General features: G+C 39.1%; 1 protein-coding gene across 1 annotated transcript; it reads left to right on the top strand.

Annotated features, from left to right (window-relative positions):
• Window positions 1-34965: 34965 nt before the first annotated feature.
• Window positions 34966-46571, top strand: LOC139701165 (uncharacterized). The gene is made up of 2 exons (XM_071599740.1): window positions 34966-35749; window positions 46477-46571. The coding sequence occupies exons 1-2, from the start codon at window positions 34966-34968 to the stop codon at window positions 46569-46571; spliced, it is 879 nt and encodes a 292-aa protein (XP_071455841.1).
• Window positions 46572-72089: the final 25518 nt, after the last annotated feature.

Raw genomic sequence — 72089 nt, 5'->3', positions numbered from 1 at the left:
GTAAGCAAACAATTCGACTATCTTATCTTAATATCAATACTCGAGCACTATAATAAGTCATTCTAATTTCCGTCTTCATTAATCCTTAATTTCGATAAATACCCCCATCTAATTCTATATTTCCAAAATTTGTAATAGGAGCCCAATTGACGAAACACGCCAAAAATTCACGCCTCAATTTTTTTTAAACAAACATAGACGTATGATAAATCAGGGTGCTGTGCCGTAAACTTACCTTGATTCATTGGGCGCCGTGGATAAATACAAGGGAAATAAACGCAAACTCTACATTTTCATAAAGTCATTCCGAAAGAAGTGATTTATCGACGGCCTTAGCTTCCACATTCTCAGATCACATCGCCGTAAATAATAAAACTATCATAAATTCGGGAGGATATGTAATAAATCAGGGAGCACGATACATCGAATAATATTTCCTTCGCTTTCAGAGCATGTGCATGTGCCTCCATCCAGCTCCCCGCAATCTATGTATGTATTCTTCAACCCATACGACGCCGCTGGACGGCGTTTTATACCGGCCACCTAGAAGGTGACGCCTTGCTGCGGTCTTACATCTCAAACCACATACTAGACCTAGAGTCGAGCCTTTCGCACGTGATCTATTGCCTCATCCGAACGGCACGGAAAGATTCAATTCCTAACTACTTTAGATGGAAAAACGAGGTGGTGGCATGCTAGGCCTACCAATGCATATTCATGAAGAAAGTGCATCATTACTTTATATAGTTCTGAAATAACAGGGATGATCTTTTGAGAGTGAATATCGTATCTTGAAACTTTCGCGGGGGATTAAGAGGCTAAAATGTTATTTATTTAATGAGAAATTGGGTAAGGAACGAAAAATTCATCGGGGTTTGATAAAGGAGAGAGGTAAATTTTAAACTCAAGGAAATGGTTGTATACGATTGATAAACCATCTCAAACAATAATTGTCTAAGGAAAAAAAGGAATCCACACATGCATGATTTGAGCGAGAAACTCACGAAACTCAATTGCCTAATGGTTAGGGAAGTTCTAAACGCATACACGAGAGTGGAAATGAAATAACTTAAAGTAATTTTACAAGAAATAATGCATAGAGAAAGAAGAATTAATGAGAAACGAAGAAAATATATATTACAATTAGACGTTTCGAGCTTCGTGAGTGTTAGATAATGTGATATTCCTGAAGATATAAATTTCAAAATGAATGCCAAGTTATAGGGATGCAATATATTTTGGCAGAGTAATATTTTACCATCCGTGAATTGTACTCGCACCTGTTTTCCAAGTTCAGATTTTAAAACGAAGATAACTACTGAATTCGAAATTTTAGGAGCAGATCTTTTAGAACAGCTTAAGGCTCAACACGTATCAAAGCACGACGCGACCTACGAGACATGTAGAAATATATAACGTGCTCATGCGCAATTCGTGGCGGAATTTTTATGTCTCAAACGTCATGGTTCTTGCAATACATCCTGGTAACTTTCTTTGCACGTGAGCATAAAGCACACCACGTTGTCCTTTTTGTCTTGCTGTGTTATTGCCTATGCCATGCGAGTAACAGAAGGCAAAAATGGAGATCAACATGAGATAAGGCTAAATGAGAGCCAGATTCAAATGGAAAAGTGTTTCAAACCAGTACATCAGCGATAATTATTAGTATATCTCTCATGATAATAATAATATTACAAAAGAGTGCTTAAGTTAAGAGTTAACATCCAGAGATTTATTAAAGCTGAAGTTGGGTGATTGCAGTCAGAAGTGGTAGAATTCTTTTGACAGATTGACATTTACTTTCGAATATTTAAATAAAAAAAATTCAGACTAATACTATTCAACATGATGCACAATTAATACCAATGAGTGAGTCTTTGAAAAGCCAAACTTCACGAACCTCCAGCATAATAATTTTGCCTTCTATGTAAATAATGCTACAAGAAAATGCCAACATTTGCTATCCAACAAAGAAATATAGCTAAGAATGGATGCTACAAAAAACGGAGAAAGAAGAAATAATTTAGCCCCTATCTGTTATTTAGTTTCTGAGTTTTGATTAAACAGGGGGCGGCAACAAAACTTCCTTTTTTATATAGCAAAACCCCTTTAAATAAGGATGTTATGTTGCCGCAACCTGTAATTAGTGGTGAAAACCAAAATTCTGGATGAAGCAATGACCTGTAGATGATGTAGCTCGTAGAAATCAATCGTGTGATAAATCAATACCTAGTTGAAAAAAGTCATCATTATTATGTTAGAATTCTGCCACATCACGCCTTAAACCACACTAAGAAGAGCCTAAACTTGCAGAAGAGCTCATCAATTTCGCAACTTTGGACCATAATACATATTTCTGCAAAGTAAGATTAATGAGCAAATAAAAATAAGTGATAACATCTCCTTCATATCCAGAAGGTGGTCTCGCCACCGACAATTTTACTTTTTGTGTGAGTTCCTCTTTTTTGTATGATCTATGTATTATTACTTTCTTGTTTATCAAGCCTACACTATCCAATCGTAATTGTGTGTGTTGTATATATATATGTATGGTTTATATATATATATGTTTATATATATATACGCAGATCTCATTGTAAATTACGTTTCCTGGATAGCTCAAGTGGTTAAGAGCCTCCGCCCGGCAAGTGGAAAGATCCGGAGTTCAAATCCCGATCTAGGGAATATTTTTACATTCGTGATCTGCTTGATTCCGCCTTCCCCACCTCTACTGTGTTCGTCCTTTATGTGTGTTCCTATCTCTTTTCCTTATATCTGTTTCTATATAAATGAGTGTATATATATATGACATATATATAGTTATATATGTGGCTGTTATATATATATATATATATATATATATATATATATATATATATATATATATATATATATATATAAAACAGCTACCGTATGTCCAGAGACATTACGGTGGAAAGAAGCAAAAAAAGAGGATTGTAATAATTTTGATATTTGGATATTTGAGTGGAACTACTATCTTCTAAAACAAAAGTGAAGGTTTTCTCCTTTTCTATGCGCGTAAATTTACATATATTTTTGTGCTGTAAATTATACTAGCGGATATACCTTTATGGTTGGGGCTTGGCAAATCCATATTTATCCATAGTAAGTTTTCGCGCATGAAAAACGAAAATTCCATATATTTTTTATTAGAAGCAGCATAACATTCGTGTCTCAGTTAGAAGCCGTAAAGTGATCTACCCTCAAGCACTTGCTTGCCGATTCATTGGAGGCCAATAGCGGCCGAATAAACCAGGATGTAACCCGATGAAATAGTTTTAAAAAAGTCGAAACTAATATTCGCGTGAGTCAACATCTAGCTCAACGGGAAACGAAGACGAGACATTCACGGGAAGATTGACGTTTGCTTGCTCAACGCCTCGAGAGAGAGTATGTGAGAAATTGCGAGAGGAAAAAAATACATATATATATGGATTAACTCGCGTGGGATATGGGATTAGGAGGAACGGGAGTGCGACACTGACCATCGATATGGCGCGCGCTCGGTGGCGTGACACGTCGATGCGAGAAAGAGAAGTAAAAAAGAATTTCTCCCATCCTCTCTCCCCACGAAATCCCTTGGATCTCCCCACCCCTTCTCACTGGGGTCAGATCCCCGATTATAAAAAAAGAATATGAAAAAAATAAGGGTGGGGGAGATAACTAAAGGAAAACGACAGCGACAAATAAATACTCGTAATCTTTCCGGCAGAAAAGCGGCGAAATAAGCCGTGAATACAGCGTCGGGGGTCGCGCGGAGGATGGATGTGGATTGCTTCGAAGGTACAAGGGAGTCGACATCGGGTGGTCGTTGGTGGGATAGGGAAGAGGTGGAAAGGGGGGGTTGGAGAAAGAGACAGGGGGTCGGCGGGGGTAACGTTCTTCGGATCAACCCCGAACGAATTGGCGGGAGCCGAAATTAATTAGGCATACGCATCAGAATGCGAAAGAGTGTTCCATCGGCGTGGGAGGGATGGGATTCACGTCTCACCCCGGATTATCGCGCGGGGGGCCAAGTTCATGAGCGGGCGCCGTTAAACAACGCGGTGGGTGGGCGGGGCTGGGGGAGGGGGGGTGAAGGAAAAGGGTGAAAATTCGGGAGGGAGGCGTGTGGAGACGAAAGGGAGAAACGAAAAGAGAGGAATGAGGAAATCACAAAACAAGTTAGCGAGTGAAAAGCGGGCGGGAGAGGTATATCATCCGACGCTTTGTCCCGGGGATAAAGAAAGGGATTTTCCGAATAATAAATAAATGGAAAAAAAACGCGAGTCGGGAGAGGTGGGAGGGAACGAAGAGAAAAAAGGAAGAAAAGTATATTAAAAAAATAAAATTAGCGAGAGAGGAGGGCAAACAAAAACGACGCGGGAGTCATGCATAGTAAGTGAATCTCGCGCGGCGTTCATTTCGTGCCACTCTCCTCCCCTTCTTTTGTCTTTTTTTTTCTTTTCTCTCTCTCTCTCCTTCTCCACCTCCTCCCCACCTCGTATCCCCCATCTCCCTCCCGGCCGTTCGTCTCCCCATTTTTATTTCCGTCCCGACCGTTCCGATCCAGGGCCGGGGGTGGAAAGGGGAGGAGCGGCGGCGAAAAGAGGTAGTTTGTGTGCGCGCGTGTGCGGCTCCGCGTAGGTGGGTTGCCGTGGTGGTTGGTCCGGGAGAAGGGGGAACCCGGTGAAATGGGAAGTGGGATCCAAAGATCCGATAACGCCGAAGTCTGCAGGGGAGATCCCTGTTGGCTCCGTTGACAACACCCCCACCCAACCCTCCCTGTTCCCATCCCTCTCCCACCGCCGGCCCCTCGTTATATAAAAACTGCGAGAGGGGGAATGGAAACCACCCTCTCCCCACCTCACCTCATCCCGGTCGGTCTGGGAATTGGGTACGGAAGGAGAGGGATAGAGAGAGGGGGCATGCACACACACATACATACACACGCACAATAGAATGCTAAGATCCCATAATCCAATTTGCATAACAATCGAGGATAATAATCTCCCCAACCTCCTTCCCCATACCTCCCTCCCTGCTCTCGCTTCAGCTACTTTCATCTCCAGTTGCCGTGACGTCACAGGATGAGTGCTCCAGTTTCTCTCTCTGTCTCTCTCTCTCAGCCATCCCTCCAAATGAAGGCTTTATACGTTCGGCGGCAGAGCAGGATGAGGGTATGAGGGGTCGGCGGATGACTGGGGTAGGGGGTGGGAGTGGGACACATGATACCTGAGAGCGACCAAGGGGCGAAAGAGGACTTTTTATATAAGAAGACACCCACTCCGCCCACTCGCCACGGAAGGGAGGGGTCTTCCCGTGAAAGGGGAAGCATTGGATTTCATGCCCCAGCCGTTCGCAAGGCGCGTGTTATTGTGGTGTGGATAATAGGACTCCCTCCACTGTTACGGCAACCGAGAAGGAATTGACATGTCGAAAGTGGCCACTGCGATAGGTGATTCATGTGATCTCACTCTCGTTACTTTGTTCCTGGAATCGATTGAACTTTAATTGGAGATGGCAGATTAAGGGGTCTCATCGGTTTCAGAAAGTATTGAACTGCTTTCATTGACTAATGAAATTTTTAGAATTTACGGTTATGCTTTGGTTTATCTTGCAATGGCGGTTACAAAGTAGAGTATGTAGTAATAGCTTCGTAGGAGAAAATGATATAATTAATATTAGGAAGTGGAGAATGAAATGCTCGTCGTAGTGTAAATAATATCCATTGAAAAAGGAGTATACCATTCTCACTCTATGTGAATGTTGTCCATAATCATTTGCATCAATTAGGGGGAAACATTTGTTTTTTTAGCCGCTAACAAGTGATTACTTATAGTTTTCCTTTGTAGTATTACTTCGGTCTTAAAGAACGGTAGCGTATCGCGGATGATCACGATATACTACCTTGAACAAAAAGTTCCCGGAATAACCACCGTGTGGCGCTCCCATCGTTCCGATTTGAGTTATGTTTTTTTTGTTAAATTGGTACGTCTGTTGTTGATATTCCCTTTAAATCTTAGTGTCATAACTTGACATTTGCAAAAGTTACGGTCGGTTTTCGGTATGTCCATCAGTGCTTCCTGCGATTTTTCCATTACTTCCTCTCGGCTGCTAAAACGCGTTCCCCGTAATGGTTTTTTAACTCGATTGAACGGAAAGAAGTCACAGGGAGCCAAATCAGGTGAATTCGGTGGCTGTTGGATGGTATTTGTTGCATTTTTCGTCAAAAAATTACGAATAATGATAGCACTGTGCGACGGTGCGTTATCATGGTGCAAAATCCACGAGTTTTCTGCCCACATTTCTGGTCTCTTTCGGCGAATTGCTTCACGCAAACGTCTCATAACGCCCAAATAATACTCTTTGTTTACTGTCTGGCCTTCTGGCAAAAATTCATGATGCACTACACCGTTGTAATCCATGAAAACCGTCAGCATTGCCTTCTTTTTTGACTGAAAACGACGTGGTTTTTTTGGTCTCGGCTCATTTGGTGAACGCCATTCACTTGCCTGATGTCTGGATTGCGTGTCGTACTCATAAACCCACGTCTCGTCTCCAGTAATGATCCTTTTGATGAATGTGGGATCGGATTCAGCCTCGCAAATCATGTCTTTTGCGACGTCAACACGGTCTCTTTTTTGCATGAAATTGAGGTCTTTTGGCACCAACTTTGCTGCTACACGACGGAAACCCAAATCATTAACCACAATGTCTTGGGCGGATCCATAGGCAATGTTCAAGTCCTCCGCTATTTCTCTGATGGTTAATTTTCGGTTATTGACCAACATTTCTTTTACTTTATCAATTTTTTCACCGACTTTCGATGTCGATGGTCTGCCACTGCGTTCATCATCTTCGATTGACTCACGACCACTTCTGAACCGCTCGTGCCACTGGTAAACGACCGTTTTTTTTAGAGAATCGTTGCCGAAACACTATTCCAACATTTCCAACGTCCGTCCTCGTCTTCTTTTTTTGCCAAAACGTTCCCTCTTGACGCTTGGCTTGCAGCTGCCCGATGATTTAATCATTCAGCTGCTGTGTTTGCGGCTTCTTAGCCCGTCGATGAAGGAAGGTCCAATCAACTCCTTTTCCTTTTCAATGGTGGTTGGTCGTCGTCCCGTCCCGTTGCTGCTCTTGGGCGTTTGTGCCTTTCCCAGGAGACAGGTTTTAAGCCGCCGATCGACCGCAAGTGCTCTTCTTTTTTTGCCTTCAAGCTCCTCGTAAAAGGCCGTCGCGCGAGTCTTGATGACATCTCCAATGGGCGCAGTTTCAGTTAAGGCGTGGAGAATTTCTGCGGCATAGTTCCAGCCAAGCCCAAGTACACTGTTGAGTGCCCCTCTTTCCGTTACCTCCAAGTGGTGGAAGGCCGTCTGAGTCATTCTGCCACTCCATGCCGGTGAAGCGTACATCAAGATTGGGCGAATTGCCGCCACGTACAGATACGTCTTTGTCTTGATAGAGAGGGACGGTGAACGCAGCAGCGGCGAGAGTTGTAGTCGTCTTCCTCTTGCCTTCCTGGTGGCAGCGAGGGCGTGACTTTTGAATGTCAGTCTTTTATCCAGTATCACGCCTAGATAGGTCACCTCTTCCTTCCATGGCGCCTCCTCGGTGCCCACGAGGATTTCTCCTGGTTCTCGCAGTCCTCCAGGTGAAAAAAGAATCGTCTGTGTCTTTGCGCTGTTGACGCTGATTCGCCACAGGGCGTACCACTCCAGCAGTTTGTCTACTGCTCGCTGTAGGTATGTTGCCGCCATGTGTGCTCTCCGCGAAGTGGTCACTATTGCTGCGTCATCCGCATACAGGGCAACCATGGTATGTCGTCCAAGGTCTACCGGGAGGTCCGCCGTATATAGATTAAAAAGTATCGGTCCGAGCACCGATCCTTGCGGCACGCCTGCGTGGACCTGTTTCGGCTGTGACAGCGCGCGTCCCCAGGCGACACGGAAAGTCCTTCCTGTCAGGTATGATGTTAGCAAGCGGCGCTGCCAATTTGGAAACCGCTGTATTGCAAGTTTTCGCCTGAGACCAGCGTGCCATACCCGGTCGAAGGCTTTCCTGATGTCAAAGAACGCCGCCGTTGAGCAGCATCGCCGATTGAATCCGGCCGTCACCTGTTCCACGAGACGGACGAGCTGGTGTGTGGTGGAGTGTTCCTCTCGAAAACCGTACTGTGATGCCGGCAAGATTGAGTAGGCCGCGATGTGCTTCAGGAGATGTGGCAGCAGTACCCTCTCAAGCAGCTTTCCCAGGGTCGCTAGCAGGGCGATCGGGCGGTAGTTCTCCGTGCGCCACTAAATCCGTTTTTTACGCAAAATTTAATACAAGTTCGTTGTTGCAAATTTAAATCCATTTCTGCAATTGTAAAAAATCGCCAACACACACAGAGATAGATGTACTCTTGGCTACGTAACTTTTGCAAATGTCAAGTTATGACACTAAGATTTAAAGGGAATATCAACAACAGATGTACCAATTTAACAAAAAAAACAGAACTCAAATCGGAACGATGGGAGCGCCACACGGTGGTTATTCCGGGAACTTTTTGATCAAGGTAGTATATGGGATACCTTAAAAGGAGTCAAAAATGCCATGCAGCATTCTTTGCATTTAGATCCCCGAGAAAAAGCGACGGCCGTGACCCGGAGAAGATGACTTCGAAATCCTGTGTGGCTAGAGGTCGTTTTGGGGGGAGATAGAGTGACCCCATTGTGAGAGAGCCGATCGAAGTATCTACTTCAATGGCTGTCGCCTCTAGATGCAGTCGAGCTGGTAGGTCAATTTTTCTAGCAGCCAGGTCAAGCGAAACGAGGACCGCCGTGCCCCCTCCTCTTGTTTGCCGGTCATCCCGGTAAACTGCATAGCCTGGAACGCCGTATGAAGTTCCAGGACGGAGATGAGTCTCTTGCAGACAGACGATTGAGATTCTTGCCTTCCGTAGAAAGGCAAGCAATTCAGGGGTCTTTCGCTTCAATGCGCCGCCGACATTCCATGTGGCTAGGATGATAGATTTATTTAATTCTCGCCTATGGTCCATTTTGGTTTGGGAAAATAGTGGTAAGGGCGACAGTTAAAGCTTGCAGCTGTTGTTGCAATAGCGCAGCAGAGGACGTCAATGCTTCCAGGATGGAAGAGAGGGATGTAGCCAAAGTTGGAGTCGGCATCTGCGAGTCTGCAGCCCGCCTCTTCTGGAGAAGAGGAATTTTTATTTCTTCTGCTGTCTCCCTGGCGACCGGAGCCGGCGTCGAGAGTTGAGGAAAGTCAAGATGCTTGCACATGGTCAGACGTTGGGTTGCGTTGGTTGGGTCTCCCGGCTTCGACGCGTTGAAGGTACCAAGCGTCTTCTGTTGAGGAGAAGGCAGCTCTGTTTCAGCGGCGGTGTTCTTCGCCCCCTGGGTTGGTGCGCCTTTCCTCCGGAGGCTAGCCATCTTCATCTCCTTCTGTTTGGCGTAGACAGGGCAGGTCCTGAAAAATGCAGGATGGTTTCCTCCGCAGTTACAGCAACAAGTCTTCTTCCTTTCCGTATCCGGACATTGGATGCCTTCATGTGCACCAGCACACTTGTAGCATCGCGGGGCTGCCGTGCAGTTGGAAGATGCGTGTCCGAATCGGGTGCACCGGTAACACATTTGTGGCTCCCTGTGCTGATATTTTGCCACCCTGACACGGGAATTGCCGATGTATCTTATGGCAAGCATTTCTTTTGTTTGCCATTCAGGGTTTTCCTTGACAACGACAAGGAAGAAGGTTCCCTGCCGCACCAGATGCACTCGTTCCACCGGAATCCCCATGGCGTCCATATCTTCTTTCAGTAGCTCAACTGGGTAGGTGCACGGAAGTCCACGAACCGCGTAGAAATTGGCTCGTAGGGATTTCGGGCCCCAGGTCGAGAATTGTGCATTTGACTGCACCAACAGCTGCTTTATGGCCGCATAATCAGCCGCAGTCTTTAGTTGAAGTCTCGTCGAGTCGGTTGTATGGATTGCAGTAAAGGACTTGTCCGTTGCCTTGGATCGGACAAGTTTCAGCAAGGCCGCGTGGTCTACTACATCGTATATGATGAGTGCCGGGGGGCGTGGTTCCTTTTTTCGGCTTGCCGGGGATCCAGATGGTGCAGATGAATTTTCAGCCTCCATCGCCACGGGAGCAGAAGAGTTGTCCGTGTCCGGATCCGTGACGAGCGGTGAGAATTTATTACTCGTACTTACCGGGCGCTTATTAGTTGCTTCTTCAATGGAAAGGAATGGTGCGCTACGCTTCCCGGCTCCTCTGGGATCCTTGACGTGTCGCCAGTCGTCGTTGAATTTCGCGGCAGGGGCAGACGGCCCGTTCTGATGCATGGAAACGTCCATATTTAGAGCGCCGGCAGTATGAACAGGGTTTGAAGAAGTATTTTCCAGCTGCTGGTCGAGAGGAGTCCTTATAGTGTCCGCTGGCAGCGGCACGATGTCCATATTGGGCGCCACCGGCGCCTTGCTTCGCTGTCCCTCGATTGATGATCCTCGAATGATGTCAGCAACCAGGGTTAGAAGTATCCAGTAGAATATTCCAAGGGAGGCGTACGTCGAAATTTCTGTAGGTATATCCAGGTCTGATGGTCTATCCTCCGTCTCCAACGTTCCGAATCCAGGTGATCAGGTCTGGTCTCCCTCCAACCTCCAACGTCCGTGCGCCACTAAATCCGTTTTTTACGCAAAATTTAATACAAGTTCGTTGTTGCAAATTTAAATCCATTTCTGCAATTGTAAAAAATCGCCAACACACACAGAGATAGATGTACTCTTGGCTACGTAACTTTTGCAAATGTCAAGTTATGACACTAAGATTTAAAGGAAATATCAACAACAGATGTACCAATTTAACAAAAAAAACAGAACTCAAATCGGAACGATGGGAGCGCCACACGGTGGTTATTCCGGGAACTTTTTGTTCAAGGGTATTATGCCGTAGATGCTTGGCTGTCTCGTATATCTTTCAAGTATAAAAGTCTACATGGAAAAATTGAGAGAATAAAAGGTATAAAATATATCAAAATTGCAATTTTGAATGAAAATGAAATTCTGATTTGAATTTTCAAACCTTACATACTAAAAATGACATTCCCTGATGTTTTTCCAAAGGTACTCCTTGCTACAAAAATATCAACCTAATTCATCAAAAATATAAAAAATGTTTTACTGGTAATCTCTACCACTGAGTTACTCTTTTATACTATAGATAATTTATTTAAGATTTTACGTCACGTATCAGTTATTACTTCGTAGTCTACGGTTTGAGGTTAGTCCACGGTTCTGCAACTTGTTTATTAATTCATAACTTTTTACTATGTTAAATACCTTTTTGAAATCCATGAAACATACCAGTACATCATGATTACATTTTATATTCCTCTCTGTAAATTATCTCATTACTGCTGTGCCATGACGCTCGTCTTTCCATTTCCTGAACCCAAACTGATCATCTCATAAGTAAAAGTAACCTCCTCTCCAAGATTTATTGTTTTTACTTAGTAACACCGTAGTTGCGCGTAAAATAAAATTATTGGTTCTATCCCGTATTGCTCCGACATACGGTTGTCTTATCTTTTTTTTGGGTTGGTAACTAACACGATCGGACGAAATCTGCTAACCAAAATCTGTGCTCATAAATGCTATGAATTAACCCACCTTAACTTACATGTTTTGCAAAACTCTAGCGTTGTTATTTATCCCCAAAATCTTGTATGATTCCAATAACTCTTGCCTAATGCCTTTTCTATCTCGGAATCGAGTATTCCTGAACCTAAACTATCCTCATCTCCCTTATATTCTATATTCATGTCTAAACTTGCTGGCCTATTATCCTAACCAAATACATCCTTATGCATTCTCGCCATGTTTCTTGAATCTATCCCTGGTAAATTTTTAAACTTCAAGCCTTATCTGCGACAGTGTGCGCGGAGCTTACCACCTCACCTCCTAATAATTCTTTCACCTTCCTGTACAATGCATCATTTTTACCTATTCTCTAAGAACTCTTCAGATATTTACACTATTCAATTTCCTTCTATCATCTATTTTCCTAATCATTTTATCTGTGATAATGATTTCCGAGTTTGTCCCTTAATTGAAACTATAATTCTGATTGCTGCTTTCGATATCCCTTTTCTGATACTCGCCCATATTTATTCTACTTTACCCGCCACCCAGTCCTCCCTTCTATATTTTCCCTTCGTCTTTCTTTTTCATCCCTGCAAATGCTTATATATTTCATTAACTAATACAACATCCATCTTCAATTCTCTTAAATCTGACGTTTGATTTAATTTGATCTAAACTACGTGTACGGCCTGATTCCGAATCAGCTCCCGGAACCAGTGCGGATAAATCACACGGTTCCTAATCCTGTGCCTAGCCATGATGTAGCCTAGCTGATATGTTTCCCCGGGAATTTTCCATGCCTACGATTCCTATTGCGGTTTTTGAACCATGATTTTGTCATGGTTAAACCCTGTCTCTTACAGAACTCTATTGTTTTCTACCCGCGGTTAATCATTGTTCCTAAACCGAAGTCCCTGATTTTACTGCCATGTCTTCCCTCGCCGGCCGTTACATTCTAATTCTTATTCACTATTATATGTCTCTTACGAAGGATACGAGCATTATTACCTCTAACTGCAAATTGATTATACGTATTTCTACCTCCCTATGTTTTCTTGATGGGATTTAGACTTTATTCATAACGAAGTTAGTTAGTTCTGATTTCATCTCTATTAATAATACTCTAATACCCACCTATTATTCATTTAATTTAATTAAGTCTGTGGAAAATTACAAACTCATTCAAGGTGGACATCAAACAATTCTACGAAGTGAAACCTCACAGTGTAAAGCATAAGATATTATTCACCTATTTCACTTCTGGCTTCAGCATTCAATACTTGTACAAATAATTTTTCGGTTTGTCGTCTGCTCAATGTAAATTACCATCCCTCCTGATATTTTTCTCCACTACTACCACTCCTCGAAGTCTCTCTTCCTCTTTATAATACTGAATGACTCTCTCTCAAATAATTACTATTATCCTTCCATCTATACTCACAGAAACCTAGAATAATTATATTTTATCTCTCCAGTTCTCGCTTTATATTTTCTAATTTTCTTATCCTCGTTTGGTCATGCAGTAGATTCCGCTCCGAAAGAATTTCGTGTGATAACAAGCTTGGAAGGAGCGCCTATTCCGCTGTCAGACACAACATATGGCCCTGGGGAAATAATTCCACGGGCTAAATAATTAGAGAGATTCCTGTTACCTTTAAATTAGTAATTTTAGCTTGACACCATTACACATATGGTCATTTCAATGATCCTAGATGCATTTCCGGCAGTCGCACTCTGAAATGGACGCTGTGAGGACTACTATACTTCTATTTCCTACTATTGGAATTACCGAGCAAGGGTGATCCAAACAGGAACAATTACAAATTCTTTCATTAATACAGCTCTAAGGAAAACAGGAAGTTAAAACCCACACAACACGTCATGTGGGCCCTTCAACGGGTAAGGAGTCGAACGATAGGTTTCAATTCGGTATTAAAATCGAAGCCCATAATACGTAATCCCACACGAACATGAGAAAAGGTATAAACTTCACTGGCTTCGGTTTGACACTCTATCTGTAAAATATAAATAAAATATCTGTATTCTCCAAGGGGAGGAACTAAAAAGGCATATTGGGCGGAATGAAGTGAAAAAGGAAGTATGTGTAATTGTGAGAGGGATGATGGCAGTGTCGGGCGTCAGGTTGTGTTATGTTGAGAGAAGAGGGTAAATGTATAGTTGTACCGTAGTATAGGCTTTGTTCATCGAAGCCCTGCCTTAACTAGTAGAATACTAACAATAATAACAACATTTCAAAGTGTAATTGCATCACTTTGCACATGCATGGATAATTAATATTAATTACACAGAATATTAAAAACGTCACAGTTCATGTAAAATAATTAAAGATTTTAAATAAATACGCCATAGTTGTCGATATTGAAATTATATTTGCATTTCTTTGGAATATCAATACCAAAAAGACGGAAAAATATGCTATACGTATTCAAAAATTTCATAGAATACCGTCACAGCAATTCTTAGCGCACGTGAGTGGATCGAGCGAACTAGGTCAGTATGAGAATTGCAATTCACGAACCTCTGGTGAATTCACTCCTCATGGGAACGTCTCAGGATGAAGAATGAGGTAGGTTTCCGAGAATTAGCGCAGCAAATACAGTATGGTGCTCGCAGACACCTGGTGTTTCCCGGAAATTTTCGTGGGAATGGTATCCTGCCAGTGATTCATTTACGGAATGTATTTTCTATTAAAATACCGGAGCAAATATCGCATAGTTTCGAAAAATGGATAAAATAATGGCACATATAACATAGGGGGCTATATTGATAAAACGTAGGCGTTACATTTCGTTTCATTTCTCTGCATTGCAGTTATAAACAGGGAACGGATATGTTCGTACCAAAAAACGAGCATTCAATAGGAAGGGTAAAAATATCGTGCTATAAACATTATAATGGGTAAAACATTGGATTATCAAGTGTGAGATGAGAGTGAGAGATGAAGTTATGTAGAGTGAGGATGTAAATGAGAAAACGACCCTTTGTAACAACCAGCGTAGAGAATGAAAAAAATGGGTTGGATATATCCGAGTGTAATAGATTCGTAAAAAATTAAATGATGATGACTACTAGAAAGGCGTGAAAAGGTCGCGAAAGATATGAAGCATTATATCTAAGTACTTTGTTCGCAAGTAGGGCCAATGGTTTGGAAAATTATGACGGAAATACTGGTCGAGAAAAAGTAAAGGCAACCTGTATACCCTTCCCTCTCATTTTTGCTTCGGACAGTAGTTCTACGAAACGGTCCGTCAAGAAGAGTCGCGATTTCCTCGAAAATCAATTAGGTAACATCGGGGGACGACCAAAATAATGAACCAACTCGGATGGCGGTTATTTCCTTGGCTTGGGGCTCTTTTATTTTCTGCCTTCTGTTCCCAGAGGCAATCTCGTCCCCAAGCGAATGGAAAATCCTTCGGTGCAATAGCAGCCGACGAAAAAGGAAAAGCACGCATGTTCCTCCCTCGTCAGCTCCTTTATTAAATGCACGCTGTCCATTAAATCTCTCCCTTATGCTCCACATCACCCGACTCCCGTCCATTAAACCTTGAAACAACATGGAGAAAATGCGTCATAATAACGATTGAAAAATGAAAGATAATAATAATAATTACGAGTTAGCGTCTTCATTGGGGTGAGATTGAGACTAGATAGTCCATCTTCCACCTAACCCCTCATCTTTTACATAAATAAATAAATCAAAAAATTATTAAAATAAATAAAGAGTGAAGATAACTTTTACTGCAATTAAAAATAGGTAAATAAAAAATTATGTGCATATATATATATATATATATATACACGAGGGGGAACCCAAAAATAACAGGAATATTGCTATAGATTCTTTAGTTTTCAATATATTCACATTACATTTTGTTCACCTTCAAAGTATTCCTCATTGAACACAATGCATTTCTCCAAACGATGCTTTCATTGTTTGAACCATTTATGTAATTCATTTATCGGGATTTCCATTAGGGTTTCTAGCGATTTTTGTTTTGCCTCCTGCACACTGACAGAACGCTTTCCTTTCATGTCCCTTTTGAGTCTGGGGAACAAAGAGAAGTCACAGGGAGCTAAATCCGATGTGTAGGGGGGTGGACAATCGATTTCAGGCCGTTTTTTGTCAAAAACTGCATCACGGAGAGGGTGGTATTAGCCGGGGCGTAGTCATGGTGGAAGAACCAGTCACCTGTGTGCCAAAGATCTGCTCTTTCCTTCCGGCTACTCTCCCTCAATCTCTTCAAAACCTCCAAGTAAAACTTCTGGTTGACAGTTTGACCCGAGGGAACGAACTCCGAGTGCACAATATCTCTGTAATCGAAGAAAAAAATGAGCATTGTCTCGGTTTTTGATTTCACTTGGCTAGCTTTTTTTGGACAAGGATAGTCAGCTTCTTCCATTGGCTTGATTGCTGCTTCCTTTCAGGATCGTTTCCATAGCACCAAGATTCATCACCAGTAACCACCTTGGAAAAAAATCAGGTTCCTCTTGGAGCTGATTTTGAAGCACAAAACATGCCTGAACTCGATGCTTCCTTTGGTCGTTAGTGAGATAGCGAGGGACAAATTTGGCTGCAATCCTTTTCATATGCAAATATTTAGATAGAATCCTTTAAATTTAACTCCATGACACTCCAGACTTCTCACAGAGTTGATCAATGGTTCTGCGACGGTCTTCACGAATGAGGGCATTGCTTTTGTCGACGTTTGCGTCAGTTCTTGATGTTGAAGGGCGGCCTGAATGGGGTTGGTCTTCAATTGAAATTTCACCATTTTTAAAACTTGTAAACCACTCGTAGACTCTGGCTTTGCTTAGGGCAGGTTCCCCATAAGTAGTCTTGACCATTACAATAGTTTCCGCGACCGATTTCCCCAACAGGAAACAAAATGTCACTGCAGCGCGTTGATCTTAATAATCCGCCATCACGTTTTTCGCCAAAATGAAAACGGTTCTTTCACTGAAACAGCTCTCACGGACGGACTGATCCAGTCACAGCGATGGGGCTGCGCATACTGACGCAGGTAGCGTGAACCTGACGTACGACCGGTTGAACCAAGGCTTCCCTCGCTCTCGCTCCCCACCGTAGCCCGATTCCTGTTACTTTTGGGTCCCCTTTCCTATATATGTGTTTGTGTATGCATGTATATATATATATATATATATATATATATATATATATATATATATACATATATATATATATTTACATATACATAAATTAATGCTACGTACGGGAAAAATAAAAAAGGGTAGCGTGTGAAAACATGTTTAAATTTGTGGGAAAAGCGTAAGAAAAGTGAAATGATAACCTGGACGATGAAACCCACTGCAGGGAAACTCTCGAAAAAGAACGGGGGTGTAAAAAACCTGCAAAACTTACTTAGATATGACTAATTTGGGGATATCTAATATCAGTGAAAGGGTGAGACATATCATGGTAACACAAAGAAAAATGATACATTATATTTAGAATTAAAATAGAGACCAAAATGATTTCACTGTAAGATAGCAAGCTCACTGAAGAATATCATTTCATTGATTATTTACAATAAGGTATAGTTAAACCTGAGGAGTTTATGGATCTTTTTACTTTTTTATTGAGTATACTATAAAAACATACGTGGGCACTTTACACGCTAAATGACCAGGTGGTCCCATTTTTCAAAAACACTTATTTGTAATTTCAACAAAGCTCCCGGCAGAAAGAAATGAAAACGTCTAAAATTACTCTCTGAAAACAAAAACATTAATATTTGCTCAAGGGAGCTGATAGCTTATTCAATGACGACTTCTAATTTAAAAAAAAACGCAAGTAAATTTTTAAGTTCAACCCTGAGAAAATAATGACAATGAATAAGTGAGTGGTATTTTAACCTTCTTTTTCATACTCAAATTTGAAAAGACCTGATTACCACAGCGTGTAAAAAATACCGCCATGGTATTAGTATTTAAAATAAATATTTGGTTAGTTCTAAATAAAATATCGTATGATTTAAGTTTAATTACGTTACTGGCACCACAAACTGAAATCACGCTAACATTTTCAAATATATCTAGTCCTATCTCTGTGAGTACGACCTACTACCTTCTTTCACTCATAAATTAAGGGGGTGGCAGCTCAACCGTATAACATCTTGGATGGAAAACGTTCAAAATAACATAATTTTGCGCCCAACGAATATTAATTACTCCCCCGAGTCAATGGAATGGTGGAGTGGAGAGGAAATATGGTGACGCGTGGATTATTCCTCTCACCATTCTTTCGTCGAATCCTGATTAAAAATACATCTCCGTCTCTCGCGGAGATATTTTTTGCACCCTACCAACCCCGAGGGCAATTGTTTTCATGCAATTAAAACGCCGTGCCTGGTTACCTATCTATACGCCGAGTGCCAATTAACTTAAACTCCTCTTGTACTTCCTCAAGCTCTAGTCACAACCGTCGTGGCGCCGGCACGCGTGCCCTAGTGCGTACCCCACCCCTCCTACCTGTTGATGGCGTGCCATTTCGCGCGGAAGTGTGTGTCGGCTCCAGCACCCGGGCAAATTTTTCGCGCTCCAATTAACTCATGGTCGGCCTCATGAATTCTTCAGGCACACCTCTGCGGCAACAAATAGAGTATTAAGTGGTTGAATCTTTACGAAAGACCTTAAGCTTTATTCCCACCTCCTCCTCAACAGCCCCCCTCAAGTGGCCTTTTCGTTATTCCGGGGGAAACCGCGACGCAAACCTACCCACCCAGTTTTATCTGCTTTGCAACGCGGTCACAAATAAAAGTTGAGAAACGTGCCATTTCGAACGAATCGGATCGCCGTTTCGCCTCTCTCTCTCATACTCTCTCTTGACGGTGATAAATGGTAAAATTTGTATTTTTTCGTCACAAAAGTTACTCCTACACGTCCTCTGACGTTGTGAATGGGTTGCTGAGCAAATCCATCTGCTAAGTTATCCGATGGAAGAAATTTTACTAGAATAAATTATACTAAAAACCTTAACTGTACTTTGAGGTGGCAAATATGGGTTCATGAAGCATCTTCAAATATGTCCACGATTTACTCTGATAACTCTGGCAGCTGAGAAAAGGACCAAATCATTAAGGTAATGCCCGAATTTAGTTCATCCCATTATGGTTATTTGTATAGACACTAGTAGCGTGGGGCGCGGATTGAAGATAATGATTTTAATGCTACATGTCAATCAATTATTACAAAAACATTAAAAAACTTACGCGGCGACCCAATCATATCTACAGTTACCATTTTCAACGCCTCCTTTATCCCAGTAACAAAAATAATAATTACGTAATTTACGTAACAAAAAGCGCTATTCATAATATTTACATGTGTTATAAATGTTATAATCGCCATTTTTATGGTAGGCTACCTCTCTACATAGGTTTTGGGAGGACGAACATTTCGCAGCTACCTTTCTCGCTTCCATTACATTTCTTCCAGCAAACTTATCTCCTCACCCACTATCCCTAAAACGTCCTCGTTTGTTTTCCTTTCCGTCTAGTGTAACCTTTAAAATTTTTCCTCATCCATATCTTGAAAGCCTCAAATATCTACGGCTATTATTCTGCATTAAATATCAGGCATACGTGCTGTATACCAATTTCAAGTCCGATGCATCTGAACAAAGATGTCGAGGAAAATAAAAGCTATGGCAAGTCCAAATAGATTGTTGGACAACCCATCCGCGTGCCGAGCAACTCATTTAGTAGTTGAATATGATAAATGTTGAACGGAATATTTCAATTACTTAAAAGTAAATATTATCTTCCTCTAGACCACGCAGACAATTAGAGGAACGATGGAGGCCAGAGATTACACGCTCTCCGAAGGTGGCAAAATTATTCGTGCTTTCTTAAGGTTTACCGAGGTATTTCTAACTACAGCATTCACCACTTTAATAATACCGCACTAAATGCTACCAACTGTCATAAAAAAATTTGCCGCAGTAAAATTTTTCATTACCCCGGTGGACTTTGCAAGATTAATGGCACCGAGGGGCTTATCTCTGGGCCTTTCGGAGCACGACCGTGGTCAAGTGTATCCATCGCAGGATAATATTTACTCGAATTATGTTATAATCCTCGCATTAACCGAGACCCGCCATTAAGAGCTTTTACTGTGTACGTTCGAGTGGGAGTAAGAGATCCGGGAGAATAAATCTCCCAGCATAATAGGAACCGGACGTAATACCACTATTAAAAATCCGGACGTACACTCTTTTTTGTTGCGGTGGGACCCCGATGGGGTGCGGGGGGCAGGAGAGAGGATAGAGTTGGGCGCGACGGATGTCAAAAAACATACTATATCTTGAGAAAAGTCATCAAAAGAAGTAAAGGGAAGAACCGCCGCTCCTCGACCCAGGAAGGAGATTTATGAGGGCCCGCGAAAGGAATTGGGTTGCGGCGTAAGAGGCGTTCGGAGAAATCAAGTGGGCCAAGGGAGCAAGCTTTCGGGCTTCCGGAAGAAGTTTTTTCCTGGGATTATTTTTATCCCGGAGGAGGGAGAGTGGAGCGTGGGGGGATTAAACCACAGTGGCGGAAAAACCCTGACATCTTCTCCGGAAGAAGAGAAGGTTAAGAATCACTAGGGTGGGAGGAATGTTTCTGTCACCAAATGGATTATACTTGATAAGGAGCGTAATTTTTGACGGCACAGAAATTTTATGTTTGAGACAAGACAATAAGTTTAGACTACAGGAGATGTGGGTGCGGAGAAGGATGGAAAAGGTAAAACAGACTGAAAGGAAACAAATGAGGAAGTGGGGAAGGCGAGAGGATCGTTGGGAGAAATCTAAAGGAGGCAGTAAAGATGGATGCTAAGAATTTTGATTTGTGAATTTTAAAGACTCTAGTATAGGAGAGATCGGTAGAAACGCGAGGAAAAGGAAGGGAAACGATAGGAGATTTGGATGGAATGAATGTCGGTAGAACTAATACGGTTTTGAAGAGCAGTTTTAATGTAGTATGGGATGTAAGGGCCTGCCTAGTCAAACGAAACTGTCTTATAGTAACGTTCAGTCGGTTTTCATTCAAAAACTACCTAAACTGGCAGGCTACCAAATAAAAGGTAAAGTCTACCACTGATGTAAATAATGGTTGCCCTTCCGATACTCGCAAACCACGCCACTTTTACTTTACTATCGCGGTTCCCATAGGATAAATCTTCAAGTTATGCATTGCACCTGAGTCCTTTTGGCTAGAAAGGATCATCCTTAGTGTTTTAATATAAGGACTTTATTCTTCCTTATATTTTTATTGTAAGTTCATGGCATTATTTTGCCGAAAGGGGATCACTATAATTAAAAGAATCATTTCCCCGCAAACATTTATTACATCTACCGCGGTACTTACACGCCATGACCAAGTCTAATTGTTTTGAAAATGAGATGAATCAGTGGAAATTGCGGTCAATATTATTTAACCCTTGTGTGGAATATTTTAAGTATTTTTTCATGACCATTTTTCATATTTACAATGATGATAATACATGTTATTACTCCCAGATTTCTATATGTTACCATTTTACGTTTAAATAACTCATATATCATCATTAAGATGTAGTGCTACTCACCGAAAGTAAATTGAATATATCCTTGTTTCATGCATAACTCAATTTACAACTAAATCAACGATATAAATGAAAAACACCATCAGTAAGTTAGAGGGATTTTTGAATGAGACAGCAGTAACATTGTGTCATGCCTATGAGAATTATAAACAGCACTATATTTTTATTCATCAAATAAAGGCCCACAGTCTCTACTACTAACTACTACATTAGCAAATGCTTTCAGCAGCAATTAAACTCCTTGACTGACTGACTGACTGTATTAATATCATATGACATGCAATAGAAATCGTACTGACCAGTCAGTAATTTTAATCCATATCAAATAAACACATGAATCCGAATTTCTCATGAACTGTTCCCTTTTAACCTTTATTCACGTAAATGAACCTTTATCTAGGAAACAAATAACTAAGCGATGGCTATTATTAAAATTTCAAGAGAATCAATTTAGATTCATCGGTTCAATCAGGTTAATTGGTGAAAGTATAGTTGTTAATTAAATAATGTATTAAATATAGCAAGATAGGGATGTTGGACGGGATGAAGGGGGACCTGATGTAAAGTAGGATACTGGATTTTGTGTTTTGCTAGGAGTCACAAATTATTTAATTAGTAGCTATGTCCATCCAAAAACCTACCTTAATCGGTTGATTACCTAATAATAATAATAATATATAATAGTGGATTTAGTGTTAAAAAGAGGGGTAAAGTAGAGGGTTTTCGTTATTACCCATGATTGTAAACGTAAAAGCATATGAAATGGTAAAAAGGAAGAGATAAGAACGAAAGTGGGTGGGGAATTAATTAAATCAGTTAAATTTGCGGATGCTCTTCTTTAGTTTATCTGTCAGTCAAAGAGGTTCAAGCGTTGCTGTGAGCATTATAAAGTTATTAATATGGTTATGGAAGATATTGATGTAAACAAAACAAAGGTTTTACAGTTTTCGGGGAGAAAAGCTAAGGTAAACGTTAAAATTGAAGGTCATAGAGAGAAGCAGGTGGAACAGTTTACCTGTCATCGAAGTATTTCGACCAAAATGATGAAAGTAGTAGGGACATAAAAGGAAGAATTGTGATAGGGATGGAAGCTTTCACAAGGAAAAGGGAATTGATGTCAGGGACGTTTGAGTAAGGATGTTAAGAAAAGGGTCGTTAAAACTTTTATGTGGAGTGTGGTTTTGAACGGTGCCAAAACATGAGAGTACAAGCAAGATGACTGCAGCAGATTTGGAGGCTTTTGAAATGCTGCGATTTGCTGGCTTTTGATGATGGAAAAGATTGAATGAACAGAAAAGGAAACAAACGAAGAAGTGCTAGGCTTAGTGAGGGAGAGCATGTGATTGTAGAGAGAAATTCGTAGGCAGGAAAGATCGATGAAGAGTGTTTTTATTGATGATGGAATATTAAGGCCTGTGAAAGAGAGGAGATCGTCAGGCAAAGAAGGAAAAGGCAAGAAAGTCATGGGCATGTTGGACGGTGTGATGGGAGGAAGGATGTTGGTGGAATTGCGGATGGGTGTAGTGCAGTTTAGGGTGTCATGCTGCGTTTTGTTAGGAGAGGCAAACCACGGCGATACGGCGACATTCCGAATGGCTGATCTACAATCACCCTCTGGGATTGAGTTTGCATAGTCCAACACCCTGAGAGTGATATCAGCGTTAGCAGTCGAAAGGTCTGCCGAGGTATACCTGACTTGATGAAACCCTCAGAAAGATCTTATAAACCTCATACTCCGAGAAATTAATAAGTAGATCATAGCAATTGTTATATGAAAATAAATTACATTTTCTAATGAAGTAACTGATTTCAAAGTTCTGTTTGGAAGAAATCGTTTGTAGACGGAAAAACAAAACAGTTTCCATCCACACGGGTAAACAGACCACTCTAGAGCAATCAGGAAGCACGTAGCGATCACGGGCACGTTTTCACTTCCGAATCGCCCACGGGATCGCACCGATGTGGAAAGCCTCTGCGGAACTTCGCGGAATTTCGCGACCGGAAATCGCTTGAAAAGGAATGGTATGGCTTGAGAGGAGGGGGGAGGTAGAGAGATAGGGCGCAAATGGTTTGAGAGGGAAAATGATGTGGAAGCGCGGGTGGGCGAAAATTTACCCTTGACCCAATTGAGATCTTCATGAGGGTATGGGAGGGTGTGCCCTACCGTGATAGTGGGGTCGATACGGACGTGTTTTTTTTCATTCTAGACGCCACGGGGTGGGACACGTGAGAAAGGGTATTTGAAGCCGGAGGAAGGAGGTTATAGGGGGCTGGGGTTTTGCACGTGGTGAAGATGATGGATGGAAGCAATCGCGCAAGCACCCCTCCCTTTACCTTCCTCTCCCCTTACCCTCATGGGGATAAAGATAGAGCATGTGCCACAACGTTGGGAGCGCCTTGACTGCCGACGCTACTACACACTTTTATTAACGCGGAGCAATTTTTTTGAGTCGTGCAAGGCGTAGGCGCTGATTATTTCTTTATGTTTTCAACCGTGGGCGGATGCTTGATTCCCTTCTTTATTAAAAAAAATAACCTTTTAACACCCTTAAACGGTGTCTCAGGGGGAAGGGTAGAACTTTTTCAACGCGTCAGTAAAGCACCAACAGAGGCTTTTTCTCATGGTCCCGCAGTACGGCAGCGGAGAATGCAGTGTGGGACTTCAAGCCCACGCTTTCGAAGCGAAGGATTTCGCGCGATTCGAAATTGCTTTCCAGGTCTTTGTCGCGAGGAATGAAGCGAGGCAAAAGTGTTTTGGAATGCAATAGTTTTTTTAATGAAAGCCAGGTTCCTCCGTTGGACGTAATACCGACAATAATGACTAGGAATTGCGAATTATATATCTAAATTGTAGTGACAGTCAAGTGGTTTTAATGCATTAATGTCCTGAAAAGAAATCTGTTTTCCCTCGCAGCTTTTATATCTGCAACAAATTATCAAACTAAAACAACTTGATAGGAAATTAATCCAGAGATAATATTATTTCATTACTTTCATCATTATTATTAAGAGTGGTCTACTGGCGACGGAAGGTCTATGGCAATTTACTGCCTATGAACTGCTAAATTACTAAGCCCCACTTAAGATGGTAATAAATTAATACTCTAACATTTCGATTATAATATATCGCTATTTAACTCAACATATTTTCTCCCTTCCTTCAGTCCATCGCGCATACATAATTCTTTTCCTACCTCTACCTCTTTTCCTCAATATTTTCCCTTCTATTACAATCTTCAACGTTTTATTGCTACTACGCCCTAATTCGATTTTTTCTGTCTTACTGGATCTCTAGACAAACCTCTCGACTATCCTATCATACCATAAAGTTCGTATGTATTTTCTTAAGTTCATTTTTCTAGTTTTAGACTCCTCCACACCCAGATCCAAAACCTCTAATGAACCATTCCTATTGCCTCCAAGATAAAGTTTTCGAATGATATTTTTGATTAAAATGGGTCAATTTAAAAAAAATTACTATCTAAGATGAGATAGAGGCATTGGAATTTAATATTCTCTACACTATTCTATATTTATTATAAATACACGCATCTGCGGGTACTATCTTGTAATTTCGAAAATTATTCCATTTTTTTTGGGCTATTTATCTGAAATTGAGAACTTTAAATGTGGAACCGTGAATATCTTCTTAGAGGTAAATTACTACTAGTATTGGGCGTAAAATGTACCCTTAGTAATTATAGGAAATATACTGGCCTTTTTTATTTTACAAATTCATTGTTTTTTAGACTTATTGTTGTACTAAATTTTGAAGTAGACTTATAAATTCAAATTTCGCCAGAAAGTTACCTTTTCGAGATTTTCCTAAGGATGTTTATATAAAGTATAATATATGTTCAAGGTTAGATAAAATGAAATAGTTTAAGTTGTAAGCAAAAACAAATACCAATTCATAAAGGCGTGATTGTCGGTATAACTCAATTTCCCCAATACCATTGTGTTACTGTAATGCCCAATACTCTGTAGAAAAAACTGTGACAAGTATATTTTTTGTTATATTTCTCCAAGGAACATAATAAAATAATTTACAAAGAACGATTAGGAATTTTAATGTATTCTAGTTTTTTTTTATTTCACTGCCCTTCCTAGTGATTTAAAACCCGATTAAAGGGACAGTTGGCAAGCCAAACTCAGATACTGCTGGGGTGTGTTAAGCTTGTAGATTTAATTCAATTTTAAATTTAGTTGAAGGCCATTGTTTATTGATTTTTAAAGAGTGAAGTAAAGTCATACAATTCGTTTCTTTCAAATTTCACCAACGTACCTTTACGGACAGTCATGGCAATGTGTAGGCGTAAGAGAACGTTGCAGAATACGTCTAAGAATTCACAGTATCGATATAAGGGCAATGAAGACTCTTCTAGACGATAAAACCTTTTTTTTAAGTTAACGAAAAAGTTATTATCTGACTCCTGTATTTATTTGGAAAGAAATAAGATCTTTTTTCTGATTAAATTTTGCAAACGAATAAAGGGAGGGTGTGCCCCATCCTCCCAAAAACTTACAAATAACGATAGGTAACCAATTTCGGCTTTGTTAGTCACGTCTTTTTTATACAAAAGGAATATCCCCCCACAGAAGAAATCTCTGACCAATGACAAAGCTGCTTTTCTCTGATCCATTACCCTGACTTGCTGTTCAAATACAAAAATCCTCCCCACTCAGTTTTTCTATATATTGTAAAAGCATGTGACCCTGTATGAAGTATTTATCTAGCAAAGGGTGCGGAAAAATAACTTTCGTTTTTTAAAGGGGTTTTGATTTATAAAAAAAGAAGTTATGTTGCTGCACCTTGTACAATGGACGACAAACTGCTTGGACAAACCTTTAAGTGCTTCATGAAGAAAGGATACGAAATTAATGCTTCTTTACAGTCCCTTTATGATTGAGACGTATGTAAAAAAAATGTATAAGATGGGACGTTACCCTTACAATGAGACTGGGAATACATTATAGTTCAGACTTAATCCTCCTTCTGGTAATGTTGAAAGGGTCTCAAAGAAGTGTTTATCTACAGAAATAAGCATAGTCAGCACGTTACTTGGCGATTTTAGCATTATATAATGAGAACAGAGCCACAATTCCGTATAAATGCATAGAATACGAGGAAGGAACGGATAATCAAAGCTGAAGATTTACAAAAGGAGTCTACATTAAATATTCGGATTACGTCACACACAAAGATGAAAGAAACAATGACAACGAGAATTTGTGAAAGATACTTGGAGAAGAACTACGAGTAAAAGAGTGCAATTCCTGAGAAGACGATGTGAAGAGAGTATGTAATCTGAATGGCCGAATTGGGGGATGATGAAATTCACAGGGAAGATTTATAATATATTTTGTTCATTGTAGTGTACTGATGGGCTTTAAATGGACACGGAAACCGGCGACTACCACACCATAAGCCTTGCAGAACATGGCACTGAGCGACGCAATGCCTTCCTCCGCTTCTGAATAGGACCTCAGTTCTTCGGCGCAGTTAGAGGTAGAATAAGAAAAGAGACTTTATCAACATGAAATCGATTGTGAAGTACGTTGAGACAAAGTAGGGGTTGAAAAGGGATGATGACTCACGGTACTCGAGATTATTCCAAGTGCGCTGAGTTGGCTGTTCGAGATGACAGGGTCAATGCGATGTTGATAGTACAGTAACCCTAATTTGTGTGGAACAAAGTAGCTGGTCAACGAGATAGGGATGTGATAAAAAGAAAGACGAAGGTCGAGGGATATTCGTGTTTTGCAGGATAAAAGATGCCTAGGGAAAAGAGTCAAAAGATATGAGAGAGAAAAAGGAAGCGGCTACGTCGGTCACGGTTTTGATAGTAACGTCAATCAATCAGTTTCGTAATTAATTACTTCTACTTATACGCTATTGCATTTATAATTTTTACCCTCTGATTCTCTCATTCCCTTAAATTAAATTCTTGGTGATTTCTGTATCCAATATATCCACTTTTAAAAAAGTATTTGTAAATTCTAATGGAGAGAAATGTTGATTCACAAATTACTAATGCGCAAGGATTAGCAACTCATGAATCGTCGTCAAATCTTGCAGCGTATCAAATGGTGAGGCAAAATCATACGTACATTCAACCCCTTGGAACGGAGAAGAATTCATTTCCATACTCAAGAAATTTTCATTTGGATTATTCCCGCTTACTTTCCCTCCAAAAAATGCTGCGAGTTCTCAAGTCATAAAATTAAAACTGAGCCATATTAAATTAGGATCGGATGATTTTTAATAACGGCATATTTTTGAATCGCGTTTGTCGGAGTGCGGTCACAAGCTACTCCTAACCAGCCCCCCCTCTCTTTGGTTTCGTTTTTAACTCCACAAAAAAATATCACTCGGGGTCGTTTCAATTTTCCATGTTTACCCCGTAAAAAAAGAGGAACTTCATGGACGTTATACTACCTACCTCTCGTTCCCAAGGCCCATGGCCCGAGCGCAATTTCTGCCGCTCGCTTCCTGTTGTTTGATCACTGACTCCGAAGCTTTCTCTTCGCTCAACTGATTCCATTCCGACGTCATTGCGAGGCGAAAATAAAACATGGCGTTCGGGCGCACTCTAGGAAAATCCCGAGGACGAGACGGACCTCAATCCCGGGTGATCGATTCGTCATGATTCCGCCGTTGGCCGATCCGGTGGGCCTTCCCGTATTTTTTTCCGCTAGGCAGTGAGTGAGTTGACGAGAAGTGGAGGAGGAGAAAAAAAAGAACACCGAAATAGGAGAACGCGGATGGATGGAGTGTTGGAATAAGCGGAACGGGATGACTTATTCCTAGGGAAAGAGAGAAATATGGTAAAAATACGACGGTGCAGTATAAAATAAAGTGGAAAAGAAAGCTGTGAGACCGATCACATCGAGCGGGCCAGGGATCGGAAAACAAAAGGATGAGCCACAACGGGAGAGAGGGAGCCGGATCCCGGGAAACGAATTACTCATGTAGCTTGAGGGATGGCCCCATTGAAGGGAAAAATATACTGCGGTCAAATGTCACCGATCTAAGGGATTGTACAATTCGACCCCGGCGTCTTTGCCCGGTAGAAGGAGGAAGGTTTAATCACCTCTGCCGTGTCGACAGCGACTGATCTTTATCACGAGGACCAATCGTCTTCTCCTTGGCCGCACTTGGGGGATTGCCGCATGCTACGATGGCATGTTAATGAATGGCGGAGGCTGATTCAGCACAAGCAAGTTGTGGTTACGAGTGTGTCGGGGTCTTTCAGGGGGTCATTTTTGCCTGAAGACGTTCTTGGTGAATTCATTGGTGCGCAACCGGAGGACATTCAACACTGTACACATTTGCATTTTAAAAATTAGCCGCCGTACTAAGCGAATGGGTAGCATAAAACAATTCCGAAAATGGGTGAGGTTCGCTTCAATGTACAGTTTTAAGTATCTCTTTGTCTTGCAACGGGGAATGGGAATATCATGCCTGGTGATCTCGAAAACAACACAACTCATCATATTTATTTATTTATCATCGAAGTTTACATTTATCTATCTGAATTGAATTTGAGATGAGAATAGCATATTACAAAATATAGTTGACTGTAGAAACCTTGACCTGATTTTCTCCTCAGTAAAAAAGATGAAGCACCTACGCAAAATTTCACAATGCATTTATTTATTAGCGCCATACTTTCAATATGATTTTAGAAGTTAAGATGCAACCATGAAGTGCGGTGATGATGTCATCTTCATTCGGTGACGCTAAAATATCAAACTGTGCACGAGTTACTTATAAATAAATGAATTGTGACATTTTGCTTTGTTGCTTTATCCGTCCATATTGAAGTATAATACGTTTCAGTTGGTTTGAGTTGCTGATTCATACATTACATAAATTGCTGTTGATGAAATTTAACAATTAGCGTAATTATTTTGAATTTTTTGAGCGGGGATATTTCATATTTTAATTAAATTGTTAAAATATTATAATATAATTTGAAGGAAATTGCAACCGAAGCTTTCAAATTTATCGCAAGATATTCATTATTAAATATCATTAATTTCTAAGTTATTGCCTTTCATTTAAACTTGTCAGTTAATCAGACCCATGGACTTCACACATTTTGGTCTAGCATAGCATTAGAGATGCTACTGATTTTCAATCCTTAACTTTTTTTGCGTTTCTGCCATTTCAGGCATGTCATGCGCTAAACAGTAGTAGTTTGTAGGGGAGGCAACCTACAAATAAGGTCATTTGCGCCATTAGTGATGGATGGGATAGAAAGAGTGAAGATAAACCAGGCGTCGGCATTAGCCTACTCTTATCGAAAGGCGCCAAGGGGTCCGCAGTGAAACGTCCCATCCGACGGACGTCGTACTCACTCAAAGTGCCCTCCACAAGGCACCTCAAGTAGGGATCTGGATACCGCTAAAAAAATATGCTGTCCCTGTGATATGATCCTGGGTCCTTACGGAGGAAAGCCCGTACGTTTGCAACCGCACCATCCCATCTCTCTCATATCCTAATTTATTATAAGAAATACTTTGGCGCTAATATAAATCATCACACCTGTGCCAAAAAATGTTATAATATGTTTTTTTGTGAATTTAAAGTTACTCAAGCGTCTTTATAAAAAATAGCACAATGTAAAATTTTAGTGAATTCAAAGTTATGGAATCCTAGATCATGTAACTGCCAAGTCAGTTAATGATTATAAACTAACAATGACTTTTATGCCCTTTTTATGAATCTCATTGAAAATTCTTAGTTGCTATTTAAAAATATTAGAAAGTGGAGAATTTCATTTTTTTATAATTAGATTGGTGTTTTACAGATTTTAAAATTGTTTGAAGAAAAACTTGCGATTAACATGAAAACAGAACTGCAATTTAAAAATTACTTTTTTTCAAATTCAATACGCCTATCATATTCACTTACTGGTCAAGAGCTCGTCTGTCATGTGTATGTAATTCTACATCATTTTGTACGACCTTATTTCAATCAAAATGGGCTAAGCACCACGCCTTATTCTATCTCCTGATTTTTAAGGGAAATCGTGGTGAAATCTATTCAATACAGTTTAATTAAACTGTGCGAAATGACGTTGTGGAGAATACATTACTTATAAAGGGGCCAGTCATTGTAGGCTCCATTGATGTATTATAAATTCGTATAAGTACTGAAAAGACAGTCCTCAAAATCGAAAAATGATTTTCAAGGCCATTAAAACTGAAGTAAAGGCATAAAATTAGACCTACCCACAGGACGGCGCCTAAGTATTGTTTTTCATCTTCGCTTGCTTCTGCTTATTAACTGCTAGCTTAAATTATTCGTTCCCGAAATTTAATTCTTCAGTTCTTAAAAATACTACCAGCCTTAATTCCCACCAAAAGCCTTTTTCACTCTTTCCGCATGCCTAGAATTCTCCCTTGCAGTATTTACCATACGAAAACCTCAATATATCTCCGCCGCCCAATTTATCGTTTCTATCCTACGATTTTGTCTGATAACTCCATCGACATCCCACCATATGTAAAATATCGTCGTTTTCAAGAAGTAATACTTCATTTATTCCAACCTAGTTTCTCCATTCATTTTTATACTCAAGTTTAATATTCTATGCTCGTTTTATGATTACTTCTAAGATAATGTTAAGAATTATACATTCGTAGGTTAGCAAATAAATATTTGTAAATGGGCGCTAAGACATGGTAAGAATGAATTACCATACTATTATGAATGAAAAATATTTATTTAGTATATATTAATGCAGATTTTAAAAATGGTCCCCTGATTTGATAATTCAAATGAAGATATTTTCCTTTTAAAGATTTACACATACGTCACAAAATTCATTAAAAACAATCCATGTTTACTAAGATTGTGTAATGGATCCTACGGTAATGGATTTCGTTAAAATATTTATTATATTCTGGCACAAGCACTCATATTCGCTCATTTAAGTCTTTAACATAAAAAATCAAGTGACTATTAACGTAGAAGCTATGGCTTAGCATACAAATTTGCATCACCCACTAAGTTCAAGCTTCAGAATCACTTTCGGAAAAAATAAAAATAATTTCTGAGGAGTAAGATTACCTTTTTACGCTGCTGACAATTTCTTCTGACCCATGCCATCCCCGAATGTATTTTATGCCTCTTTCCTTTATGCCCTGCCATGCAACCTGACAAGGTCTCACGTAAAATATATATTTCAGAGTCCCGCATTCTCGATTCCGTTTTCCTCTTTCTTTTCCTAGGCAAACCTAGTTGCACATTTACTCGTTGCATTCATCATTTATTCGCTCACTATCCACTTATACGGCGTATTTTTATTTTACGTATTCAATAAACTTGATGTATCCTCCAATTTACCTCATTCTCCTTCATTAACCTAATTTTCAAATTGTGTTCAAATGATTTTCAACATATTATAAAAGTAATATTTTGTGAAATTTCCACAAATAAAGGAATAACCTCATATTAATTAATGTTGCGATTTAAAACACATGAAACATAGACTTTCACTCTCTCGCTCGAAGTATTTCTAACTCTATCCTTTGCCTCCAACAACGATGACTATTTCAAATAGATCGGTTACTAGATCTCGTCTGCTAACACTAGCAGTCCTGCAATAGTACTTCTCCGCATATGCCAAATGAAAATTCACCAAACATTAATATCCAAAAAAATTCTCCTGCGGCAATGAATAAGTTGAAGGAGCTTTTTGTGACGAGTGGCCAGTGAGACCGGAGTGTCCAGGGAACGAAGCAGTTATTACAGGAAAGTCAGAATGTCAAGGGAGCAACAAAGTCTGGGAGCCGATAAAAAAAAATAAGAGGCGGCTGAATTTTACTGGACCATTTTCCACACTCTCCCAACTGCTTTTGTGCATTACAATGGCATATTCCCATGGGATCAAGGAATTTGGAGAACCGTTCTGCCTCGCAAAAAAATAAAAAACACCTCTTTCTCTACGTTGAAAACTTTCTCGAAGCAATAAAACATTGAGAAAGGTTGATGAAATGGATAGAATATGCACTCCAAAAAAGAAAAGGCCTAATAAAGGGTGCTATTGGAATTGAAGGAATTGTACCATAGATTAAGAACACCAGATATTGTATCTAGATGAAAAATTGGAATTCCTTGAGCGACACGTTTATATCAAAGTTTGAGAAGCAGTATCCGTTGATTAGGCGAAGGTAATCCCACTATCAATTTTTGACTCAAAAAGATCATATGGGCATAAGTAATATTCAGCTCTCCGTCATTAAATGAGATGTAACCGACTGCTTTATGCGTGCTTTTAAAACGTTTTCTATGAAGGGAAATCTCAAATTGATAATATAGTATTTTCATGTGGAATCCCTTCTTTCGACCTATTCCTTTATATACTTAAATAACACGTATAATGTTTGAGAATATGTTTTTTGTTTCACATAATTAAGAATAGTTTGTGAATTGCATTGAACATTTTACACTAGATAATTAGAAACGTTTACAAAGATATTAGATTATGCTTAAATAAAGAGCATAAACGCATCAACAATTTTAAAGACGTATGAATGATTATGCTGTTAATTATCCCTATATTTAGTGACCATGATCCCGTTGTGTCATTATGGCAGCTTAGTGTGCCATTTCACTCTGTAAGAATGCCCAATAGTATTTCTGAGCTAAATATATATTATTAATAACCTTTTCCACTGTAAAATGGTGAAAACAGTATCGTTTAAGCACAGAAAATTTAAATATGGTAATTAAGCCTAACAGTGCTCGCTTTCCACCTTTCGGTGCATTGCCGTAATGGAATATTTATATACGTACATTTTAAATTTAATATGGTCCTAGCCCTACATATTAGGATTATATATAAATATATATATATATATATATATAAATATTTTTATATAGGATAATTAGAATACACAGACATTCATATCTTATATGTTAACCATAATATCCAATTTTTTTGGCATAGCTAATTGCCATTAAATCACGGGTAGCAGTGTTAAAATAACATACTTTGGGCTTTCATGCAGTCTCAAACTATCAGCTAAGAAAGTACCACTCTCCAAATAAATACTAATCCTTCTCTAAATATTAGATAAAATGCAACACTAATGTGCTTCGTTTCGTTTTACTTCTTAAAATAATTAATGCTTTATGTTTATGTAGTTTAATTTTCGCCAAATTAGCAATGACTTGTGCATATAAAACTCCTACCTCAAGCAGATACTTAAAACGCATAATTCACTCATTATTTTTCATGACATTAGAAAAATTAATTTCATCTGACGGTAGACCGTTCAGAAAAAAGCAACTTGCCTAATTTTACTCAATGCCATTGATATTGTTTCTAATGGCCAAGAAAATGTGTATTCCAAAATTCCCCGACAGAAAGTTAAAGCGCTTACAATTGATTCTACTCGTATTACATATAGTTTCTTTCATTAATAAGGCATTTTGGACCTAATCCCCAGAAATATTTCTGTAAAAAAAGGCGGGACGGACAACAGAATATTTTTTGAGCAATTACAAGCCACACAGATATGACATGAATTAATAAACATTTTTATGCAAATGACAAATCAAAATCTTAATTAATTTAGCTTTTGTATTCAAATGTATTGATATAGTACGAGTATTCCGTCTAACACTCTCCTCTTGGAAATTCTTAGTTTTTCTCAGATACAAGATGAACACAGTCATTTATACTATCCTAGTGGAATGAAAAACGGGAATCAACCTATGCACGCTAGTAAAAAGCTATAACAACAAAGTGACCCACCGTACGTTGCTGTTTGTTGGACTCATCAATGCTTCGTCATTGGTTAATCTAACTGATTTAATGATGTTGCCGTCCAATTTTACTCCCTCAAGCCTCAAGCCCTTTCTATGTCTTGCTTGAAATTTCCAAAATATCCATCAATCACAGTTATCCACCCGAAAGTTGGTTTGATAGGTGATGTAGGTCTAACCTAGGTGCGTGAGATTCACTCACCGGGGTAGGAGGGCAGGTTCCTTTCTTTGTACCGCCTATGGTTTCACAGGGAGATCAGGTGCCTGGAAAATCATCCAAATTGGGTGAGGCTGAGGTTGCTTAGCGGTATCACCCGGAATCATACCTGGGTCCCCTACTGCACTACTGCTGTTTACATACCAATCCCTTTTCCTTATATTTATTTTTATGTGAATGAATAATATATATATATATATATATATATATATATATATATATATATATATATATATATATATATATATATATATATATATATTTATATACACAACTACCAAATATATATTTTATGACTCCTAACAAAATACAATCAAACAGCCTACTCTACATTAGGTCCCTCTTCATCTCTGTGTACTTCCTTCCTCCCTTCATTCCGTCTAATATCCCTATCCTGCTCCTGCGCTTCCCTCGTTTGCCTAACATTCTCCCCTCTATTACAGTCTTCAACATCCTACTACCGATCAATAAAACCTTCATCCATTTTTCCTTCCTCTTTAGGATTACTCCCAACAAGCCCATCTCCTCACCCACCATACCTAGTACTTCCTTACTTGCTTCTTTTTGGCCCATTTCATCTTCTCCATCCTTAATTAAAAATAGCAATTTTCCACAAAAATAAAATTTAATGCGACCGGGCTAAAGGCTATTTTTAATTAATCATGATATTCCACCATATCACGCCTGAAACGTCTCTTTTTATTCGTAATGCTAGCATGGCAATCCAGGCAAAGTTATTTCTCAAATTGTCCGTTCAGTGCCGAATAGCGTCCTTAAACATTTACTTTAATAGCAAGTGCATCGAATACGGAGTAACCCCTAAGTACATATCCATCAAGGCTATCTCATCTTCTACAGCAGCTCAACGCGCAGTCTCCATTGCGGAAAAGGTGTGGATCCGGACGGAGCTAAAAACGTGGTACAGGAAACGGGATTCCTTGTATTACTATTTGTACCACCTCCATGCAGAACTCAGCCACAAACTGCATCCCGTCGAATTTAGTGTCCTCGATGATCGTGTGAGGTCCCTCGCAGTGGCAGTTGCTGATAAAAAACGTGCAGTGATTAACCATAAGCTCCTTCGGCTCACTAGTGTTAGCCAAGAGTCTTCCGTCAGTGATCCATCCCCCCAAATTCATTGTGAACACCAATTCGCCACGAGAGTTGTAAATCTCTCCAAGTGTGAAATTTCCCCTGACGTTCTTTCACTCCTTAATAAGGGACTGAAATTTGCACCGGCCATCCCGATTTCTTCCAAAGGTTATAAAAACTTGGCAACGGACTGCGAAGTTGCTCTATCCAATCAACCCCGTGGTATCAAGCATCTGGTCGCCGATACCATAATAACAGACATAAAGAACCACTCCATCCCTGCCCGAAGATCATCCGAAGGTGTGATCTTAAAGTCACTCCGAGATTTGAAGGCAGAAAACCAACTAGTGCTCAGTAAAGCTGACAAGGGAAACTGCACTGTCATCCTAGATAGGGACGATTATACCAGTAAGTGCCTAAAGTTCATATCCGCCAACGCCTTTGATGTACTCCCGAAAGATCCTACTCCCAATTATCAAAAGCGTGTCAAAGAGGCCATCGCTTCCTGCGTCCACATATTCAACGATAAAGAAAAATTCTTCTTAACCACCATGAACCCTTTACCCCCAAGACTTTATGGTCTACCTAAACTACATAAAAAAGACGTGCCCATTAGACCAGTCGTATCTAGTGTCAGTGCTCCAGTGCAAAAATTAGCAGCAAAATTAAACTCGATCTATCGACAACTCTCAGGCTTCAAACCCAGATTCTCAATAGAAAACTCCATTTCCTTAACTGAACGTCTTCTGCCCTTCACCTTACCACCCAACGCTAAGCTAGTATCGTTTGACGTGTGTAGTCTCTTTACTTCCATTCCGACGCATGAAACTTTAATTTACGCTGAAAATATATTAATCAACGCTAATGTGAACCAACACCACATTAATGAATTAAGTTCACTTCTCAAAATTTGTGTAGACCAAAATTATTTTTTATTCTGTGGCACCTACTATAAACAAAAGGATGGTCTGGCTATGGGGTCACCCCTTTCCCCTCTCCTCGCAGAAGTTTTTATGGATAATTTAGAGGACAAGATCCTAAGTGAAAATAGATTCAAGAATAACATTTTATACTGGTTTAGATATGTGGACGATATCTTATGCTGCTGGACAGGCAGTGATAGACAGTTAGACCTTTTCTTACATTTCATAAACTCCATCCACCCATCTATAACTTTCACCATGGAATCGGCAGTGGACCATAAAATCAATTTCCTGGATCTCACTATTGAAATAAAAAGAAGCACACATCATTTTTCAATATTTCGGAAACCCACGTATACAGACCAAGTGATACCCTCAGACTCCTGCCATCCCTTCACCCACAAACTAGCCAGCTTCAATTCCATGATCCACAGATTAATCAGTATCCCCTTGTCCAAATCCAACTTCGAACGAGAGCTCAATACGATCAAGCACATAGCCTTTAAGAACGGTTACCATGTCCGCATAATTGATAATATACTGAAGAAAAAACTTAAGAAACAGACCCTGAAATTAAACATCTCCCTTGCAGTCACTACAGTCTCTGAGCGCAAATGGTGCAAACTTCCATTCCATAACTCTGTGTCATATAAAATCGCGAACAGGTTTCCCAAAGACAAATTCCGCATTTCTTTTTATACCCCCAATACTCTATATAAAGCCCTATGCTCAAACAAAGATCCTATAGACTGCAACACCAAAAGTGGTGTATATGAAATTCGGTGTGATTGTGGGGCCATTTACATTGGTCAGACTGGCAGGAGTTTTTCGACACGTATCGGGGAACATAGGAAAGGCTACATAACAGGTCATACCAACTCTTTATTTGCCAAACATCTTCTCGATTCTAACCATTTCAGCAATTTCGAATTCAAAGTGCTTCACAATTTGGAAAAAGGAAGGAAGCTGGATGCCATGGAACAGCTGGAAATCTTACATCGCAAGGACTTGGAGCTGATCAACGAAGTCCAATTTTTATCTTCACCCTCCCCCCTCCTCTCCATCACCTTCCCAAGACGTACATGTGACCAGTGATCCCTTGCCCCTTCTCATTGGATATTTCCTTCCTTTCCCCCCCCCCTCTGCAGACGGAGACCATGCTTTCCCGGACAAGTGGGAAACCCCGAGTCCCCACCCCTTTCCTCACGGACGAGGAGGGAAGGTTCACCGCTGCGGGACAATCCAACCCCCCCCCTATTCGGCATGTGCTAGTGATAACATTCCCTCCTACACCCTTTCCCTAAAACCTCGCTAGGGCGCCCCCTTAAAACTATACAGTGATCCCACTCTTTACCCTTCAACTCAGTGCTTATTTGTGTATTGATACCTTGTTCCCAGACCACGACCATAGGGAAAAACCCCCGATCCCGTCCTCTTCCCCCGCGGCCCGAAGAGCTTTGCGGCGCACCGTGGGACACCCTCAACGAGACACCCCCCTCCATTCGGCCACGACGCGCTCTCCGGACTCCTAGGGTCTTTGCACCTTGTCTTCCCCAACCCTCTTCCCCCCACCCCACTCACATAGTCACCCATTCTGCCTTCCACCTTCCCCCCTCTTCCCCTCTTTTCCTCCACCCTCCCCTTACTTGCCTTTAATCATATATATACTGGACTCTGAGGTTTAACTATCACCTGATGATGATGTAGTAACATTGAAACCGGTCGCATTAAATTTTATTTTTGTGGAAAATTGCTATTTTTAATTAATCATGATATTCCACCATATCACGCCTGAAACGTCTCTTTTTATTCTCCATCCTTCTCCACATCCACATTTCAAATGATACCAACTTAAGTCTATCCTCCTGCTTCAGTGACGTCGTTTTCGCGCCGTACATAACAGCACTCCGTATCAAAGTTTTGACGAGTCTATTCTCAACTTCCTTAATCAAGGTCCCTGTCATCAACTCCCTCCTCCTGGTGAAAGCCTATTTTCCTAACGTAATTCTTTTCCATACATGCCTACTATTGGACTGCGTTCCTCCAAAATAATTCCAAGATACGTAAAATGTTCTACCTGCTCTAGGTTTGGCCTTCCTATTTTGATGTTTGGCTTAGCCTTTTTCTTTCTGGAAAATTGCATGGCTTTTGTTTATTTAATAATCATTCTCTTCCCATATCTATCGAACTGAGTTTCCAATTCACTCAGAAATGCTTGCAGCCCCTTGGCTGACTGAAAAGTTAGAGCTTGGTCATCAGGAAACCTAGCTATTTTTACGAATTCCCCTCCAACTTTCATTCCTACCTCCAGTTTTCCCATGTCTCTTTAATCATTTCCTCCGCATATACATTGAACAGCAGCGGTGATAATGGGCAACCTTGCCTCATGCCTCTTCCTAACGCTGCCCATCAGGACTCTTCGTCCCCCACTTGCAACTGATCAATCTGATAAATTTATAGGTTGCGGATTAGGCTCCTCTCACGCCAATCTATTCCTATTTTTCTGCAATATACCAATTATTTTTCCCAATTCACTCCATCAAGCGTCTTTTCGAAATCTACGAAACAGGCAAACTTCCTAATTGAATTCTATATTTATTTCGATTGGTGAACTCATTACTGTAATTGTATCACGTTTGCATCTCCTCTTGTGAAACCCAAACTGACCATCCCCTAAGTAATCATTTACTACTTTCTATCTTTTTGTTGATTGCCCTGATTACAACTTAATTTGCATGGGATCATCAAACTTATTGTACTTTGGTCCCCATATGATGTAGCCTTTACTTTATTCGGATTAGTAAGTAAACCTGATCTCCCGACCTGGTTCCACCTGACTTTTTCTTGTTTCCGCGAATAAAAAGGGGGCTCAAAAGATATCGGTTCGACTCCATCGAGGCGGTTCAAGTGATGACGACAAAGTCTCTCAACCGTAATCCGGAAACCGATTTCAACCGGGCTTTTGAGGAGTGGCAGACAAGCTGAACTAAATGTATCGATGCAGGAGGAATGTATTTTGAAGATTATTAAGTAATTGCAATGATAAATGCAATAAATTTTGAGTTTTGAAACCAGTCCTGATACTGATTGAACGCACCCTGTATGTTTCTTTCCCCAGTATGTACTCGTATAGTGATAATAACCAGTGGTAACAGACAGCCCTGTATCGTTTCTCCGCCCATCACTACCATACCGATTCTCCGTGTCCTACCGTTACCTGTTTCTTCTGATTCATACACAAATTTCGAATCAAGTCATCCATGACTCCAGATTACTCTATTATTTCGCAATATATCCATTAAAGCTGTCCACTCTGAAGGTCAAATACCTTCACAAAATCCTCTGAGCTTACAAGGACGTCCTCGTCATTTTCAGGGCCACTTTCTACTAATGTTCGGATCACTGTAACGACATCACCCGTTTCTCTCTCCTTTCAAAATCCAAACTGGTATTAGCCTGGGTAATTGTTGGTACTATTTAATTATCTTCTAAGAATGTTTTTTAGCTGTTACCTTTGCTAATTATTCATTATTATGCAAAAAATGCTTATATTTAGTTGAATAAATTATTAACAATATATAACATATATGCTATTATAGGGTAACTAATCGGGAATAACTCCAATGTAGAAAACCACCTATCTCATATGATTGTATTAATCATCATCAATGGTATTAGAAGGGAGATTATCCATAATTTTTTTGTCAGACCCCCTGCTCAGGAAAAATGGCTTATAATATTTTTAAACTCTGTAAACTCATTTTACTAGTGTATGAATTTAACATAAAAATTTCAGTTACGAAAGCATTGAAATTCAAGCGGGATCCTTGAAAGAAACAGAATTTTTACCACGAATATTTGAGCGATAGGTAGTTATAGATTCAAATAAGCTGTTAAATGAGTGAGCACATAATCTGTTGACATTATGAAACATTGGCCCTTATAACCCCGGAAGACGGGACAAGCAGTTACGTGATTTGTGAGGGCCAGAGAAACCTTTTTGCTATGGGAAAACCGTGCTGGAGAGAGGAGTGGACTTTCCGGGTAATTTCAATCCCATACAAGTGGGTTAAAATAACACTGGCATAAGTATAGAACTGATATGGATCTCCTAAGTTTTCAACAATTCCCTCACGAATCAATCCTAAGAATGCCTCGGCTTTTTGCCTCACTTTGCAAGAATCTCTTTATATTTTCCCGAAATTAACAGTAGCCATAGATAATAATACTTCGACAATGTTCCTAAAATAATTTAGCAAGCAAGTTTACAGCCCATTTTTCCCGTCTAAAATACACACTGTTTAAAAATATTGAACCCGAATATCGCGTTATTAATTTTAACTCACATCTCAACTTCTGTTCATGCACGTTGATTTAAAATTATTAAAACAATTTTAGTAATTCAATTTCCACAATTGACATTTGCCTAATTGAAACCCTCTGACAGGTAACTATTGACATCATAAAAGCTAGCGAATCATTTTATACTTATTATACGATAGAAGCGAATGTATCTAAAAATGACATTCACCGTTAAATAAGCAGCTATGTCAACTTGATTTGATTAAAATTAGTATTTATCAATTATCTGGTGTATCGTTAATCGAAAAAATAATAATACTACCTTTGTCATCGTAACTATGTGCTGTTAAAAATCCCTAAATAATAGGCCTTCCAAAACACGCCTACCACAATTTTAAAATAAAAACAGATGTTGGCTTGACGAAGTTAAGTTAAATTGAAATTCCTGCATATTTATTTAACAGCACAAAATTAATGATTTTTTAGTCTGGTCATTATTTAAGTCCTTGAAATAAAATTGCAATAATTTTATGCAACAAAATATCCTTTTATTTAGTTTAGTATGTCTCTTTCAATACTAGACATATAGTTATGGTATAAATAAGTACATAATGAGGTTTTTAAAGGATCATGTAGGTATCGGTGATGAGGAACTTGTTTTCCATCGAGTGATCAAATTGCTCCAAGAAAAATCAATCGATAAATGAAACCATCTTGCGATATGACGTCTATGTCCAGCTCTCACCACTATCATGCGTTACATATTATGGATCTTTCCTTTGAGTATGCATCGTTGAAATTAATTGTCTGCTGTTGCCACATTTTGCCGTATACACTGATGTGCTCTAAAGAGACAAGACCAAAGAAGTGCATGGAAGAAATAAAATTGACTGCGGACGAAACTTCACCCGAAAAGGAACAGATGGACCTTAGATATGCTCCAGTTATCACCATATACTATCATAATTAAGCTAATAGGCCGCAGAATTTACCAACCAACCATAAAAAATTTAAAACCTGCGCTTTCCAATACCTCCCACTACCAAACGGATCAGGTAATCCACCTCTGTTCACTGTTTTTGGACCGGGCGCTGCTACTTCGTCTCATTTCCCATACCCTATCCACCTTCCCACAGTCACATTTTTAATTATTCCGCGAATTTTTCATCACGCAGTGCAAACAAAGAGCGGAGGTCGCTTACGTATAGGTACGAAATGTGTACGCGGGGGATAACGCCGGGAACCCTATATATCCTTTTCGGACCCCTTCATATATTTCCCTCCCCATCCCTCCCGTCCACCCCCACCACCTCTCCCCCCTTCCGCCACCCTTTCCCCCTTTGAGAATGGCCGCTGGTGTCGTTATGATTTAATTTGGCTTGACATCGCTCCCCTGCGCGTGTAGCCGGGCGGAGGGAAGGGGAGCCGTGAACCACGGAGTCAGTCAGCGCCGGGGCGTCGGGTGATGTTTGCACACGGCGGCACAATGAATTTGCAACCCACCCCACTGCTCCTTCGCGGGCGAGTATACGGACGGTGGGGATGTTTTAAAAGGTCCGCGCGAAATGGGGCGAATGTACGGGATACACCCACAGGGTGACCTCCGCGGGGGACGTAACGGAAGAGGAGAGGAAGGTAGAGAGATAGAGAAGGAATAGAATAGGAAAGAGGGGGCAGAGAATGTTTTTAGGGTTGCGGAAAGAATGGAGCGGCTCGAGGCGAGTAATGACGCATGTTAAATCTCTGCCTCCCTCACGCCGAGCGGAGAAGGGGCGGATGGGTTGACGTGCTTAGGGTTGGGCGGAGGTATGGAAGTTAGGGTCGGCCAGGTTGGCTTTAAGAAATGACGCGCCCACGAGGTGGACGCTGGAAATGAGGAAAACCGACGGTGGATGCATCTGGACGATTTAAATCACCTGCTTTGGTGATTTGGCGATCGGAATTGACGCTCAGGAGCTGACGGCATGATTCTTGGAGTCACGAAGCAATTGGAACGCTCGGAAAGGGTTACGCCAAGTGAGCAAAGATGCTCGCAAATGAGTCAACCCAACGGGTGAACCCCGGATTCCTTATCTCCAATGTTAAGACAGGAGGTCGCGACCGGTGTTTTCTACATGCGTAGCTTTCACTCATTCATCATGATAAAGATATAAGCTTGTGCATACAAACTCAAGTTCAGGACTTCATTACTATTAGACTGTATTTATGGTAGGGATTTTTAACAGAGATCAGTTGTGGTGCACTGCTGTTGACAGAATTCAAGTATTCTTTGTGTTACTTTGCATAGCTTGAATTCCTCTCTCCAACATAATTCCATTTAATGCAATCCAAATAGTTTAGAGGAGGAAATTTTAGTTTAGTCATTTATTTTAGTCATTAATTAAAAAAAATCATTTTTTTCATCACATCTTCAGTACATAAAATGCTTGAAAAATAATTTAAATGCAATGGTTAAATATAATGAAATTAAAATTAGTGAAATTTAGGATAATTTATTTCTTTTATGTTTCAAGATAAAATTTACATTTCATCTCAGTTCTTCCTAATCAACTACAGCAGGAAGAACTAGTTCATACAAGCATATGTTTAGGATACCATTATTAACTCACCTGCATTTAATTTCTTAAAGGTCAATTTTATTAATGTATAATATCTAATTTAATTGGATAGTATTTGAAAGATTTGTAGTTTTTTGGTTCTTGTGTTATACGTTTAACGATAATTGGCTCGAAACCTAGCCCTAGTTATCAAATATTGACTATTTATAAGTCGCAAAGCTATAGAGATTCATCTTGTTAAGTTCGGTAATGTTTTGATTGCGTAATGAACCATTGCACGCAAATATATAGCACAGCTGGATTATTTTATGATGCGTTTGAAATTAGAAATTGTAAGTGTTTCAAATAATTTTAGATGTTAAAGCTTTACGATTGATTGAACTTTTGTTTATTCATTAAATTAGTTGTTGTTGCACAGTTTTTGAGCTTCGAAGGTTCAAATTTGGAAACCTGAAATTCCGGAACTGTATAACCTTTCTATTATTTTCAATTTTCTATTACTAATATTATCTTTTTCTTACTAAAAATGTAGTATATGGGTATAACCAGGGTATAGGGAGAATAGTGTAAGAGGTATATAGCTAATAACAGGGTACCTGCGTAATACTACTATAATTCAATGGTAAATGTTCTGGATCGGGTCCAGAGCTGAAGTAGGATACTATGCTGCAGTTAATATTAAAATACTTTAATGTACACAGAAGGTGAAATTCATTGAAATGATTAGTTGTAACCGTAATATTTATGTGGGAATATTTTAATGATGTGACATTACTTCCCTATGATTTTGTATGTTCATGTTTAAAGGAAAGAAAATATTTCAACAAAATAGAATTATACAATGTGCTTGGTTCGTAAGTTCTCTCCTTTTTCTAAGGTTGCTTAGAATTATTTTGAACTACAGATATTTCAAAGTGTAAAAATCATTGACCTTCATCGCCAATCAAGCTTTTCTCTTTAACTTTTTTATTACTAATTAAACCCACCCTTATAATAATTATTATTGGCATTCTATCAGTTAAGGTAGGTTTTGGACACAAACTATACAATTGGAAAACACAACATTTTCATGCCTCATTTCGATTTCTCGTAACAATCCTCTCTGCTTCCACACCATGCCTAGCACTTCCTCATTTCATTTTATTTCGGCCCACTAAACCTTCTACATCTTTTTCCACGCCCACATTTCAAAATCCTCAAATTTAAGATTATCATGTTGCTTCAATAAACATGTTTCTGCGCCGTAAAAAAACCACGCTTCATATCAAAGTTTTGACGAGCCGTTTCTTAACCTCCTCATTCAAGGCCCAGTTAAAAGTTTAAACATAGTTTCAATGCTTTATTGATTGCATCCAAGTGGATAAATCTGTTAGTTTGTCTCTTTTTAAGAAGTGTATTTTTCAAAAATATTTTTAGCATTTCTCTCTAGTTTTCATGAAATGGAATTCTTTGATATATCCTTGTGATGAACGTGTTTCCGATTCAAATTTAACCCTCAGTATAAGGGATCAGTACTCTTTAAATTGCATATTCGTCACTTAGGTTGAGAATCACGTACATTTCAATGAGCAATAAGGTGAAACTATAATTATATATCTTATCGCTCATTGAAATGTGGGTGTGGAGAAATTAGAAAAACTGCTTGACTTTTGATATTATATTTCAAAGTGCAATTAAAATATTATGTAAAACATGCTGTTATATTTCAATTAAACTTTGAAATATACAATCACTTACCTTTGATCGAATTTTTTTTCAATTTCCATGCCGGTTTTCACATTTTGACCACCTTCACACAAAGTCATAAGTGCTAAATAGAATATGATAATTCAATCAAAATTCCCAGCTAGCCAGCCACTACTCCGTGGGCATTTGGTAGAAGGTCATGGAAATACGGCCTTAGTTTAGTTAATTTAAAAAAATTATTAATTTGTTACCCTTATACAAGCTTACAAAATATATATTGCTAAATATTTCTCATATTTATTAGGGAAAATGATGAACCATCCCTAAGAAGATGTTGTAAATATTTTCTTCGTTTATTTAACTATAATATGTACAAATTGCAGGCTTACATTACTTAAAGACAGGGAAATTCAGTGCGATAGGTATGGAATAAGAATAAATGGAAACAAAACAAAGGTTATACGATATTCCAGGAAGAGCCTAGCTATTCCAGCAAAGAGGCTTTCACAAGGAGGACGGAATTGATGACAGGGACGTTGAGTAAAGATGCTAAGAAAAAGCTCGTTTAAACTTTGACATGGAGCGTAATTATGTACGGCACAGAAACACAGTTATCGAAGCAGGATGATTGGCGTAGATTGGAGGCTTTTGAAATGTGGGTGTGGAGAAGGATGAAAAAGGGGAAATGAACAGAAAGGAAGGCAAATGATGAGGTGCTGGTTATGATTGGGGAGGGGAGGGGAAGTACTCGTATTTAAACGGTTCATTGTTTAGAGATAAATTACGGCCACTAATTCTTACAAAATATACCATCATCCTTCGAAAGAGCTTGTGGTCGTGCTAAAACTTCGAGTTTTCATGGGGTTTCAAGGGCCTAGTAACAATGATATCGAAACATTTAAAATATCTTGCAAAAAGTCTCGTGCATGTGAATCTGCGGTACATTTTTTACTTTTAAGGATTCCTATTTGATCACAGGGATAGTACAATTGATACGGAATCATCGGTAAGATGTTGAATGGGAAATACCTACTAGAGTTTGGGAAATTATTTTGTAACATAGTATTTTCTTCATCAAACACTTTTATAAATTAGGTAAGCTTTATATAGCCGACTTATTGCGACTTTTACGTATGAATAACATAAAATCTCAACGGATGAATTCAGTACTTCAACTATGGTTTTTGCGTATTTTTGGATTCATTTGTAAAGAGATATTTTAACTGTGGCATTATTCTTTAAGTCTTTGAGTGAACTTGTGTATGAATGCAACGACTCGCCTTGAATGAATATCAGCGTGTGTCTTGTGGTGGAGTAACGAATATATGTTAAATAAATTATTGGAATAAGTCCAGTTCCAGAAACAATTTAGAAATAATCCACTGCGTATCTTTACACAAATTCACTTTCTCTGAAAATAAAGAAAGTTTATCTCTAGTTCTTAAAATTCTTAATTGAAATATTTTTACAAAAGACCACCCGTTGAAGAGAGTAAACGACCATTTCGAGAAAACCCATACCCACGAGAAAGTACTGAGATCTTCAAGAGTAAAATGGAAACATATAAAAAGTGGATTTACAGAAATAATGCATATATATAATGATAATGATTCCCGTAGCGTTATGTTTGTCATCTCCAAATTTCTCATATCTCTTCGTGGTGCAGTAATTCAAACTTCTGAGCTGCAGCTGTTGCAACAGAGAATATTCAGGCTACGTTATTCCGCCCCATCTTCAGGAAATGGAAAGTGGCATAGATAACAGCCTCGGAATGTAATAATTCAAACCCATTGTCGTAAAAGAAATGGGGTTCCAGGGCCATAAAAACACCGCTCCATTTTTTACGAGTCAGCTTAATGCTTTTTCTGAATAAATGTTACACTACATAAATTCATTCAAAAGAAGCTTAAATTAGAATTTGATTAGTATAAATTATTGTCATCTACTTATTTTCCAGCTTTGATATTTCGCAGCTGTTATGAAGTCATGCAATTTTAAACGTTAAAAAATACTAAATTGGTAAATACGAAGTAGGAAATAACAATTTTGTAATTATTGCATTCTGAATTGAATTTATATATCAGTGTAAAAAGAAGAATCCGAGGGATTTTTACCTCAAAATAAATATAAATATGCATTTATACAATATGCACTAGGCAAAAGCGTTTATTGTCGTTGGAAATTAGCATTTTAGGTCTAAATATTAACAAATTATTGCATAGAATTACTCTAGTTATATAAAATTTCCACATCAAGTGATATAGATAATAAAAATTTGGCATTGACATACACTTGCAGGTCGTATGTATTTTAATCGTAGCGATTGTTCGTCTCAGGTTAAAGGGTAAGGTAGCCATTACTGACTATTTTTATAAGGCAACCGTGACAATATTCTTTGTTGAAAGCATAAACTTTGAGAAACACAGCTCAGTAAGGCAAGGGCTTTAGAAGAGAGCGGACGCGAGAACTTTTTTTTTCGAGCAAAGGGTTTTTACGTAGGTACCGCTTCGGAGTGAAGGACCTCTCTCTTCAGAGCGCGCTTTCCCCAAGAACACCGTGGAAATAGAAAAATGATTATATGCCTCCGCCACCGTTCTCTCGTCTTCCTCCTCCCCCATTTGCGCCCATCTCTCATATTTACTTCTCATACGTGAGTGACAGTCCCCAAGGGTCACGGTGTGAGTGGAGGGGGGGGGTGAGGGAGATCCGTGCTTTTTTTCCGTTTACGTTCCGACTCTTTGTGAGTTGCAGTGAGTGTTTGGAAAACGCAAGTTTGCTTCTGGGGTGACGGAATTATTAATGCAGGAGTCCCTCATATTTCCACGAATATTCGTCTGGCGTCTTCTTTCTCCTCCCGGAGATATCTGCTGCGTCGTTTGCGGAAATAAAAATCACCAACGTAGTTTAAAGAGCATGGAAAGAATCCTTCACCTTCCCTAGGAAGGTGTAACGATTTCGACCGAGCGGAAAGCAGTTCGTACCCTACTGAGACGGAATTTCAGCGTTGTTTTTTTTAAATGAAACTGTTAAGAGAATTTTCTGATGAGCCCTCATTACCTTAACTTTAGTTTAATATTTTCATCCAGAATGGAGACAGAAGAAAAACTTCTAGATAAGTAGATCTAGTAAGAAAAAAAAATTAGCTTGATGATGACTTTGTTAAAAGACATGCAGTAAGTTGCCAGGCAATTAGTACTATTGATTTTTCATGCTATTTTGATTCGGTTTCAGAACAATTGGATTATAAAGCAGGATTTAAAAAACTAAAACTGATGCAGATTAGTTCAAGTATAGTTTAAGAAAATTGTATTTTAACGTACTAACTCATAGGGATTAATGTAAGAGAGCGACCAGAGAGGAGACAAAAGGAAGGTGAATTTATTTTTCAAGTGCCTTGGGCTACATTAATGTACAAAATCTTCAATTTTAGATTCTTCTATGTTGCAAAATATATCTTTAGTCGTCATATAATTAAATTTATAGATAACGAGATGCCGCTGGTATTTTATGGTGCTATTGTATTCGGGAGTTTGTAACAAACGCTTTGAATTGCAGGGTTATGAAACCTATCGAATTTAAAACGTGCTCTAGACTAAAAAGAACGAAAGAGGAAAAAGACTGGTGGAAATTTGATCACAATATTAATTTGCATCTGTAATTAGCCTATTTAAAGCATCTATTAAAGAAAATATTCATGGAAGCACCATGGAGAAAGAGGATTGATTAAACACGCTTTCGTTCTTTCCAGGGGGAAAGGTGAAAAAAGTCAACGTAAGCAAAAATTCCCGGAAATATGTGTCAATTTTGATTTTAAGAATATTGATGATGTTGCGAAACAGAAAGTAGAGAAAATAAAGGCACAAAAGATATGCGGAAAAGAGAGAAATCGAACGAAAGAAAGAAAGGAAGAAATTACAGAGGAAATCCTCCAAACCAACGATGGAAAGAAATACGTAAGTAAGATGATGCATAAAGAATTCATGGAACTGACTGCAGCTGGAGAAGAAAATATCCGCATTCGACAACTGTTAGGGTGGGGTTGATACTAATATAAAATAAGACAAATGAGATTGGTTGGTAGACAATAAATACAAGAGAAGGGTGGAGGAAGAAAAAATCTCAGCGAAATTATCACGTTCAGCGATATAAATTGTAAGCAAAATATGGAAATAAGTTCCAAGGATAGAGAGTGATAATTTCAAGTAGTACCAGGAACAACATGGGAACAACAGCGACGAAATTCCAATTGAATATGAGAAAAAAGTGAAGAGGTTGTAAGAGGACTTAGAAAAGCCCAGGAATTGGAAACTTAGTACAACGATAATTGAAGGAGAATAAACTTTTGACGTTGACGATAAAGAAGACATTCTAATGAGGGAAGAACTCGATGCTCCGATTAAGCTTTCCCGCGCCAAGTAAGGGCTCTGGAATGGATGACGTAGCAGCGCAGCTAATTAATGGTCTTGAACTCAACTATAACAACCAAACTGCAATCCACAAATTGGTTGAAATATCCTTGGACTTCCACGGAGGGCAAAGTACACAGAAGAACTACTGATGCCTTGCATGGAACAGATAATGGTAGACACAAAATCGAAGACTTATGAGCATATGGAGCATTGAGCATTAATGAAGTCGAGTGCATAGCTGCATTAAACACGCTTTAGTATTCATGCCTATTAATGGAATGGAGTCATGAAAAAGGCTTCAAATGACAAATTTTTTCAAAAGAATAAATTTCCATTAAAACACAAGCTTTTTTTTACATCTGTCTGGAGGTTACTTTGAAATAACTCATAGCTGAAGATTTTGGTGTAGGCGAATTATAAATACCAGCTATGAAAATATTATAGAATATATTAGTAGGTTGAAACATTTCCCTAGGTCCTCACAAATGATTTTTCTTAAAGCGAGCGGAGAATGAAAGGTTCTCTATTTTATTCTTGCTCCATATTTCCCAACAAAAAATTGCATTAATTTTACATTTAATTTATTATTTACCTAGTTGGGATTTATTTTTGTCAATTTCCGTAGTCTTAGCAGTATTAAATTCTAAAATGATTTTTTATTGTTGTAATCTATCAATAGTTTTTGTTAACTTGGCAGACAACACCTGCCTATTTGCAACAATGAAATATTTTGTATTTATGTATTTTTAAGACGAATTTATACTCTTCTGGATATAATAAGACTAACTAAATTACAAACTGAAAGTTGTAATACCAAAATTGTCATTGGCACCACGGAACTCCCACGTGGAGCTATAAAAATAAATTAATAAAAATGAATCCCATTAAAAAATTCATTTATATCCTTTTTATACTATATTTATGCTGTTCATGCCGTTCTATCAACTAATAGATGATTGGGAGGAGCAAACGGCCCATCAGGAGAACCAACCCCTGATTGATTATCACTTTATTTAAGCAATAATTTGTGGCCAGTAAATTATATTTTTCCGTTGTATTTTCTCGTATTAAAAGGAAAAGTATTTTTAATACCTAACGTGTAGATCCGATCCCATGACACCCAATTTCAGCAATCTATATGGCCCTTGCGTGGAAATGATCTCGTTCCGTGTTTCAACGCCACCGAATTAATTGACAAAGCGTCAGAGATTGGTGATTTATTTTGAAACTTTTTAGGAACTCCATATTTACACGTACTTGCGTGTAGATGTTTCTACGTACATAATTGAGCGTGTGCAGGTGGCTATTTATGTACTCTTTGCTTAAGAAAAAACGCCAGAGTCACTTTCGAAAGACAGTGGCAGAGGATTCCCGAGGAGCTGTCATGACTCCCTTCACAGTTATGCTTGGAAAGGGAAGAGTTAGGTGATGAGGAAAGAGATTTCTTCCTTTGTGAGACGTGCCGTACGCAAAGCCTGACGAATAATTCTCGGTCTCCGGTTATTAGGTCCCACGGGCAAGGGGTTTACACCTCTTTCTCTTCCGCCCTCCCAGAATTCTCTTTTCGTGAAATGGAGTGGTTTTAATTTCACTTCTCACCTACGAGGGAGGGAGGGAGAGAGAGGTTAGGGTTGGTGGTCGGGAGGTCGTGTCGCGCGAGGAATGAGGGGCGATGAAGGGGGTGGTGGCGCAGCGAAGGGGTGGTGGGTCGAGTGGCAGCAGGAGGTTTGGGCTGCGGGGGTCTCAAGACCGTTTTGTTGGCAATGTGGAACTACGCGTGTATAATGTAATTGGAGAGGCTTGGAGGAATGAGGAGAGTGGAGTTTTCGGCAGGGAAAGGGGAGGGGATGAGGGAAAGAGACGGCAGAAGCATTGAAGGCGAGAAATTTGCAAGGAAAGGTCTTGAGAAGGAAGAGGGTATTAATGAACCTCACGCAGTTCTTTGAGGCGTCGAGTGAAGGAGAAAAAGCCAGTTTAATTAAAGGAATTTGCTTTTTTTTCTCGGTGAGCATTCTTCCCCGAGAAAGCTTTACTTAATTTATGCACATGTATTTTAACTTACCGTGTGCTTGCGCACCGTAAAATGCACGTGGAAAAGCTTAGTTTTATTTAATTGAATACAGTAAAAGCTTTCTCTGCAAGCGGATTAAGAATTGTCTTAGTGTGGTAAATCTACAATATTTTGCTAATTTATGTTTACCTGATGCGGTCTATTAACACATTTTTATTAGAGAAGTGCGTGATAATTATCTTTTTTAACTTTGATTAATACTTTTACAAAAAAATGTGCACCAAGGAAACCCATAAATTACATTTTCAATGAAAAAGTATGGAATTTTGAAAAGTACAGAGTATTAATATTATTATATTTTAAAATTCAGATATTATTATACATTTAGTCCTTTTCATTGATTTTTAGAAAGAGTTAAAAATCCAGGAGCTTTAAGATCTTCGGTAGGGTATTCTATTTAGTTCTTCTCCTCATAATTTTGTTTACTGATTGTCTAAAGAATGTCCAAAAATAATTTGATCTTATTGATTTAATACCTATGGTGGCGTAATTGTTCAGTGAGTAAAGCTGTGAGCTACAGATCGGAGGGCCTTAGTTTGATTTCTGGTGACACCTCAGGACCCAAGTAATGCGATTTCTAAGTATGTTTCTAAGTACGTATGCTTCACCCAAGTTATGCGATTTCTAGGGTAACAGATATTCCTGAAAAAACGCAGGTGGTACAGGAAAATAACAATTTCCCCCTCCAGCCATGGTATGTGGATATAAAAAGATTACTAGCGCTTAGCACTAGATAAGCTTACCCCTATCCTATCATATTAAGCCTTCAGGTTGAGAATTGGGAGGCTTAATACCTACGGCCCACCGTGATTGTGTTAAAGAATTTAACTTAAATAAACAATCTAATCTATGCTATTAGACAGTGAGTGAAGTGGTTTATTAAGTATTTAGTTGAAATTATTTTATTAAAGTTAATTTGATAGTTAAGGGATTAAAGGTTTCTTTTCAACTAAGTTAAACGTTCATCAGGAGGGCAAATACTAGAGCAGTTTACCTAACCTGGAAATGTCTTGAACCAAGATGGTCAAAGTATTTCGGAGATAAAAATAAGAATTGCGCTAAGCAGGAAAGCTTTCACAAGAAGAAGGGAGCTCGTGACAGGGAAGTTGAGTGAGGAAGAAGAAAAGAAACGGGCATGGAGAGTAGTTTTGAACAGTGCGGAATTTTGGGCGTCGAGGGGAGATGATTGGCGTAGACAAGTGGTTTTTGAGATGCGGATGTGGAGGGTGAAAAAGGTAAAATGAACGGAAAGGAAAACAAACAGTAAAGTACTAGGCATATTGATGGAGGAGAGAGGAATGTCGGAATGTAACCAAAGCGGCCAAGAAAGGTGGATGCAGAATATTTTCATCAGGGATGAAATGTTGAAAATTGTATTTGAGGGAAGAACGTCAGGAAGTTAAGTTTGGGGAAGAAAATAGGTAGGCATATTGGACAGAATGAAGGAAGAAAGAAAGTATGAGGAAATGAATGAGTGTCTATTGAAGTAAATGGTGTCTTAATCCTAAAGTAAATGGAAAGCAAAGAAACAAAGATTCAGAGGAAAATTTGGACCATCGTAAAAGCAGGGTGTGACATAAAGATGATAGCAAGAATGATACATGGGACAGATAAAGATTAAACAGGAACCTTTAATAGGAAATCATACGTATATGAGATGATGATGATTGAAAATCGTTTTTTATTCCATCAAAAATTGGGCAGTCTTTGCCCAAAAATACCCATTTTTGATTTCTACTTAAAAACTGGCGGAGTATCAGGACACTTTAAACATTTTATAACAGCGTTAGTTCACATTTTATCGAACTATTTTAAACTGCTTGTCAAATCTAATGGTAAACGGATGAATGCTGAACCGATTTATAGTTTTCTTTAAATGCTACATTGATATAAATTTCTTGAAAATGAAAAGATCACATATGTGCATGCGCAGGAAATAGTTTAGTCTGGAGTGTAGTGACCTATCTTACAAAAGAGAGCAAGAATTAATTACAAAGTAATCCAGAAATCTTAATGCTATGTCAAACGCTGCGTAAGACTTCACATATAATTGGCCGAAATACATTGAATTATATACCGAGCTCCGTATGTAACACTGTTGGCTTCTATCCTTTTGATGCAAACGGTTGTGTACCTTTTCCCAGGTCATTTACGCCAAGAAAATTTTAATCATCTATTTTACTAAGTATTTTAATAATGTTTCTGAATGATTCACGAGTATTCCTAATGGATATTACGTTAATTAATTTAATTTTATAAAAGATATTCTTACTCTATTTTATAGTCATATGGCAAATCGTGACTTTATCAATTAAATTTTGCGTTTGAATTACAATAAATAGGGGTCATACGTACCGTATTCATTTTTACGTCTAGATGATTAAGATGTGCCAGTTAATATGGTGGCGAGGTAGTAAAACATGTAGGCCATTCAACTATTAACTAGAGAGGCCTGGTTTATCGTCTCATGTGAAACTAGGGTTGCCTTCGCCATTGTCTTATGTCTTTGCTGATTTAGTAAGTTGATGTCTTTGCCCAGGTGATGGTTTACCCGTTCTAAAATCCAGACGATGCTATGTTTTGCAGTGTAGAACTTCATGGGTGACCGCAGGTGGGACAGAGAAAGGAACTGCCCCACAATCCCTGAATATGTGAATTTTACAAGGAATGGGGCCTAGTACCAGGTGAGGTTCACCTTCAACTATCTGTGGCTTGATTACTGCGGAGGTGGTGACATTGATTGAATGACGGAATAAAAAAACAAATAAATATGATAATTATAAAGGTGAAAAATAAAAACTTTGTGCGCTCAATTTAAACGAAAATAAATATATCCATTTTTGGCAAGAATTGACTTATTAGCATGCGCTGTGACACACATTTTGCTAAAAAATGCTTTGAACTACTCCATAATTTTTCATATTTCACGAAAAAAACTGGTCTACTTTACTACTCAGGCACAAGTTTATATTCAGAAAAATTATGAAACTTAAATTCGTGGCAAGTGCTAAAAATTGCAATTATAAAGGCAATATGCTTTTTGGTTTAGCAATGTCAACAATGTTTAATTGTCTAGAAAGTCTAATAAAGTCTAATTTTCTACCTAATACATAAACGTACTGTATCACTTTTGGCGTTGTGCATGCAAGTTCTAGACACCTCTTAGAGACGTGGATTTTCTTGTTGCGAAAATGGTCACATAAGAGTACTCTTAATTTACGCTTAATAAATCAGCAACCCCGATCAAGATGTAGAGGTACACCAAACGCTTCGACGCCATCTAATGCTTTTGAAGGACGACTGGGGACATATTTTTCTTTTGAAAATGATTAAACTGAATCAAGTATTAATTACTCCAAGGTATTACTCAAACTCTATAGGCATGTATATTTTGTTTGTTTGTCTATCCAATAAAATTTAAAAAACTGACTCAATCTGTCAAACTGGTATAAAATTGAAGTGTATTTGATGGCCCATGTGACAGCAAAGAAGTTGATACGTTCGTATAAGGTTGTGATAGCAGTGACAATTTGGGGGAAGAAAAAATCTGAAGGAATAGACCGCAGGATTAACAAAGTATAGGAGTACGTAGGCAAGCAACCTGTTACTCCGTTATAATTGCTTCACTTGCGTTTTTAATGCTTAATAATAGTAAATAAATAGAATAATGCACAAGGTGGACCTTTCTACAAAGGGAGGTAACATAAACTATTGAGCCATCAATATTTTTAGTATATCGGGGAAAGTGCTCCGTGAAATCTTGGAAGAAAGAATACGGAAGTTCCATTGGAAAAGAGTCTGGTGAGTGCAATGTAGTTAGGGAATGTAGGTAGGGAATGTACTGATAATCGGTTTGCATTATAGAAAGTGATGGAGAAATCCATGGGTACGCATAGTTACTGTGTATTTTTTGAGTTGGAGAAGACCTACAATGGATTAAATAGAGGAAAGCTGTGAAAAAATTCAAGTGTATGGAGTAGAAGAGTACTAATTAGAACCTATGAAAGTGAAGCATGATTATACGAGTAAGTGAGAGAAGTGTACAGGTGAATGGCATGTTCAGTAGTTGAAATAAAAGCTAGATATGAAAATATCCCACGGCTGTACAATATTTTTATGGATTAATACGTGAAACATAAAGAATAATGTAAAGTAGACTTTAAGTATCTATCAGAAATGTTAATATAAGCATTTTTCTGTATGAAGCTGTCTAAGATGTGAAGAGATTCACAAGGAGCCCTGGATAGCTTCAGGCAGGTAACATAGAGACTCTGCATAAGTAACGCCGTAATGCATGAGAACCAGAGTGACATGAATAGTTGCATAGAGAGAGAAAATGTTGAAATTATTCGATAAGTGATCGGTTTGTAAATTGGTGCAGAATATTTATCAAGTGAAGTTTTCTTTTTAAACTCTTTACCGTAACCATAACCAAAAAGTCCCCCATTGGTGTTCATTCTCCTTCCTCAGTTATATATATGTGTGTGTCTATATATATGTATATACTTTTTTCTTTTCGATGTGCAAATCTGTGTTAATCAATTGATGTCTGTCTATATGTATTTATGTGTACATATGAATGTATTTATAAGTTTAATGTCTAATATAATATGTATATGACGATGGGTTAAATGGAAGAAGGGACCATTTGGTCTCAATTTCGCCCAAATAAAGACCACTATCTATCTATCTATCTATCAGTTATACTTTTTGACTTATTCTTGCAATTTCATCAACGAACACTTTATAAGAACAAGCGTGACTGCTGAAATATATTTTTAGTATTGGCTGGTCTACTTTTTAAGTTAAGTTTTGGATGGACTACACTCTGATATATCTCAGCCTCGAATAACAAGACAATCTGACATTCTACACTACATTAAACCCTTCTTCAATTCTGTATGCGTTCTATCTTCCTTCATTCCGTCTCCATCCCTTTCCTTACTTACCCCAACTTACTTAATAACTAACGTTCTTACTTCTATCACAGTGTTCAGCTTTCCATCACCAATGAAAATACTCCGTATCCACCTTTTCTGCTTCCTTCGGATTTCTGCCAACTATCCACTCTTCTCCCTTTTCATGCCAAGTACTTTGTTTGTTTTCCTTTCCCCGTCCATTTAATCCTTGCTATCCTCCTCATTTGCATCTCTAAAGCCTATTTATCACTAATATAACTAACCCTATTTATTACTAAATAAACTATTACGTTTCAAATACCATAATACATATTATATTTAAAAAATACTCTAATGATATAGAGACATATCTTACGGCTACCTCGGGACTTCAAGCTGTGGTGGGAGAAAGTGAAGACAGAAAGAGGCGGCAACACCGCACTACTGCTGTCAGGAGTCATACAACCCATGCGTAGCAATAAATTCCCCGCCGGTTATACATTATATATTTTTTTACCAAGAGAGTAGTAGACGACCTAGTGGACACAAATGGGTTAAATAAGGCCAGGGTCCGGAAAATGCATCCACCGTTAAGATTTAATAAAAAAAGAGGAAAATAAAACTCGCACCATGTTCAAGGACCCTCTCAGACTCTTGCCTGCGAACCACTACGAAAGGGAGATCCAGCGTCTTCCAGGGAGGGCCATTTTCCAAAAGAAGAGAAGGTATTGGATGAAAAGGAGCACGGAGCGTACGGCTACGAATGCAAATTCGAAGACCCTTCTGTGCTCCTTCTGCCTCAAGAGGATGGAAGGGAGGGGAGAAAAGTCACATATCACTAGAGGAGCCACTCAACAGTTTCCCTTCTGCACGCGCAGACTTCAGAGCCATCCTTGGGGGATTTGACCGAGCTACTCAGAGGCCGGCTGTTTACACGTCCGTCTCCTGGAGACCCATCCGCTCCCATAAATAATAATAACGATAATAATAAGGGAATAAAGAGTGGGAGGGAGAGATGGGGAGTGGATGGTATTCGGGGGCAAGATGAGGGAGGTAGATTCTGGAAGAGTGGGTGGTTTCGGGGTCGTATATCATCACATGGGACGCAGCGACTCCTCCGTCTTCCTCGTTCCCGGGCATACCCACATATAGCCGCACACTCCGCCCCCATAGGCTCCACCCCACCTTCCCCCCCTCGTGGAGAGTTCCCTTCCGCCTCCTCCCGCTCCGTGAACTCGTCGCTCTCAGCCGGGGAAATGGCTGGCGCGCCATCCTGCATCCAGGCCGTATATCATTCGCTACTCGACCGAACTAAAAAGGAACGCGTTTCATTGCCTTTATTGTTACAGCGGGGTATTCATACGAGCACTCGCAACGGGCCTCTCCCCTTCCTTCCAATCCGCCGGCGGACTCCCGGAGCTCCTCTCCGTACGAAATATTTTCCGCGTCTCCGGTCCCGCACTACCTCCTATATTCATGCCGTCCACGTGAGTCTCCTCTCCCCGTCGTCGCACGTGCCTCCTCCGCCACATCTCCTCGCCTCGGGTCCCCCCTCTCCTCTTCCTCCTCGAGGATAGGCTGGCTGTTGTAATTCTTTTTCCTTCGGATATTGTTCGACTCTCTTTCTACCTCCCGACTCTCGGGGGTTCCTTTCGCCTCCTTCTGCCAATTCCTCCCCATTCCCACCCCTCCCACGCTCCTTTTTAACGACGGGTCCCGACTTGCCCTTAAACCCCTCCCGTCCTCGCCCTCTCCCGGACGTCTGGGGTCAGGGATCTTACGCCATCTCTCTCCCGGCACTCAAGAAGGACTCACGCCCATTTCGCCATTTTGTCTCATCTCCTCTCTCCGTCTCCTCTGTTTCCTCCTTTCCCTCTCTCGGCTCTTCACTTTTAATGTTCACATTCCGGCCCTTTTTTATCGCCCATCTCCCTCTTATCCTCCCTCTTTCTCCTTCCCAACCACGGCCTCATTTTTTTTAACGCTTCCGCCTTTTCCCCCTCCTCCTACTCTCTGGCCCTTAACGGCCGGGGCGCGTCTGTTATTCCTTGTTAAGCCCACGCATTTAAGCGTGAGTACGGAGGTCTATTATGGCCTATTTTTGGCTCGGCTACCTGTAGCCTATTTAAGGGTCGTGTCCCGCTGGAAAATTTGCTATAGAATTTGAAGGGAGTACTATATTTTCTTTTTCTTGATGGGAGATAAGGGTGGCCACTGGCCCATTGGGGTCCAGATAAACCCATATTTGGAACATCTATTACGAAACTTTTCGATCTACATGCACGTTCCCGGCCAAAAGGGCGGCCATTGATGTCATATTCCGTCCTTCATAGCCCCTGGGGTGAGAGGCTGATCAGTGTTTACTGAGAAATTCAATGGACTACTTTTCATCCAATAGATGTCGAACAAACTAGCTCTCCACGTCGGCGTGATAGTTTGGTGACTGTGAGTCTAGATAGTCTGTCGGCCAAAGGTTGCTGTTTAACTCCTCGACGTTGAAAGGACGCAATCCCAGATGGACCCAATCTGCGTAGTTTTCAAGGCACCAGGATTTTCTCGGGAAAATTCTCAGACGGCACTAAGGGAGTGATTGGCCATGTGGTCCTGATCATTGTTTTGCCTTGTGATTTCCATACAGCCTATGCTTCGTATTTCTCGGCCTGAAGTAGATTTCTGTACTTACTCATATTCCCAGGTGGGTGACTTGAGTGGTATCCATATCCCTGGAGACTATATGACCGTGGTTCAACTACAACTCATTTCTAAGACGAAGCTTGAAGTCACTCGTTTGCCAACGGTTTAATATTCATTACCTACTAGACATGGTCATCAAATAGCCCGCGAGTGAAATGGATCTGGGTCATGCAAAACTTAATAGAAATATTTTTCGCATTCGTGATCAAATGTCGATACTTCATCTAAATTATATTATCGCTGAAGAGAAATTTACTGTAGGACGGATGGATTTAAGATGTCACTTTTTATCCGAAAACAATTAGAGATAATAACAGCTACTGTTCACATCAACTAGAGATTAAATAGAAACACTATTGAATATGGATGGATTTAAGATGTCACTTTTTATCCGAAAACAATTAGAGATAATAACAGCTACTGTTCACATCAACTAGAGATTAAATAGAAACACTATTGAATATATGAACATATTTAGATATGCATTTTTGTGTATACAAGTGCATGCGCATTTTAATGTATGAATTTACATGTTCGAATCTGTTTTTGTGTGAATGATGCTGCATGCGTATCCATACGAAAAATAGTTGAGACCATACTTTACAATATCATATTATTTTTGTTGCATGACTATACTGGAAATAGCGGTGGTAAATTGTGCACTTTTCTTGTTTCCGATAAATGTTTACTAGTTCGCTGCAAGTTAATTTTTTCTGTAGTGAGGCTCATACATGAGACTCAAAATGGGAATATATCAAGAAAGGGATATCAAAAGCCGTAAAAGAAACTAAATCGTTATTGGGAAAAGGACAAGGAAACCCTGGATCACGGAGGAGGTAATTACAGAGATAGATGAGATAACAAAATTGAAGAGTGTAAACATAGAATTGAGCAGAAGGAAGTATAAAGAGTTAAATAATAAATTGGGACGGGTAACAAATAAATCAAAAGTAGTATGGTGGAAGACGGAGTGCGATGATATGGAAAGCCTGCCAAGGAAGTTTGAAATTGGTGCGCTATACAAGAATATTAAAACAATACCGGGAAATAAAAAGGGAAAATCTGTGTTACCAGCTAGAGAGAAGTCGGGTAAAACAATAATTGAAACAGAAAAGATCCAAGAAAGATGGAAGGAATAAATAGAAGAACTATATGTAAAAGAACTTACAACAAGGTTAAACATAGAAAAGATGCATGACGTAGAGGAAGATAGCTTAGGTCCAGGCATACTCGATGATGAGATAGTAAGGGCGTTAAGGGAGATGAAATCAAATAAGTCCATGGGGGTGGACAACATTCCGGCGGAAGTACTCAAAGGTCTCCCAAAATGTGGGAGGGAGAGACTATATGGACTGATTCGTAGCCTCTATGAGGAAGGAATTTTGCCGAAAGAATTTGTAAGATGAGTGTTAGATGTGATGTGATGCATTGAGCTGCTATGGCACTGAAGTGGAAACAGTGATCTTTCCCGCATCAATAAAAAAATCTGCTTTATTTAGAAACATGAATGTACCCTTTTTTACCTCACCCTTTTAACCTTAGATCCGATTGGGAAAATAATACATATTAAGGAACACAACCTTACAGATTTTATGAAGAAAAACTTTAAAACAAGGATAATTAAGAATTTTATTAATTCAAGAAAGAAGAGAACGCATATACGTACAGCAGAAGCTGAAAAAAAGGAACAATTTAGAATATGCATAAAGTTAAAATCAAACATTTATATACTTTAAATGATGATTAGGAAAGAGCATTTTTAACTCTGCCACAATATCTTAATTAATTTTCCACTGGTTTCGATACTGTGAATCACTAAAATCACTACTGACTGAGTATCATACTCTGCATCAAAACTGGTCATTAAGACGTACATTTCTATTTTTTGGAATAGCTAAGTATTCCCTTTCCTAGTCATCATGAAGGGGTACCACAAGGTAACGCCATCCACCAGTGCATGCACTTTATAATGAATTACTTTTTTAAAACTTGTCTTCAATGTACTATACATTTAGAATAATTAAGTAATCAATTATTTTAAGTAATATAACTTAGCTAAAATTATTAGGGAATAATAAGTAAAATATTGGGAGTATAGCTACATAGTATGTTCGCACAATTTTAGCATAAATAAAGAATGTATTACATCTGTTAATCTAAATTATGAAAACTAAAGACAAAACTTTTGTTGTGAATGTTTTTCAAGAAACAGTATTATTGAGCATTTTAATATCTCTTTATATTATTTCCGAACTACTAATACCTTCGAATATTACATTTAATTCGACCAGATACACAAAAAGTTATTCAAAACCGTATGGCAGTAGTGTCGCAGTGCGGTAGGGTAATAGTACCATGACTCGAAAAATGTTAGAAATAAATCTTAAACTGGATGGTATATTTTGAATTTGTCCTCTCTATATGTAATCTCAAAATGAGATCAATTGAGATCAAATTGAATTACGCGATGTCAATATATAAAGGTGAATGTCAAACATCAGTGACCTCACTCTTGAGTCCTACACTCGATCCACTGAATTCTATGAAAATCGACTACAAACTTACCGTTGGAAGAAGTTGATATGTGGCTACCTACAGGAAGATTTATTTATATAGCATTTACACAAATATTCCATTGTACGAGGGTCATCCGGAAAGTAGTACCCGTTCGTGCCGCATGAAGTGCTGACGACGCGAGTAGCCGCTGGACGAGGTCAGATAGCTTCAGTGGCTTGTCTGCCTTCTCTGAACCAAGTTGCGTGACGCTATCATTGCCTGTGTTGTTTCTGTGATTGTTTACAATGTTTAAAAAAATTGAGAACGCCGCCAGTTGTGAAGTGAGGGCAGTGATTAAATTCCTCAATGCAAGAAACGTTCGCCCATGTGATATTCATCGCCAATTAAAGGAGGTGTATGGAGACAATGTAATGGACGAGTCGTCTGTTCGGCGGTGGTGTCGCAACTTCAACATGGGGAGGGGGAACACACACGACGATGAGCGTTCGGAGAGACCGTCTGTCATTACAGACCAACTGGTGAGCTCAGTTGACGAATTCGTGAGGAACGATCGGCGCGTCACAATTGATGACATCTGTGAGCATTTTCCCAATGTTTCTCGAACAATTGTTCATGAAATTGTTAAACACCATCTGCATTATGCAAAAATTTGTGCAAGATGGGTCCCTCGCGTATCTCAATGAGCTGGCGGCGAAGGACTATGCAGCAGGAATACAGAAACTTGTCACACGTTATGACAAATGCCTTAATTTGCTTGGAGATTATGTTGAGAAGTAGTTTAAAGTATCCTCTTTCAAATAAAATTTTTTATGTTTGTTAATATTTACTTTTGTGTCTTTATTTCACGAACGGGTACTACTTTCCGGATGACCCTCGTATCTCAGGAATTCTCTTTCACTTCAATCTGACTTATCATTTTCCGAATCATCTTCGTCCGCTGGGGAAGGTCAATTAAGAAAAAAATGGTTTCCTGGCTAAATTGTGCTCATTGGATTATTCATAATTTGAAAATTGCTATTTTCGTTGCAATATTTGGTGCCATATCTTTGTGACCACATTGAGATTGAGTTGACAGACGTTTAAATGGCAGGTCATTTTGCACCGCAAATGCAATTGGATTCGTGGCCAGGAGCGGAATTACAACGCTCGACATTTGGAGTTACCTCAACAAGCAAGGAGACTCGGTAGACTCACCACATTGTCCTGACACGGTTGAGAATTATGGAATTTCAAGTGAATGGCAGTGACGCGCAACTTATCTCCGTTTGAGGATGAAATTTGCCGTAGGACATAGGAATGTCGGGAAAATATAACGACTACTATTCGATTCTCAATGAATATTTCAATGGAAAAAAAAATATCCAATACTCAATATTCATGAAATTCGGTTCTTTTTAAAACACTTGCGTGCCCAATTTAAATCAGATTTGACCAAATTTCAGAAGAATAAGAGTCAAATTTAGATCCCTATTTACTGAAAAAATAGTTTCACCAAATATTTAAGTGAGTGTAATAGGTAATGGTAGAGTTCACCCAATACTAGGTCCGACGACACGTAAAATTCACACAATAAGGTAGAAGAGGCCATTTCCATCCCTGTCCCGCCTATGGTTTCCCAGAAAGTTCGGAATCCTGAAAAAATCACAAAGCACGTATGAAGCTGAGGGTGCCCAGAAATTTTACTAGAAGTGTTCTCTAATCAATACGCTAACGCCCTACCTCTGGAGTACCACGTTCCCCAAGTGGTTATTACATCTTGTATATTAATTATTGTGGTCCGTTAAATTACTCCTTCCGAGGTAGCTAGTGCGATATCTTATTAAATACTTCTATGAAAACAAAGTATATTAAAAACAACAATAATAATTATTGGTAAAATAAATAATATTCCATGAAAGTCTAATTACACTCAATTTTACGAAATTTGTCAAACTTATTTGGAAATAGTAATTTTCACTCTTATTGCCTCTCGACCGCTGTACGATATTTTGAGATCATACGCAAGGACATTATTTTTTCACTACGGATTTTCTCAGATTTCAGAGTTTATCTAGACCGCAAAATACCCTTAATTTTTTAAATTATGCGCATGAGATTCCAGCGTATTCATTAGTGTTACTGTCGGGAGAATTGAACAAAATAATTAGCTTAATAATTATAAAATTAATTTGATTGAGATAATTCCTGGTTTCAGTTGACTAAAATGCTTGATTGCAAAAATACTGAGTGATTTAAATATTTTTCCATTTAAGATTTAATAAATAAAATTCGAAGGAGCACAAAACCTCCCATATATTGTCGACGACTAGTTGTGCAAAGAATATTTTGCCACCAACAAAACTGCGATACAAAACTGCGTTGGTATCTTCAATGAAGACGCATACGTAAGTATGTTTCATCCATTTTTCTAGTCTTAAACTGCATTACATATATGACAAACCACAATCATCCTCAATCAATTTAAAATTGCTCTAATTAGAACAGAGTTCATCTTGCAGCACTTAACCGGTAGGTTACCAATGACAATAATAATGCAACATATTGTTCAGTTCTTCATTTTTTAAATCCTCTATATGGATTCCATGAAAACCTTCAATACCTACATATCAACTTATTTAATCTAATAATAATTCTTCTAGCCCAAATTTATCTTATAAAAAACTAGTTTTGTGTTCCTTAAAAATTTTACTAACCTTTATTTACGTATTAACTCATCGTTCTCTTTCCCGTTACGTACCAGCATTCCATCCCTGATAATATCTTTTGCCAAATCAAGTGTCTCCTAATACCCTTACTACCAAGCCCATTTCCCTCCAAAAATACTAATAAAAAAAATGACTTTCTTCGCTTTCACATGTTCACTACCCCCTACTATGTTAAACTTCACTTCCCCAGCTCTAGGGCATTCAATAAACTAAATTAGCTTAACGTTCATCTTCATCGCATTTTTTTAAACATTTTCTATTAAACACTCAAAATCATCGTGATTTCATGGCTGAATGACTAACTACGTACTGTTGGAGCATCTGAAAACTGGACTGAGTGAATCAACCCTCGCCCATTCATTCCCAGCTTAAGCCTTGCCACATGCCACCATATACCCTAATTCCTCATTTCCATGGCACACTATTTCCTAAATGCATGTTATTACCATGTCAGGCTATATCCCTCAATATTCACTTTAAAAGTTACCCTAGATGACCATCATTCCACTCTTACTCCACGCCCTTAGCGACTCTCCCTATGCTACCCTTTATTCTGTCACCAAATTCATGCAAGTGGTTTCTAGCAAGTTGCCTTCTCCAGTCTTTCTCTAGGTTCGCATCCACTTCGTCCATACTATTCTGTCTAATGTATTCCCTAAAAAATGAAACACACTTAAGAAATGGTTGCATTGTGAATGTTTTTCTTTCAATGTTCATACCTGAATTGCAGCAATGGCGTCAAATTTTCCCTTTTAAAACAAAAAACGCCTCCGCCTAGATTCCGAGCACTATTACTCAACCATCTGATGAGGACATTCAATTCCTAATCCTACTACCTACGTGATCTCCCAATTATTTCCCAATACTTATTTACTAACGTTTTACTTCATTTCAACATTGGTACACAAATTGATTTTATATAATCTTACGGTTAAATTAATTCAGAATAAAAATCCAAAATAACTCCTCCCGCCATTTTGAGCTCAATTCCTTGGTAATTCGACTTTGATATCCGGTTTAATGTACTTAATTGCTTTTTCTAATTTGCTGTCTAATAATCCTGTGCGGAAGATACCCTCTTCTACTGATCTCTATCCCTTGCTATTTACCAGCTCTCTAGACCGATAATTTCTTTTAAGAATTATTTTCATCTTTCCAGAATATCCTGCAGCTTCACTAATAACTTTCCTTCGTTATGTCGTATGCTCAATAGAGTGCCTTTAGCTTCTTGTATAGCCGTTCTAATTCTAGTTGCCTCTGAAATTCTTCCATGAGCCCGTACTACATATACAACCATATTTTGACCCTTTTCGTATCTTGTTTTCGCCTCTCCTTTCTCTACTTCAACGGTTCAACCGTCTTCTATTTCTTTTACATCCTATTAAAAAAGTTCTCACTTTTCCCACTCTCAGTAGTTATTTGACGGATACGGCCGACAGCCGGGATCATTCGCGCTTACCACTGGTTCCCAAATTTTTAAGCATTTATTTTGATAATTGTGAAATAATGTATCGGTGCGATTAAGTTGTGAAATGTCAGTATTACCAGACATGGTAGGAGTAAATAATGAGAAGACCAAAGTCGTGGAATGTAATGATAAGTGGACCTTTTTGTGATTTTGAATACATTTTCCTATGCGAAAAGAGGCCATCAACTCAACTTTTACAATGGTGAGTATAGGAAAAATGTGGTTGAAAAAAAAGGTGTTGTGGTAGACATAATAAACATCTATTAAACTTAAGCACCACAGAGTGTAAGGGATCCTGATTCCTTCCAATTTCGATTTATAAAAATTGTTTTAACGAAACTCTACAAGTTGAATGGGTATAATTGTTTGTCCCATCCAGGAATGTTTCGCGTCCACTCACTCTGATTAACAAAAATTTACTTGCTGTGTGTACTTAGCTAGATTCTCTTCCAGAACTAGCACTTAAAATACTTTTAGATCTTCTTTAGTTATTTTACAGTTTGACCTAATGGAAGGGTGTCGATTCTCGGAATTCTGGCTAGTTTCACTCTCGTATTGAATGGTTTCCTAAAAGCATTCAATCCTTATTTAGTCTCAGGTGAAGTTTAGCAACGTGCCATAATCTGCCATCAATGACGGGCTCATTTTATGGCAAATTAAGTTGGTCGGAGAACGTGAAAGCGTCATCGTACGGCTTTACCATTCGACCTCGCCAGATACTACTTTTTTGCGACAGCTTTACCCTATCATTCCCTTTTGTTTATCTTTTCTCCATTTATGGTGCCCCGAAGCGATGGGGAGTGGGCTTCTTCGGACCCAGCACTCGTGGGATTTCCTTTCGCATCTTCATTCTCATTCTTTTGACCTCGGTCTGTGACACGTAGTGGCACTCAGCTCTTCAAAATAGGAGGCCCAAGGCGTCTCTTTGGTGACACTCTTTCGATGCATTGTAGCCTGGGTCTGGGAGAATCTTATGCGCGCCTCGAAAAAACACATAAATGCGGCGAGAAGGTATCCCCAAGGGCAAATAGATGGCTATCAAGACCTGATACAAAAGGCCTGGATTTCGAATTCTCTTACATACGGAAAAACATCAGGAGAGTATCTTGAATTTTGTGCTGAATTAATAATGGAAAAAATAAAGAAAGCACGAGGTGTTCAAAAGTATAAAGGTAAAGGAAATGAAATCACAGGGGTTCGTCGCCATTTTCACTGTTTTGAACTTCGCGGTGATAAGGTAACATATCGGGGAGAGTAACTGGTGGCTAGAGGATTAGGCAATATTTTGAAGTTTGAAAAAACAGAATAATGACGTATTTTGATCATTATGCTTCAGTCTCCTTTCAACACACCTATATTCGTTTAGTTATGTATAATTTGCATTAGAAAAAAAATAACAAAAGATTTCGTGACACTCGTGGATGTTTTGGGGCCACATTCCCTTCACCAGCAGAAGAATAATCTTCTTCTTTGTTTGATGCTAACAGTCTCAGGTCATGAGCCTCGGATAGGGAAAAAACGATATGTGGCTTTTATGATTCTATAAATTTTTATCGATCAGCTTTGTGTGGACATAATAATCACGACAGCGGACGGAGAATCGTGCTATGTTCTGCAGCATTAACTCACCCACTGAACGAATCTCCGCATTAATAGAACACTACCTTAAACCCATGGTCACTTCCTTTCCCTCTTATGTAAAAGCTTTACACCACTTCCTCCACCGTTTACAATCATTCAAATTCTTCAAAGTACTAACATTCATAAGATGTCACCTCCCTCCATAACTCCATTTCCCAAAAAAGAAGGTTTATAATTCCTCAAATTTTACCTCTCAATACGAGCCGCACCAATTACCACTTCTATCAATTTTCTCATTGAACTGACTCAACTAATCCTTGCAATAAATACATTCCACTGCATTCAAATTATAATTTTAAATAGGTCACTGCAATGCATATGCAGTAACCTTCATTCGCTATTATCATCATGGGCAAATTCGATCACCCTTTTGTCCTCCACTAAACCCTAAAAACTACTCTTCTGTACCCGCTACATTGGCAACATCTTCCTCCTTCGGTCCGAAAGACGTGAAACTTTATCTTCCTTCATTTCCTTTAAGAAATCCTCCTTCTTTCATTTTATCTATATCCGACTAAAACATCACTGTCCTTGATATGAACGTTCACTTTTATGATAGTAAATTTAACACCTGAGCCCTCTGCATAGATAAGAGAAACACAGCAATTCCACAGTTAATATTTATGACAACCATGGTTTTGCCATTGTGTGACATCTTCAGACGAAGCCACACAGTGGCCAAACCTCGGTCTTCAATAAATTTTAACTGTGGAATTGCTGCGTTTCTCTTATCTACACAATGTAGAGCTTCCACCAAGTAACGGCGAAAATAGTGTCTATAGCAATCAGTCCACATCACTTTTATTCCCAAATTGTCCCTCCATCTCCTTAAATTTTTTATCTTTGAAAAATATTTTCAACAATTTTTTTGTGCTTGTGACACCCGCCATTTCTTCGACCATTAGTGCCATTCTCAAGGTCACAAATTGTCGAAATATAGTTCATTCTTTATAAATCAAGTAAGAATGATGACAGTTAGTATTTTAATTTTCCAAAATAAACATTGACAGTAATCACACACGTACGCCCGGGACACAAATTCAAGCCAATCTCATAAATAATGCTCTCTTTTGTAATAATCGTATGCCCGTTTCTCCAACATACTACCTGAAACGATACATTCAAATTTTCACTGATTTTAGCCTCGGCATTTTGCCTTTCGGTAGAGCTATTATATTTATCCATCATCCAGCTTCTCAGTCGGCCAAGTTTTACCCCATGAAGCTGTCAGGGTAGCTCAACGAGAAAAATGAACGCATCTATTTCAAAACCCGCATTTTGTTTGTGGAGCCTTCTGTGAGCTCCCACACTTATCCTTCTCTGCGTGACACGCCAGGGGTCTTGGGTCGTGGTTGTCGACTACTGAGCGGCCTCTAGTCCGGTGGCTACGCTCATCAGAACCATTCGTAAATTGTATTCCACCAATCCCCACGCTCCTTCTTCCCCTGCGTCCCTTGCCTACATCCCACCGATGAACCTCTCGCGGGCGATAAATACTCGTCACGGTTCTTGTTGGGTAGGAGGACTGTGCTCTCACCATCTCTACCCTTCCATCACGTGGTACGAAACTTAATTTTTTTGGAGAATACCCGCGAAAAGTTTCCCATCCTTCCAGCTTCCTCTTCCCCTCTCAAAGAAGAGACGTCGTAGAGAGGTTTTCGCTTCAAGCGTGAGACTGCTACTCCTTCTGCAGAGGGGAAAGCGGGAGAGGTGAGTAGGTAAGGAGAGGGAAACGGGAGCTGGGTGGAGTGACGAGGTGGAAAGGAGACCGCAGAGTTGGGAGGTTTATATGGGGATGAAGAGTGCGAATCCTCGCAGAAGTGCGAGAGGGCAAGCGCAGTGACGCGCTCTCTTTCCCTCTCTCTCTCTCTCTGTATCTCTCCTTAGCACGGAAGCATTATGGGTGGGAACTGAGTCTCCTGCTGTTCCCCTTTATGTATTTTTTTCCCCACCATCTCCCCACTTCCAGTTTTCGGGCGGGCTACGGCGGCTCTCGCCACGTGGCGAGGTGAGCGGAACATAATGGAGATGAACGAGGGGATGAAGAATAGAGTTTTCACTCACGGCCGGGGAAAGTGCGATGCAGGGAGAGGGGGGGAGAGGGAGGGTTTTGGAAGTTTGGTGGAGGGAGAGAGCACTGGAGGAGGGGAAAAGAGGAAGGGAAGGAGGTCGGTTGGCGTTACAGACATTGGACTCTTTTTTGAGAATTGCGGAACAGAGAGAGAAAGAGAAGGCCAGCCTTCGGCCATGAGACCCATATATGGAGACCTCGAAAGCACTAAAGAGATCGCCATCTTACACCTGAGGTTGAACGCTACCCCAGGATGAAATTCAAAGTGACATTGAAACGATTATCACCAAATTAAATTCAGGCAAAGTACGCCGAACAGCACTCGCGATGGAGTGCCTTGAGGTTGTCGGGTCGTTTTTTGAAGATGTACTGATTTCGCTTAAATTTTCCAAATGCGCTGGTAAAAAGTTCTTGGTGAGAATAAGAAAAGCAAATACTGCATGTTATTAGGATAGGTGTTTTGTATTTCAAGTTTGAAGGCATAAGGAAGTTTAAGCGCATTATACCTAACACATATTGAAAGAATATATATAGTTAATATAGAGATACAAAAAATAAACCATATTCAATTTATTAAATATAAAAGAACTTGCTGCCTGGAAAATATATGAAAATAACAACGAAATTATGACAATTTTAGCGGAAGGAAATGATAGTATAGAATAGAGGACAAAATATAGGAGTATATGATGAACTATAGGACTTAGGAGCATAGGATCAATATCAAAACTCAAAAAATGATAGAAAAAATGGCAGGGCAGATGTATCATAGCAAATGGAGGACTAATAGCGAAGTTATAAGTTAAAGATGCATCGTGAGTTTGATAATGGAGAAATTTATCACAGTAGAAGTTCAAACGAAGAACCTATAATAAGAAGAAAATATTGCCAAACAGCAGCCTCCAGCTATTTGGACATACGTGTATTCTGTGTTGACTAATCTGATGGACGGCCATGAAATGTAGACCTTCTTGGAAGAAAGAGAAAATCATAATTCAGATCTTTAACACGAGATTGTGAATAAGGTTGCTGACAATAGAAATAGGGAAAGGAAAAGGAATGACGAGGTGCTAAACTGGGTTAATGATAATTCTTAACAATATTCAGAATATAAATATAATTGAATGGGAAATTTATTATGAGTGGGATGGACACTTACAAAGTGTATTGAAGGAATTACAGATGTGCAAAAAGAGGAAGGGGGAAGTTAAAAATCTTGTTGTTGTGAAGAGAGAAGAATTTCAGGAGCCTAGGACACGTACAGTACGGGAGTGGAAACACTAGAAGGCTCACAGGACCAACCATTGGACAAACAGCTTTTGACGATAATACAACTCAACCTTATAGCACTTCAATTTATTTTAATAAATTTATATTTCTTCTTTAATTCAACACTTTCTATATTGATTTTCATTAAAGGGTGATATGACCATCGCAAAAGATACCCTCATTGAGCGAAAATAGTATTTTTACCCAAATCAGAGCCCATAGTTGACTTGGTTTTGGCAAAAACTCGTTCAAAACGTGTTTTGAACTCTACTCCTACATTAATTGCGCATTTGGCATACCCTGAACAGCTTTTAATGAACGTAAACCTTTAGAATATATTTCGTATTCCCTATAAACTACCGGGGTATGGTATATTTTACTCTTGCTTTATTGAAAAAATTCCAGCGTAAAATGAGATTTCATAATTTTCTCGCTTCAAATAAAAAAATTGGCAAAGTCAACAACACTCAATGACCCACGACGGCAACTCCAGCCACCTTAACGAGATCACGTCACGCTAATGACTGTTGGAAATATCAGAAGACTTTTTCAAGACATTAATTTTCACATGCACACATGACTTCCTTTGTAACTCCCCCAAGCATAACTGAGTTACATACTGTATGTCCAGGACCTATGCCAATGTCTTTTTTATATATTTAACGTTGTGGCTTTTGTGATACATATGCAAATATAATTCAAAAAACGTTTTTAATACGACATAGCCGCAAAATTTGTTTAAATAATTAAAAGTGAAACAAGAAAGTTTTTCATTTATTTGCATATTAAAAGGTAATTTTGTAGTTCCTATTATCTCGTGTTTACTTAGCTTTATAACCTAATAAGTTATGAACTCCTTATCCTTAACTGTGGAATGTTAGTATAATAATGTGATCGGCTTCCAAAAAGTACAGTATAAGGGCTCTTGGGCTATTGGTTTTGTCTAATTTACTCTGCAACTGAATTCCCCAAAGGACATGTGCAAAAATCATTATATCAGTAGAGTAATTATTTTATAAAGGTATAATAGAGTATTAATCCAATGTAGCTTTCCCCTTAACAGCCAATTACGGTACGCAATCTATTTTCTTAATATCCTCATAATTTCTCACAAATAAGTATTTGATTGTCTGTTTGACGAATTTGATTCCTGTCAAAACTCTGTTGTTCTTTCCAAAGTTCTACACTCAAAAATCACTCAAGCCGCAATGAATATATATTCAGCTGGCAAGAAAAAAATTTAAAATTTTCGGAGTGATTAAAAAAAAACGCTACGAGTTAGCAGAGTTAAATTCACGTACGTCAACTGCTACTATGAGAGATAATTTTTCTAGTTTTTATATTTTTGACCGTTCAAAATATGACTTATTGCTTTTTATGATGAGAATATGGGAAACGTTTTCATGGATTTATTTACATAGTTTTCTACCTCAATAATCTGCAATGGGATTACAAATTAGTCATAATATGTATGTGTGTAAATTGATAGCCCCCTTCAACAAGAATAAAATTGACTTTGTCCTACATAAGCTTCGT

The sequence above is a fragment of the Hetaerina americana genome, unplaced genomic scaffold, assembly GCF_022747635.1.
Source record: "Hetaerina americana unplaced genomic scaffold, ioHetAmer1.1.p SCAF_11, whole genome shotgun sequence".
Classification (NCBI taxonomy): Eukaryota; Metazoa; Arthropoda; class Insecta; order Odonata; family Calopterygidae; genus Hetaerina; species Hetaerina americana.
This window is presented reverse-complemented; position numbering and strand designations above follow the sequence as displayed.

Coding starts and splice junctions, on each gene's coding strand:
- LOC139701165 (XM_071599740.1), top strand. CDS start 34,966: ATGGCAATCCAGGCAAAGTTATTTCTCAAATTGTCCGTTCAGTGCCGA. Junction 35,750..46,476: donor AGATAGGGACGATTATACCA/GTAAGTGCCTAA, acceptor TTCGTGGTGCAG/TAATTCAAACTTCTGAGCTG.